Genomic DNA, 72,089 nt, shown 5'->3' with positions numbered 1-72,089 from the left:
TATTCCCATTCCAATTCTGCAACACTAATTCATCCTAAGGTAATATGATTTTATACTTGAAGGTCTTCTATTGAACAACTTATCATACTTCGCCACAGATATTTATTTAAAACATTTAAGTTCCTATAGCCAAAAGGCTCTATATATCTTTTAAATTGAGTTTTCATTACAATTATTATTAGTACTTTATTTAAAGCAGCAGAATACATTATAAATTCCAATAAATACTATTTTTATAGAGGAAAATTCATTTGAAAAAAATTTAATGTCATAATTATCGATGATTTTCTTGAAGCAATTGTAGAAACATTCCTTTATTTATAATTCTGGAGATTTTGACACATCAGGCCAAGCACTAATGTGAGTGTTGACACAGCCATATGCTTTTTTTTAAGGATTATTTTTAAAGGGGAGATGGAAAGAGAAACCTGCAGGGTAGACAACTTAGCAAGCTGATCAATTTTATAACAGACTACAAATAAAATTTAAGAATATGATATCTATTTCCTTAAATCTATTAATATTTTCATATCCCATTTGGTAAAACTTTGAGGACTGCCAAGGGTACAAATTAGAAAACCATTTTCCTAACACTCTGTTGCTCTCTCAAAACCTGAAACCTTTCGTGCTCTTTACTGATTCTGAATAGCCGATCATCTTTTCAGTCTGTTTTTATCAATGAAGGAAATGTCTCAGCTTAATTGAAACAGAACAACATGGTTCAAGAGAGGTCAAGTGGACCTAAATAAGTCCAACCTTAGTAGAACCCACTCAGATCATCCAGGGAGGGAACATCTGTGTGTTTGCAAGCCCTGGCCATTCTCTCCAATTCTCTCTGACTCAGAGGTTTTCAAGTCTCTGAAGTACAAGGATCGAAAAAGTCACCATTTCATTAACAGGAAATAGTATTTACAGAACAATCTGCCATACAGGTGACGGCAACAGGCTCTAGGGACCTTGGAGTTTTAAATCAATGGCCTTAAGCCCAAAGAACAGCCTGAGGCAGAGAAATCTGACAACACTGTTGTGGGGGCCTCTGCGATAATTCTATAATATGATAAAGGCAAGATTTAATTTAGAATCACATACCCATTAGAGAATATTTTTAGTTCTGTTGTTTCCTTGTTTCTTGTGTAGCTCAAGCAGAGACATTTTGAGCTGGAGTTCGGTCCACCTTGCAGAGAAAGCAGGGATGAGGGGTAGAGCTCCTGTGTAATTTAAAATGTCTCCCAAACTCTGTCTTCTGAGAGACGTTTATCACACTAATAAAAGGACTGTTTACTCTTTTCTGGCTCTTTATTTATATTCATAAGTTTGGGGATGAAATAGAAGGAAACAAGTGATCACCTGGACAAACACTCTCATTTAAAGAAAGAGAAAACAGTAAATCTGTGATGGTAAATGCCATTTCCAAGATCACACAGCTCACGGCAAAACTGAGTTTAGAACTTGACGTCTCAGTTCACTGCATTTTTCCCTTTGTCTTAACGTTAAAGTAGTAGTTCTCAAAGTGTGGTCTCCAGACCAGTAGCAGCAAAATTAACCGGGAACTTGTTAGAAATGCAAATTTTCTGGCCCCACCTCAGGCTTGCTGGATCCAAAACTCTGGGTCTGGGACCCAGCGACCTGTCTTCTAACAAGCCTTCCAAGTGATTTTAATATAATATAACATTTGAGAACCACTGCTTAGAGAACAGGAATTAAGACTTTAAAAGAATTTCTAACAGTGATGTCTCACACGGCCTTGGTTTTGGTACGATGAGGCAACATCTATGTCCTGCCTCTGGAAGGCCACTGGGCACCATCTTGTCACAAAATAGAGGTTGTAAAATGTAGTGTTAAAAGTTTGACCTATAAATATTAGTGTCTAATTCCACTTCTCATTCATTTCAATTTCTATATTGTTTTGGTAAAAAACATTACCGACTGAAATTTTAACAATGCTTCTTATGTTTATTAAAGGTGTACATGAAGAAGAAATGTTGGGAGCAAACAACAGGCAGAAGGCAAGGAAGACTCCACCTCAACTCTTTACGCATAAATATAGCATGTTCTCTTTTATATGTGATAGAACCAGAGATCACCTCCACCACCAGTCCTCCAGGAAGGGACGATCTTATTCTCACAAGTAAGAAATATTTCAAAAACCTATTTGAAAGGGAAAATCTGATAATGTATATTTTTCAAATAGGTCAAATTTACACTTTTGAAAAGTTAAATGTACATTTGAAAAAGAAGACAGTTATAATAATTGTTCAAAAGAAAGGAGGTGAGATATTGAAGTTCTACAAAGGGATCTTGATGTTAGAATTAAATTTTTGTTTTTTAGAATATGTGATGTACAGGAAATTCGATTATGGAGGGGCTGACGTCCTGATCAATGTACAAGGGATATCTGTGCACTTGTGAGAGAACAGAACAAAATATTTTAAGGTATGGACAATTATTTATGCAAAGTGCCCTAATCTGCTACTCTGCTACTATAACTATAATCATATGTATAATCAAATAGAAAATTTACATTCTTGTTTTCAAAGGCTTATTTAATTTATTGAATTATTCCTGTCACTCAAAACATTTTGTTATATCATCATTTCATAAAATAAGCAGAAAATTAGTATGCAAGACAGACTATAAGTACATTAAAAAATGATGTTCTTTAAAACATTCACATGTGACATTTAAATGTTTCCTTTATAGCCAAAAATTTTAATAATGAAACATGTTGTAATTGAATGAGTAAATTACTTAAAAATGACTTTAAAAATTATCATTTTTTTCCCAAAAGAATGAATATATCCATATACCTTTCTCATTCTTATTTTTACTACTCAATAAATTTCAGGATACATAAAGAAAAAATGAATACGGGCTCTTTAGACATCTTTCCCATATGTTTCCAATATACAATTTGGAAGGCAAAAGAGTGGTTGGTAGCTAAATTGCTGAATATATTTCCTTGCAGTAAAAAGAAAAGTGCCTTTGTAGAAATGCTGTGGAATTCTCCTATTAAACATGGTGGAATAATTTCTTACCATCTGTAGCATTCATTTAAAAAATGTAAACAGTGGTATATTTGCCATCTGTCTGTGTGACATTTTATGATACTTTTGAATCTGTCATTCAATGATATCACCAATTTTACCATCTAAGGATGATGCTTGAAACTATGATCTATGACATTTCTGGTAGCCAGACACGCGTGCTGTGGAAGTGAAGCAGCAGAGGGCTAGAAGGATGGCCAGTAACAGCCATAATTGTTCTGTTAACACCAATAAAACAGTACAGAAGAGCTATTTAAAAGCATTTAACATCTTGCTGAAGGTGAAGAGAAGAATTTCTGCGGAATGAGTGCTGCATATCCTCTTACTCCAGGTAGCCATTAAACAAGTACATTAGCATCCCAGCCATTGCCACATCCTTGGAAACATGTTGAAAAATGATACTGCCCACAGAAAGTCTCACCAGGTTTTGTACCCAGCCTAATGTTCCAAGATAATTAGTGAGATTCTCTACATAAATGAGGAAGCAAAATATGGACTAATTAAAAGTTTACTAACAAAACCAAAGTACATAGATATAGACATTTATCTTCAAGAAAACGCCAGTGGACCCCTTAGGATTTCCTGTCCTGAGGTGACATAAACACTCAGATATTCATAGATTAAGTTTCCAAGGATAAGTTAATAGTTCTCATGGAATTTAGAGACCTAAATTATGGTTATGAGGCTTGGAATATTTAGACAAGAGCAAAACAAAATCACTCACTTGTGATAGCACACTATTTAAAAAGAAAAAAGAATATTTTAAGACATTTTTCCTCCCAATTAGAAAAATCTAAATAATTCTTGGGTAATGCTTCACCACTTACTATTTTTGGCCCGACACAGGGTAGTGAGGCAAACACAGAAGTTCAGTAGAACTGAGAACAGAACAGACAGGAGAGAAGGTCCCATCCTCAGTGAAGCTCACTGAAGGGTAAATAAAGCTGCAGCCTATACTGACTGATCTTCAAGTTAATGTCTAAAAAGGTATCTTTTTCATTCCATGTTCACACATTAGTCAACTTTATAAAATTTCTTGTTAAAAATGCACTTTACAAATTCATATCATATATGCCTGGACTCAAGGATTGAGATTTCCTAAAGCATCTATTATTTCATGATGGTTGTATATCGATATAATACAGAATGACTTTGAAATGCAAGTCATTATTATTAGAAATTGGATTCAAGAATGGTCTATATACAAACACAGAGAAGGAAAAAAATTATTGATTTAGAAAAACACGTATTAAGACTACATCTGGGGGCCAGCCCAGTGGCACAGCACTTAAGTTCACATGTCCCACTTTGGTGGCCCAGGGTTTGCCAGTTTGGATCTTGGGTGCAGACCTACGCCCTGCTTGTCAAACCATGCTGTGGCAGGCGCCTGTATATAAAGTAGAGGAAGATGGGCACGGATGTTAGCTCAGGGCCAGTCTTCCTCAGCAAAAGGAGGAGGATTGACAGCAGATGTTAGCTCAGGGCTCATCTTCCTCATAAAAAAAAAAAAGACTAAATCTGTAATTAAAATAAATTGTTTATGTCATATTGAGGTTGTGTATTATTTGTATTAATAGAAATAGATATTTAAATTGTCATCTATATCTCCTCTTACGGACATGGGCTTTGTAGTAGTTTCTAATGTTTCTAGTATGTTTTCCAGCAAGCTATCACTAATGTAAATTCACCATCCCAGAGAAGAATGTGGGTGGGAAAATTTAGCTCCCATAATGTACTGACAAATTTATTTAAATATAGTTTATTTGGGAGAAGACACATGGGAAGTTTTCAGTCAATATCATTTTATTCCTAAAATATCAAGAAAAACATGATACAATATTTGTGGCATGAAGGACTACAGTAAAAATAGCCTGGCATAAGGTAAATATACCAAAGTCAATAATTTCCCTATATGAAAGAAAACCTGGAAAATACAAGAAAAAATGTGAAGCCATTCACAATGACAACAAAACGTATAAAACGACTAGTAATAAGAGCAAAAAGGAAAGACGAAAACTTTACCAAGAAACAAAAAAGCTGAGTAAAAGGAGAGACACATCATAGATTTGAGTGAGAGAGAAAATATCTTGGGTTAAGCCCGCTTTAAAGTCTCTTTGGGAAAAACAAGAAAGATGATTCTAAAACGAACTGGAAGGATTGAATAATATGAAGCATGAAAGGAATTTATTTGGTCTATCAGCTATTTAACCATACAATAATTAAAACACTGTGGTATTGGCATAAGACCTGAGAAATGGACAGGATAAAATAAATTGCCCCAATTTGATATTAATATAAATATAATGACAGTATTTAAATAAAGGAATATATTCAACTGATATTGGGAAAATTATGCCCTATTTAGAAAAAGATAATTAATTAAAATCTTCACCAGAAAGCACATAAAATAAATCTCTGATGGATGTATTAAAGAGCTAAATATGAAAGATGAAACCATAAAAGCCCTAGAAGAAAGCTATAGATAAACAGTTAAGTTACCATGGAGATACAAGTTTCTAAATATGCCAAAGAAGTTATTCGATAATGTTAAAAATGTTTTAAATTATGGTACATTAAAAATATATCATAAAAGCTAAATGAAAAACTAGTAAGCATATTTGCAATAAGTATGACAAAGTATGACTTTGCTTAATATAAACAGTTTTTCAAAAATAATTGGGAAAGCACTGTAAGAAATAGTGTCAGTTAACATGAAGAGATACTTCACAGGGAAAAATGTGAAATAAGAAAAATGGGCAATTTTATTGGTAATTAAGGAAATGGAGATTAAAACAATGAGGGAGGGATTTCTTTTCTTGTAACATTATAAAAGTCTAAGAATTTTACATGCTGCAATCTAGTAATTTCACTTGCAGCAATCTTCTTTTAAAAAAATAAGCTGAGGTTCCAAAAACTATAGAGAAAAATTCAAGACTGTTAAGACATTCAAGACTAGAAGAATGAATTTAAAACTCATAGCAAAAACACAAAAAAGAATGCATCCATTAAAAGTTGTCATTTTGGTTCTTCTTCCTCTTTCTTTCCATTCCAGAACAATTTGGATTCAAAGTCATTAGGAAGGGCAGAGAGAAGTAGACATTTTAATATCTATACACAGCACTGAAAACCTCAAGTTTATTACAATATCTTCAATTCTAATCCAATACCACATAGTTTATTCTACTTTTTTCCCTTTCCAAATTTCTCAATCCCTTTTCAGGGAGAAGCTAGTTTTCACTATCCTTCACAGACATACTTTTTGTGTTTAAAACATGTCCCATAGGGAGAATTGCAGATGCCCTGCGTGGGATATTGCAACCAAATAGGGTAGGGAGGGCATCTATGTTTGGCGTCAGAGCCTGGGCAGGATATGGAGGATGTCTCCACAAGGGATCGCCTGAGGAGGGTGTTAGAGCTAGAGCAGGGTGAGGAACACATCCGTGCATTGTGTGTGTGTGTGTGGGAGGAGGGTCATGTGTGAGGCATCAAAGCCCACGTGAAGTGAGAAGGGAACACACACAGAGGGATGGCCTGGCATGGGTAGTCAGAGCCCAAGAAGAGTAAGAAGGATGTTCACAAAGGAGGAGCACGCTGGCACAGAGTGCTGGAGCCTGAGCATGGCAAGCAAGGCATCCACACAGGGGAAGTAGACGGGGCACAACAGAAAGTATGTCTGTGAAGGATAGTGAAAGCTGGTTTCTCCCTGAAGAAGAAGGAGTTGACAAATTTGGAGAGGGGAAAAAGTAGATTAAACTATGTGATAATGGATTAGAATTGAAGGTATTTGATATGAACTTATGGTTTTCAATATACAGATATAGACAAATATAGAAATAAGTGTGCGTGTGTGTGTGTGTTTGGAGGGGAGAAAGAAAGAAAGAGGGATGGTTACACTGCATTTATTTGTAAGAATATCTTGGCAGTAGGCAGTACATAAAGAAATTGAGAGGTGATGGTATCAGGTCAACCACTTACTTTTAAAAAATACATAAAAATATTTTAAAATTTAAAAAAAAAATTTAATTTGCATAACTTTGAGATTGTTTCAAAAATTTTAAAGTGTACTTTCAAATATCTTTAGTAGCATAGGTAAAATATTATATACATATCAATACATTCATATATGTATACGCGGGAAAACTAGAAGTTAACCTGACGGAAGTGGTTTTCCAGGTACATGATCAGAGCTTCAGTTCTCTATAAACTTAGAGCAATGATAAATGTTAACCAGCAATGTCACATGCATAATTAATAAAACAGTTAGTTTATGAGGATGCTTCATATTTCCCCTCAGCTGAGTTGTAATTATGAGCTATTACCCTACTGACCAAGCATTAATGAGAGGTACAGTGTGAGATCTTCACAGTTTGGGTTGATGAATTTACCCAAGACTAAGGATGAGTTGTTGCTTTTGTTGTTTTGGTACACCAAGAAGTTAACGAACGACATAATAGAGAATAGGTCAAGAGCACAAATTAGGGGTCCACTTAGAACTAGTTTGAAGTCCTAACTCCTTTACTTAGCAGCCATGTGACAAGTTTGAAAAGGCAAGTTAATCTCTCAGAGGGGGTTAATAAAACCTGTATCATAGGCTTGTGAGTGAAGCCTATTAACTCTGGTAGCGGATGTGTCTATCATACAATAAGCACCCAATAAAATGTAGTTATAAATTATTATGATCTCTATCAGTCAGGGAAGGCTAATTGCTGTAGCCACAACTCCAACATTTCAGAGGTTTAACAAGAAAACATACCTATTTCTCACTAATTTTACAATGTATTGGAAGTCAGAGGGGAGGCTTTGCTCCGTTTGGTTCTTCAGGAACCTAGACTCTATTCATTGTGTACATTTGTCATTTTCTAAGGTCTTGGATTCTTTGCATCTAGCTATCACACAAAAGAAAAAAAGAACACTTGGAAAGTGGCAATCTTAATGCTGGCAAGTGTTAACACACATTATTTCAGCCCACGGTCCATTGATAAGAACTAATCACACAGTTCCACACAGTTGCAAGAGGTCTGGGAAATGCGTCTCTTGGTAAATCAAGGATGAAGAGAAAGAATGGATATCAATGAGCATTCGTGGTCTTTGTTACAATCTGCCTTTTTGGTCTCCAAATCTCTCTTAACTCCTTCTTCGCAGAGAGAGCACATCTACCTCCCTAAAATAGACAACTCCGAATCCCACGAAGTCAGCACAAGACATCAAAGGCCAGGGTTCTCCACGAGTCTCATGTTGCCGCACATCTTGTTTCAGCTTTGGTTGCAAACTGTCAAGGATGTTTGTATAGCAAACGAGTTGGGAGGACAGAGAGAGTGTCTCCCCCCAGGGCAGAGGGCAGAAGAAAATACAGGTAAATTATTTTTTACAAAATTTTGGCTAGTATTTATTTTTAGGTAGCCTTTGAACTATTGACAGTTTTCTATCTCTTGAGCTAAATAAAGCAATTAGGTGTTAGTTTTATAAATATTATTTTGTGCTATACCTACATATTTATTTGCTTTTATGTAAGCATGTTATCTGATCTTTTAAACATAAAAAATAAAAAATACAGGGAAAATATATATATATTTCTCCATAAAAGCCTATCAAGATACTGGACTATATACATTAGTTAAATGGAAAAATCTACATGTTCTTATCAATAAATGCAGAAAAATCTGTTAATAATATTCAAACTTCATTCATGACAAGATAAAGTCTTTTGCGAACTAGGATTAAAAAAGATCATTCATAAAACTATTAAGGTTATTGATCAAAAATCTCCAGCAGGGCCAGCCCCAGTGGCCTAGTAGTTAAGTTCAGCATGCTCCGCCTTGGAGGCCAGGGTTCAGGTCCTGGGTGTGGACCTACACCACTTGTCAGCGGCCACGCTATGTCTGTGGCTCACATGCAAAAAGAGGAAGATTGGCAACAGATGTTAACTCAGGGCAAATCTTCCTCAGTAAAAAAAAAGTAAACAAACAAAAAACCTCCAGAAAACATTATACTTTAATAGTGAAATGTTGGAAACCTTTCTTTTAAAACCAAGAATTGAATGAGATAAAGATATTGCCAATCACCTCTTATATAAATAACCTACTGAACGATCTAGTTAAGGAAATAAAATTAATCGATAAAAGATGAATTTAAGGAAATTATCTGAACTTTTTTATATTAGCAAAACAGAAGTATAATTTTACAAGGGATTTACTTTACAATAATAGATTAAAATAAAAAATATGTGCCTAGGGTTAAATTTAACAAACAATGTATGTGAATTCATGGAGAAAATAATCAAATTTTAATGAAAGATATTAAAGAGATACAAATAAATTGAGAGACAAACTATTAAGTTGAACTATATGAAACTGCTCTTTTGACGGGTCAAAAATGGTCAAATATCAGCAATTTCATGCTGTTCAACTTAACATATCCATGGAGAAGATACACTGTTATAAATTTGACATTTCTCCCAATATTAGTTTATATATTAATTTCTGTTCCAATCAAAATCCAACATAAGGTAATTCTAAAGTCTATGAAGTCTCAAGAAAAGACTTTTCTTAATAAGAACGCAAAAGGACATTACCTTTATCCTACCAGAAATCATTACAAAATTACAATAATAACTAAAGAGTAGCATTGGTATGTGGATAGACAAACAGCCAAGGGGACAGTAGTGAATCCAAAAGCAGACTCCCAAGTTTTGCCAGTGTTGATACAAATGGGAATTGTTTCTGAAGATCAACTGGGGGAAGAATGGATTGCTTAGTGAACAATGATCGCACAACTGGGTATTGATTTTGCAAAAGACGGGTTTGGATCTCACTTCACACCGCACGCAAAAATCAAGTCCAGATAAAAATATGAAAATGTTACAAACAGAACTTTAAAGCTTTTAGAAGTAAAAATAGAAGATGTCATGACATTAAGGTAGGAAAGAACTTACTCAACAAGATATAAAAAGGGCAACTCATAAGAATAAGATTTATACATTTAAAGCTTCTGATTCCTCAAAGGCACCATTTTAGAAGTGTAATTAAAAACCATAGATTTTTCAACACATAAAACTGGCAAGGAGTCTGTATACAGAATAAATCAATTACTCTTACAAATGAAGGAAAAAAATTCAAACAAATTAAAAATTGGTCAAAAACCAAAGCCAGGCATTTTAGACGAGACAGGCACACAAGACACATAAAAAGATGAAAATATACTCAACTTTATTTGACTATGGGAATTATAAATCAAAACAATATTGAATTAGCATTCCACAGTAATCAGATTGACAAAACTTTAAACACTTAGCCTATTTCGGGGTTGTTTCTGGATGTGGTGCAATGGGAACTATCACACAGAGCTGGCAGGAATGTAAATTGGGAAAACACTTTGTAGATAAATTTAAATTCAATCAGTGAAGTTGATGATGAGAGGCTTATGGCTCAGCAAGTTCACTCCTAGGCATATACCCATGAGATATTCCTGCCCAGATGCCCCGGGAGTCATATAAAAGAGAGTTCAGGGATCGGCCCCTTGGCTGAGTGGTTGAAGTTCCTCACTCTCCACTTTGGCAGCCCAGGTTCAGGATTTTGGATCCTGGTTGTGGACCTACTCCACTCATCAGCCACGCTGTGGAAGCCTCCACATACAAAGTAGAGAAAGACTGGCACAGATGTTAGCTCAGGGCTAATCTTCCTCAGGCAAAAAGAGGAAGATTAGCAATGGATGTTAGCTCAGGGTGAATCTTCTTCATAACAAAAATAAAAGAATGTTCACAGCAGCATTATTTATAATGTCTGAAACACTAGGAACCATCCAAATGTCCGTCACCAATAATATTTTTCACATAAAGTTCAAAAATATGTAAAACTAAGTAATAGACTATATTTTAAGGATACACAGATGTGAAGCAACTCTTTAAAAACTAATTGTATGGGGCCAGCCTCATGGTCAAATGGTTAGGTTTGGGCACCCCGCTTCCGTGGCCCTGGGGTTCACTGGTTTGGATCCTGGGCGCAGACCTACACACCACTCATCAGACCACGCTGTGGCAGCATTCTACATAGAAGAACTAGAATGACCTATGACTAGGGTATAACTATGTACTGGAGTTTTAGGGAGAAAAAAAACAGGAAGATTGGCAACAGTTATTATCTCAGGACCAATCTTCCTCACCAAAAAACCAAACCAAACCAAACAAAAACAAACAAGAAAAACCAATTGTATACTAAATACAAAAGTGGAGATCATCATTATCACAGAGAGAGGGAGCAAGGGGCTGGGGTCAGAGAAGAATACACAGAGAGTTTCCCTAGTATTGATAATTCTATTACCTGGATTATATTATCTATACCTTATAAAGGCGTTAAAACATTCCCTTGTGTGAATGAAATGTTTCACAATAAATTCCAAGAGAGAGAATGAATTACTGCCCAGAAGCCCAAAATGGGTTAAGAGACAACAGTCTCAGATCACTTTAAATCAATTCAACTTTCTTGAATCTGATAAATGCAGCCCTCTTCAAGCATGATTTAAAATCCAGGCCAGCCGTGTCCCTGACATGGCACACAGAAACACTAATATATCTTCTGCTCTACAACTGTTAAACTTGTAAGACTCTTAAAATATAATCTTAAAGTAACTCTGTCCCCTTTGTCTCTTCAAAATTAACTCAGCGGGTGATATAATATCTGAGATTTGCTTCAATAAATCCAGAGGTGGCAGTATAGATGAAAGACGCTGGTCATGAGGGGATGGCCATCCTGATTGGTGATAGGTACATGGGAGTTCATTGTACCGTGATCTCTACTTTTGTATATGCTTGAAATTTTCCATAATAAAAACTTTAAAAAATCAATTTGGTGGTCAAAATTTTTACTTGCATGTTCATGAAAACTAAGTCAGTCCACTGACTTTTCTGATTACTCATAGATAATAATCATATGGTCTCATTAAGTCAGGAAATACTGTTTCAATTTAGAAGTTATAATTATAAGACCCATATAATGATAAAACTCTTATATTATAAAATTAAATCTTCCCCTCCTTTGTTACAACATTCTGCAGGCAAGAGGCCAGCAAATAGGGTAGGGTGGTATTGCAGTTTATTTTGCTTTTCTTATTCATTTGTCCATTTGCCAAAAGAGGATTCTGATCTCCCTCGGGTTTGAGTTTAGAGAGGAAAGAGAGTAAGAGAAAACAGGAAAACTTTTACCTGACTGGTGCTGGGTTTAGATGGCTTTGCAGTAGCTAGGCATGGTTCGTGTTTGAGGTCTACCCTTCTAGGGCCCTGTTTATGGGTTTTTCAGAGGTCTTGCTAGGAAGGTATACTGCACTGCCCATAAAGCAGACAGATGCATTTTCCTCTCACTTCCACTCCTTTCATCTTGTTTTCTGCTGGTCCACTCTACTCTACAGGGACCTCTTCAGATTAAAGTGCTACCAGGTCAACCCTCATCCCCTTGTAGCCTACCACTCATGGAAAACACTCATGTATCTTTTGCTTCAATAAACTCTGCAAGTGAAAGCACCTCTTGTTCAGCCTCTCTACCAGCTGATGGCTTGATCACGTAGAACTCATGTATTTTTCAGGTGGAAGCCAGACAGAAATCCACCATTCAACGTTGTAGGTCACGTTATTAAACTTTCTCAACAGTTTGGTGAGGGTGTCCTCACCAGGCTTGAACAATTTCCACCTGTATTCTACAGACCTCAAGTATAGCTGTCTCCAAAGAAAGTCTCTTTATAAACACCCTTCTTAATCTCCATAACAAGAATGATGACTGACGGTTGCAAAACCCAGTTTTTATTATTGATTTTGAAAATTTCCATCTTGGGGTGACTCCACACTGATATCTGCTCTTTTTCAATTGACTGTTCTGTTAAAAATTATCCCAGGGGGCTGAAGAGGCATGTTGAAGCAATCTCTGTGCTGAGTTGGTCTTTGAAAGATGATACTGAATGGAAATATAACCCAAAGAATTAAGATTAGTAAATATCATAATTAAGAAAAAATAAGCCTTTTGGAAATTAAAGCTAAATGGTAAGAGTTATGTTGATTTGTAGAGTTGCTAGAATAGATTAGCAAACATATTCTTATTAATATTTAGCCAATAAAATAATGAAGATGAGGAGCCAAAGTCATTTATTACTAACAAATACAGATGTGTTCATATATATTGATCTAAATGTAGATCATTGCCAATAAAAGTAGTTGTGTTTATCATGAGATTAGTAAGGCATTTAGCAATTTCTTTGGCATCCTCAATTTTCAGATTAGACTTAACATATGGGCTGAAAGACAGTGGTATGAGATATTTAGTTGAATATTACTATAAAAAATGTTAATTGTTAGTTATGTCAGTACAGAAGGAAGTCATCCATGGAATACTTTAATACTCACTCCTACTCAATATTTTAATTGACGATTTAGGTAAAAATACTTCTAATGTGCAAATAACACACTAATATATTTTTATTTTTATGTAACGTATAATGCTTCATAACTAAATTGTCAACTAAACTTCATTTTCAATCATTTGTGGTTTTGTCCTTGACCTTTGAAACTTACAAGTTAAAATAGCAAATTACCTTAAACAGTAGTTGTTGACTGATTAGTTTCACATACATTATCATTTGACTACTTTATATTGGTAGACAGCCATTATTTCTTAAACTTGCTGGAAATCAAATTTTAGTTTAATAATACAATAACAAGTCTGAATGTCTGGTGGTATAGCCATCAAGGTGAATAAAAATGAGACCTTGAAAACGAATCAAGGTATTTTAATGAAATGTCTTCCTCCTGGAATTGGGGGCACACGGTACATAGGAATGCCGTGTGACAGAGGTTCTGAACAGGACAAGCCAATAGGAATAGATGGTACTTCTCCCTTCTCATCACTAAGGAGTTTTTTCCAAATGTGCCGTTACTCTTGTAAGTTGAAGACCATATGAGATATAGACCACCAAAGCAAGGTAATTTATCTTTATTGCTCTGCTGTGAGCAAGACTAAGCACCGCCTCCGACTCTTTTCCAATTATAAATTCAGACAAATCTTAGGCAATTTTGAAAATTGAAATAAAAGAACTCTACACTGAGCATATTTTTAGGTGGGGGAAAAAAGCCCACCCTCATTTCCTCTTATCTAATCAACATTGTTCCATAAGCCCATCTATAGCTTTTGATTTTATAGCGTTTAAGAGAATAGATAGGAATAGACAGGAAAAAGAAGCAAGGGGAAGAGAAATGTAATAGAAAAATAATTTTAAAAGGCAGAAGTGGCAACGAAAGAAAAAGCATAGGAAGGAAAACATGAAAAGAAAAATGTTCAATTTATTGATAAAAATCTCTAGAAGTACCCAGGGGAAAAGAAACAAAACAGAAATGTGTCTTTGCTCTCCTTTTCTCTTCACGTGGCTCTCAATTCATACACCTGAGACATTGCTTCTAGAAGAACAATATCACAAAACACTCATATGCCAGATTACCCAAAGACTTATGTTGTTCCTTTAAAGAGTGGTAATTGTGCTTTTTAAGGCAGCAGACTGTAAATTCAAGTATGTTCTAATCTAAAATGCAGTGTCCAAAACACCTCACAGTGCAGACTTTTTGAAAATGGAAGCTTATTATACAGTGAGATCACAGTCCAATTAACATTGAAAAGTGATATCGTTTTAATCAACATTTTCCATCTGTCTATCAAAGGAATGTGGCTGTGTGTGTGTGTGTGTGTGTATGGTTGGCATCATCTCACTGCATTGCCTAAATAGCAATGCTAAAATCATACACATTTCAAAAGTACGCTTAGCTCAAGAATAAAAAGTCATTAATCTAAATAGTTCTTATTTATGTCAGAATGTTGGAACTTCTCTGGAGATCATAGTGATGTGACTATGACTTATTGCTAAAACTCTGGGGAAAAGGAGAGAATTAGATAATTAGATAAAAGCCAATACACCCTAATGCATAGGAACATCGTGTAATTCTGTAATCAGGATCAGGGCTGGGAAGAGGGGGTCAACAGGAGGAGTCACGGGGCAAAACAAGTTCTAAATATATTTATAGGCTGACTAAAATAAAATCTTTTTGTTTTAAATTCTGTTTGATAATAAAGTATATTACAGAAATGTTATCGCTGTCTAGGTAAACCAAATAACAGTAAGAACCTTTGCTGGATAGACAAAGGAGGTTATTTTGAATGTCTGTTCCTGTGGATTCTGAAAGTTGAAGAAATCCACCCCCACGTGTGCAGAACAATAGACAAGAGTGAAGTATCAAAGTAAGACGCTATGAGAAAAATTAATATAATGACTGAGAGATTCATGTATTTATACCATCAAACTGTTCTGCAATCTACATCTATGCTGGGATTAGAGTATAGGGTCTAATTCTCAAGGTTAAATTAAGTGAAATAACTGTGGTAATGCCCTCCAGATAGATCAAATGGCTTGGCAGGCAGTAAGAGCGTGAATAAATGGGCTTTAAATTTCTCAGTCCTTAAATTCCGTGGAATAAAAGAAAAGGGAGACAGTAAGATCCTGGGTAAGATCATTAAAATTCATTTCTGCACTTAATATGGTGATGAACTTGGGGGAAAATAAATCTATGAATCTATATTCTTTAAGTCAATCTATAATTGAATGCAACCTGTTCAATAACTTTTAGGTTTCTGGCTTTCAAACTTTCAGACTTTCTTGACCACAAACCAAAATAATATATTTGGCAGAATACAGTCCATACACTCTTGCACACGTAATACTGCAAAAAACTTTGATGAAGTAATTCTCATTGTGATAAAGAGTGTGATTCTGCTTTTGACGTTTGACTGCTGACAGCTTTCATGCCCCATCATTCTCCCTTTATCTCTCACTTTATATCTGGGCAGACTAATAAGAAAGCTCCCTCCTTTGGAGATGCGAAAGGTGTGGGATTTCAAACCACTCAGGGCCCCTGGAAATCTTTTCCACATCTCCACTCTCTGACCACCATAAAAACCCCGAGCCACTCTCCTTTTGTACCTCTCTGAAGTCATTTTTCAAGCTGCTTGGGAGTTGCTCTGGTCTCCTCAGAAAGCCTATTATGTGGTTAGTATTTTTTTTTTTTACTTTCTTGGTGCCTGTGTGGCATCGTCCATCAGTCTTCACATGTGAACCAAATTCTGCAGCCATTCCACCACTTCAGGGTGACCACAGCACTTATCTAACTATGTGTGATGAATTTTCACATTTTCTATTCCATTCCATGCCATTTCACTTAAAATAATACTGATCATAACCTTCTACACTGATTTTACAACCCATTAATTATAGATTTTCAGTTGAAAATTCTAGTTAAAGATAAGGAAAGCAGAAAATTCTGATTCTAAAGGGTTTTTAGGTCTTTCGATCTTTAACATATTATATACTTGGGTAGTAAAAATAATAAGACCTGGCATTCCAAGCATATTCCAAGGATAACATATCTAAGCACAGCAAGACTCCAGCTCTGCCTACCTCACTTTTATGACTCAAGCCATACTATACATATCACGAAGGTGACATAGAGCAGAGCTTCTCAGAGTTCACAATATACCAATCACCTGACGAGCTTATGAAAATGCAGGTTTTCCAACAGCAGGTCTTAGGTAGGGCCAAAACTTCTGCATGTCTAACAACTGTCCAGCTGTATCAATATTGCTGGTCCATGGAGTGCACTTTGAGAGGCACAGACAGAGAGTAGCTATAGAAATCTTCCTCAGACTGTGCCTTGTCCCTGTGGCTATGCCTCCTGAATGTCCTAGCGCTGAGTAGCTCTTTCCAAGCCCTCATTTCTGAAATGTAGACCTTTTTCCCCCTAAATACTTCAGTGTGTAGTTCCTAAAAGTCATGAAATTCTCTTACATAACCACAGTTCAATGATCCAATTCAGAAAATTAACATTAAAACGGCCCTATTACATTTCTTATTCAAATCTCAATGATCCCACTGATGTTCTTTATAGCAAAAGAAACAAATTTCTGGTCCAGGATCCAAGCCAGGACCACATGTTGCATTTAGTTGTCATTCTTCACTAGTCTTCTTTAATGGGGTAGAGTTCATTAGTCTTTCTTTTTCTATCATATCCTTGACATTTTTGAAGAGTGCACTCCCTTTATTGACGGAATAAATTTAAATTTGTCTGATGTATTCTCATAACTCAATTCAAATTATACATTTTAGGCAGGAACACCAGAGAAGAGATGTTGTACTTTTGGTGAATCATTCATCAGGAGGCATATGATACCTGTTTATCCCATTATTGGTAAAGTTAACTTTGATCACCTGGTGAAGGGTACCTGACAGGTTCTACACTGTGGAGACTATTTTTGCATTTGTAATTAGTAAGCATCTTGTGGGGAGGTATTGAGGATATCCTGTTTCTTATAAAACTCTCATCCTCTTGATTTAGTAACTATTGACAACTCTTGTCTAAACAATTATTATTATGGTGATTGCCAAATGGTAATTTTCTAATTTCAGATTTCCTTCTGCCTAGGTTGATATTTTACTGTAAGTAGTATTTCAAGATGGCAATATAAGAAATTTGAAAATTGTCTGGAATTCCTCACTTTCTCTCATCAATTATCATAGTATCTAATCATGTAGTAACTTTTTGAGAAATGTATAGCACACAAAGAAGGTAAAGCATCACCGTTGGTATGAAATCAATATCATATGGAAAAATTTAAATGCCTTTTGTGAAGTCACAGGGCAAAAGTATTTAACAACAGCAACAACAATAAGAAAAACAAACAAACTCAAAAGCCCCAGGATAAGTATGGAGTGATTTCACACCATCAGCCACCTGAGAAAACGTGACACTTGGTTGAAGCAGCAGCTAGAGGCTTAGAATCTACAAAATGGGGTCAGAATCCGGGGTTCAATAGTCTGAATCCTTTTATCCAGTTATATCCTGCACACACAGTAGTCATCCTTGTCTGCAGAAGGAGGGTCATTAGATCTGCCCAGAGCAATAGTTTCCTTCATAACACTAAACTAAGTGAGAATTGGTTTTACCAAATGTGTGTAATTATTTGTGAAATGTTCAAACCTTCATATCACTGCCTCTGGAGTTTTTCAAAGAATAAAAATCATATCCAGCTCCTTTTGGATGAGAAAGAATCATCACTGGATTTAACTTGAAAGTACGACAATCTGCCTAACACATACCCCAAAACAGCCATTGCCAATGGGAATATCATTTAAAAGTTACCAGAATGGATATTCTCTCTTCATCATTACTGTCATATGTTTTATTGATTTGAAAAGCATCATCGGTCTTTCCTCCAGCAGCCCATGTAAAATAGCCACAGAGCTATAACATCTGCTTGGCAGTATTAGCATAACACATACGAAAATTGAATTATCAGAGGCATTTCAGTCTACAGTTGCATTGTTTTTCTTGTTAATGTCCTATAGCTAATGTAATATTTCATCTCTAAAAAGCAAAGCTCAGGTTATCTGATTAAGTTTGGCACCAAGAAGAATAATGACCTGCATTATCTGAGGATGTGAGTGATACATTTGTGCATAGACAGAAACCACTACTGAGTATGTATTTATTAAACAACGCAGCACTAGATAAGAAACTCTATTTTTATGTATATGGAAAGATTTTAAAGATTGGGAATGTCAATTTATGAATAATGACACCAAATCCCCACTAGCCAAAGGGCCAGAAATGAATATTTTGATGTACATTGGCTACATTTCAGGAGAAATCTATGTGAAGATATACATGATATTTCAATGTTAAAACTCAAACAGATCCACATAAACATCCTTAGAAACAGATTGCCCCCTTGTGTGAAAGGTAAGCAAGTCTACAACAACCACTGAGGACATTATCTTCTATGTAGTAATTCATTCTTGGTGATGACACAGACTTAGCAAGAAAAGGTAGAACAACCCTTTCTATTTTCTGTTCAAGAAGGTAAAGGGTTTTACAGTGTATTTAGAAGTATTTCCTTCAAAATATTTTAAAAATTAAAAGAGAATTTACTGCTCAAAGAATAAACACCTAGAAGCTGGAAACAATCAATTTGTCCAAAAAAGAGAGTGATTAAGTATATCATTTTTTTAAAAAGAATGAAAAGAATTACAGCAAGATATCAAAAGAGGTGGTTTATGAATCTTTCTTCTGTGTCTCTCATTCCATTTTAACTTTTCTATATTCAGTTTCTGTAATCACCTGCCTAGAAATAGTATCCATAACTCTTACTTTTGATAATTTGGACAGTTGACTTATTAAAAATGAGATATAGCACAGTGGACAAAACAAACTCAGTCTACCTTAACTTCCAGAAAACCCTCTAGTGAAGAAAGATGGCATACTGTCCCATAGAGTTGCAGCAGATTGCTTTGCTAAAATGATAAAATATAAAATAATTGTGAGCAGGTACAACATTTTAAGATCCACATAGCATTTATGTATTAAGCATTCATGAAAAGTATATTTGATCATATGCCATTAACTATGAAAACTATATTAAAAATACATGTGGTTATGTTGCATTTACTATGAAAACTGTACTGGGAATTGAAGTAAGACTAAGGTGTATGTAATTCTTACTTTTTACATCTCCTTACACTAACTACTGCCGACAGAAAAGTAATACAAATTGGCCAAAAGGCCTTCATTGTTCAATCATTAAGAAATAGGAAAACAAGCAAGAAACGAATAAATTAACAAATAGATAATAAAACCAGAGACAGAAAGAGCTCTGGCCAATCAGAGTTCAGGAAGGAGAAACAAGATGGGTAATTGCTTTGCTTTGCGTTCAGAATAGTTATTTTAAATTAATGAGTCAGTGTCTGGTATTTGTGACACAGGGAAGTAAGATTTAGCCATAGTTGAAAACACTTTTCGAATAAGCAATAGGCAAAGAGAAAATGGATAAACATTTTATTTGCAGCAAGTATAAAAGATAAGGTATATGCAAATAATTCCTAAAATTTGATAAGAAGAATCTAAGACCTGAATGGTAAGTGGCCAGAGGATGTGAAGATAGGATTCACAAACTGGCTAACAAGGAAGGTAGCACATATTTCTTCAGCAAGTACCACCAAGCAGGGATTTGCATGAGGGTGGATTCAAAACATGCATTTCTCTTCTCATATTTCTGTCATCCTGATCTCAATCGAATTCATTCTAAAAGAAAGTCCTTGTGGATTAAATTAATTTTAAAAAGTGTTGTATCTAATAATCAAAGGAATAATAATCAAAGCATCAGCTAATGCATTAGTTAATGTTCACAAGTATGTGTTGTGGTGGGTTCTCCTTAAAGACTTGGAGGCACTGTGGGTGCCTCCCTGTGGGTGTTTTGTTAAAGTGACTGTCAAAGCACATTAAGATTTTCAAAAATCCACATATGTTTTCGCCTTTATCTCATGTCTAGAATTCTTAACCTGGTATTCTCATGTCTAGGATTCTATTCCAATTCAGAAAACATGAATACGTAAATCATGATAACATTGCCTGTAACAAAAATACTTTGAAAATTACCCAAAAGTTAACAACAGTGGAGTAAATTCTACTACTGTCACATGATTAAATATTAATTTCATGTTTAAAATTATGTTTACAATAAATAGTTCTGCAATTTTAGATGAGTAGGGATGTGCGTGTGTCTCAGTGAATCATGTTGCTAAAAGGAAAGAAAATTGTAGAGTAAGAAAAAAATCAATGTGTTTCAAAAGAGTGAGAAAAAAGAAAAATATATTGGTATATTAGAATGAAATATATCAAAGGATTTGCAGTCATTTTCTTTGGATAGATGACTAGGGATTTTTATTTTTCTATTTTGCCTCTGTTTTCTAAGATTTGTAAAATCATAATAATGTTGGAAATAATGTAAAGTAAGTTTTTTTTTTCTGAAAGAACGTGGGCCACCTAGTATTTGTTGTTACAGAACAGAATCACCATTAATATCTCAGAGACTTCCAGGATTACAGGAATAAAATAGTAAAAAATAAGACAAACAAAAAACATATTTTTCCAATGGATTTTTCCCTTCAAAGTATTTACATATATTGGGCTCATTTATCACCAGATAATAATTTTGTTGATTTTATAAGACTGTATCAGGACCATTTTATAGATGAGGACTTTACGGAGAATAGAATAAAATATGTGCACAATGTTTTACAGCAGAATCCAAAGAGGAATTCTGTTTTCTTGCCTTTGTTCTCTTTTCTTAGTTCAATCAAGATTTCTGATGACATTAGAAATGATAAATTAGTTAATATCTGTATTTAAATCAGGTGCAGATTCATGATTTAATGAGAAACAAGCATTTCTGGATAACTCTTGGTTTATTCTGAACTCCTTTTTTTGTCTATCAACCCATCCTTTTCCATTCTGTTTTCTAGCCTATATATTCAAATTTTATACCACAAATCTTTGCAAGTAGTCCAACTGGGGTACATTTCTGATATCAAAAATCTCTCTGCATTTTGAAATGTCTCATTGATCACTAAAATCAGCCATAACTAAAATTTTTATAGGGTCAATAGCCAAGAAATCACTCCAGGTTTTGTTAAAAAAAATTTTATCTTCCTCGTTCTCTCTCTATCTCTTTTTCTGTCTGTCTCTGCCTGTCTCATTCTGTAAGTTAGAATTAAGAGGTATCTGTTATTCTTGGCTGATTTTAACCTATTATAACAGGGAAAAATGCTTCCAACTCAAGACAGCATTCCAAGATAGTTGGAACCCTCTGGTAGCTATTATTATTGCATAGAATATTCCAGACACGTGATGCCACAACCCAACTGACCATCTATGTGGCTACTATCAGGTAGTGATTTGCATGAGTGTGGATTCTAAACATGTTCTTCTCATATTTCTGTCATCCTCATCTCAATCGAGCTCCTTCTCAAAGAAAGTTCCTCTGGATTAAATTAATTTTCAAAACTATTGTATCTAATTCTGTCCAATCAAATTTGAGGTAATATGAAGAGGCTCATTATTTATAAAGTTTACAGATGCCCAGTTTCCAGTGACAAAGGGTATACAACTGCATTTCAAAACAAAAGAAGGGGACTGCAACTGATTTGTAATATAACCAAAATTATCTTGGAACTGATAGCCTCTATCTATCTAAGAACTTGATTCTTAAAAACTTACACAGCTTCTGTTTCTGAGCCAGATTCGTACCCTGCCTTCTCCAGGTTACAACCTTGTGTAACTGTGCACTGGAGTCTGTATTTCATGATGTTCTCAAAGGAAGAGGGAAGGCTACTTCAGCCATCTTAACGCCCCTCATCCTTTCTTCAACATTTTGAGTGGACAGAAGCGCTGGAAGTCCTGGCGGTGCCATGGGGCCGCAGGAGGGGCCGGGTGGAGCTGATGGTAGAGGAGTTCCTGGCTTCAGGCTTTGATTCTGCTGAGTCAGAATCGAGCCAGAAGGAGCCCCAGTGGTTGCGACAACTAGGAGCCACATGGAGCCTAGATGGGCCAGAAGGGAGCCCCATGTCTGACCAATGTCAAGGCCATGCCTCTGAGCACAAGGACCAGCTCCCTCAGCTAAAGGACAGAGACCTGGAGTTCTACAATTTTCTGCAGGAAAATGACCAGAGCCTGCTGAACTTTAGTGACAAGGACGGCTCTAAGGACGAAGAGAAGCAGTTCCCCTCTCCGCCAGACATGCTGAAAGAACGAGTGAGGACAGAGTCCCCAGAGTGAAGAAGAGGGATTCAGCCCCAGTGACCCTCACCATGGTCAAGAGACTGAAGTAAGTGGCAAAGCAGCGCCTTACTCCGGAGCGGTTTCACGAAGCTGTGCAGGTGTTCCCAGCAGCTGGGGCCACCACCTAACAAGACCAGGAAGGGGCTGAAGCCAGAAAACTTTCATGTCTTGGACAGGGCTGTGTTGAACGCTCTGATCACTTTCTGCTCCCAGGCCCCTTTGGCTGCTACGAGAAGCTGCTGTTTGGAAAGGTCCCAAAAGACGGCAGTAGGTGCTGCAGCTGTCCAGCAGCCTGCCAAGGGGGCGGTGGGGCATGGGGCGTAAGAGGGGAGGCCTCTATTTGGACATCAAGTCTTACCTTCTCACCTGAGCTCAGTCATACAGCTGGTGGCCTGCATGGCAGAGGTGACAGTAGCAGCAGCTGTCCTCCATCAACTCAGCAGTGTGGTGCTCTGCTACCTGACCTTTCTGAAACAGCGCCACATGCTTCCCAATAGGACGGTGGTCCCATGGAGCACAAGTGAGGAGAGGCCACGAGTCCTGGCTTTCCTGGTCTTCATAAGAGTCTGCGGCACAAGACGGACATCTTTCTGAGCCCCGTCCTCAAGTAAATGTACATCACGTACCTGAGGAACTGCAAGGTCACCTCCCCCAGTGCCCTGCCGCTCCTCAGCTTCATGCAGCACACCCTGACCACACTGTTCACCCTTCAGCGGTGGCACCTACCAGCATGCCTTCCTCTCCATCCAGCAGCTGCCATCCACTTCTGCAACTCCATGACCACGTGCGAGAAGGAGACATGACAGTCAAGTTGAACTGGCAGTCGGCGTACTCCCTCTACCTGTGGTGCCACACCCTCAGCATCGTCTGTCCCAGCAAGCCCTCCAGCCCTCGATTTACCCCCTCTCCCAGGGCATCATTAGCTGCATTAAGCTGGTCCCGACTGCCAGCTTCTGCCCGCTGCCCATGCACTGCATGCGGGCCCCAAGGCTGCTCTCAGAGAGCAGTAGCCCCGTCATCAAGGCACTGCCCTTCATCCTCGAGGGCTTCCAGCAGGTAGGCTTCAACACGAGGCCGGGGCCCATGAGCTCCACACCCATATGCTTCACCCAGATCGTGAAGCTGTCTAAGGTCAACCTGCAGGAGAGGGCATCCTGGGGTGGCCTGGTGGAGCAGCTGTACAAACTCACCCTGAATCCCTGCACAGCCAGGCCCATGACATCACTTTCCCAGAGCTGGCACTGCCCACCAGCCTGCAGCTAAACTCCTTACCCCAGGAGTGCAGAGTGGGCAATTATTGTAGGCAGGTGCACCAGCTGCTGGAGAAGGTGCAGGAGAATACAGGGTACATCCGTTGCCACCGCCAGAGGGTCTCCTTTGGTGTGTCCAACCAGCACGCAGTGGATGCCTGGAAGAAACAGACCAGGGAGGAGGAGATCCCACTCACCAGGTACTAGTTTCTTCCAGTGGCGGAAACTGAGGGACCAAGAGATCCAGCTAGGATCAGTGGCAAAGAGTAGCTGGAAGACTTGAACTTTCCACAGATAAAATGGCAGAAAGTGGAAGACAGGAAGGATGAGGACTGAGTGGAATTCAAGGACCTTTAGACTTGGACAGTGCTGAGCAGGACTGTATTATGGAGTTCACAAACAGACGGATGCCTGCCTGCCCCCTGCATCCCCACTCCCCACTCCCCCCTTGGAGAGCTCAGCAGGGCATGGAGGAGGAGGGGGAGGAGGAGGAAGTAGTCAGCAACTCAGAGGATGGAGGCCTAGATACAGAGGCAGGGCTGAACCCTGGGATGCTGTGGCAGCTGGCTCAGAGGCTGAAGGATGAGCTACAGGATTTACAGCTCTCTGAAGAGGAGTGAGGGCTGCCTGCCTGGGGGCCTGTGAGGGCTTCCATACAGTGTTCCCACCTCCCCGGCAGCTGGCATGCAGCTTCCTGACCCCCCTGAGCCCAGAGGCCCTGAGGTCAGCACGCTTGCAGTGGGAGAAGGGCAGTAGATGGTGAACGTGGCTTTGTTTTCATATCATAAAAGACAAGAAAGTACCGAGAGCTGTGCCAATCCCTGGAGCCGTGGCCTTGGGCATGGAAACCAGCACCCTGGAGCCTGTCTACCACTGCACCTCACAGCGGTGGGTGAGATACATCAACCCAGTGAGGGAAGCTGACCCGGAGAGGGGCTCTGCCCTGTCCCCTCGTCTGATGTCAGGATGCTGAAAACCTCGCAGAGAGCAGTCCCAGTTCCAGAGGGAGCCTGTGGGCACAGCCAAGGCCCGTGTAGCATGACATGTCTCCTCCTGGCCTCTTCCACCTCCTTTGTCTTCGGTTTGTCTCAAGCTGCCCAGGATGCAGAGCCCCAGTGCAGAGCCTAGGTTCTCATCCCCAGGCCATCTGCACCAGCCTCTATAGTCACTCCCAGAAAGGCTTTGGAAACGTCTTCCTTTCTTCTTAAGTCACATGTTTTTGTTTTTAAAATTCTTATGTGTTTTTGCATCCAAAACGAAAAGGAAAATAAGCTATGGTAGGAGGGGCCTTTACATCAGCGTGGTTAGTACTCAAGGGGGCTGGGAGGTCTGAGGGGCCCACCCACCAGCTCAGCGCACAGGCTGAGAGGGGTCTGCAATTCCTGGGAGCAGAGCCATGGTCCCAATTCTCTTGCTTGGGTGAGGCTCTGCCAGCAGGATGATGCCCCTCAACAGGGGAACATAGCCTTCACTGGGGACAGGGGCTGCTCTCCTGAAGTGAGCTCCCTTTTGGGGGCCCAAAGCCTTGGTGGCTGCAGTGGCAAAGCCACGAGGGCAGGAGGAGGGGTGGAAGCTGGCCATGTAGAAGGTGGCCAGGCACTTGGCCACCTGCAGAGAGACAGGCTTGGGTGGGGGCCTACTGGGCTGCTGGCCCTCAGCCCCGAAAAGCCTCAGTGCTGCCCTCTCCATTGATTGGAGACCCCTCCCCTCCCAGCTGGCACTCATCTGGGCCCAGAACTTGAGAGCTGGCCCCAGCTTCAGCTCCATAGTGGTCAGGTGTTCCTCAGTCAGCAGGAACAAGGTCTCCCTGGGGATCCTCTGTTTTCTGAAGACCTGACTAGGGGAGAAGGGTTGTCGGCCTGAGTGCTGGGATCCGTGCCTGCCCACTTGCTGGATTCCTCCAGACCCCAGACCAGCAAAGGCTGAATGTCCCTGGGTGTCTCAAGGCTTTCCAGAGAGAGTAGAGCCAAGAGGAGCTGTTTGTGCAGATTGCAGGAAAAATTTTCAAATGAAACAAAAATCTCCTCTGTGTTGGGCATACCCAGTGTTGAAGGGAGAAGCAGGGACATGGCAAAGGGGTTGCCACAGGGGAGCACACGCAAGTGTTCCCCCTCCCCACACAGTGTTTCTGCAGAGGGGAAATTTGGGGTGGGGAGAGACACCGGGGAATGATCTCGCCCCAACCTCTCCTTTCCAGAGAGAGCTCTGACTCATCTCAGGAAGGTGCCCTAGCTCTGCCCCCGGGACATGTCCCCACCTTCCGCTCTCCATGCATATTCTCCACAGCCAGATAGGCTGCTACATAGCTGCAGACATCCTCCACTGTCCACTTGCTAACATCTTTGGGGGCTGTGGCCTCCTCCCCATCTATGAAGAGTCCCCCCCCATGACTCCTGGCTTGGGGAGGTGTTACTAGAATTCTGAGCAGCTCTTTCCTTTGTTCCCACCCCTGTCTGCTGATCTTTGCTTGTCCTAATTGCTCAGAGATGTTGGATCGATGACTAAAAGGAATTTTTCTCCCTCCTTGGACACCCTCCTTAAGACCCTCGGAGGAAGGAGACTGGGTGTCCTTCTACTCCATGGAGGATGGAAAGCATGGAGTCGTGTGCCCCCCCCCCAAATATACATAAGCAAGGGATATCCTTGCCACACTCTACATTAGTGAATACTTGCTGTTAGGCATATTGTCTGGCTAAGAGTTTCTTAGAACTCTTGATTTTGTATTAACTCCTAACATCAATGCCAGTTGTATTTTTGTGTGTACTATTAAAACGTGAAGCACTTAAAAACTTGTTTTGTTTTAAAATCACAACCTAAGCATTATAGCATATGAAATAATGAATATAGAACAAAAATGCTATTTGGCATTTCAGTTGCTGAGCAGGTAGCTAAGTTTGCTCACTAGCTAAATGGGTTTCTCACAGATAACGAGGAAAAATGTTTAATCTGCAAATGTGCAAAGGTAGAACAATTAGTCTACTACGATCAGGGAGGTAATTATTTTTATTTCCTTTCACTTACTAATGAATTGGCTCTAAACTAAGTGTATTTCTGAGTACATTGCCTTCTTTTTGAGTCTTGGCTTCCTGTTATGACAATATTTGGTCCACCTACACCCATAATGTCTCCTAACCTTTCACACCTAGTATTCTGAATCAGACTCTCAATTTTCGATTCAATTTATCAGGAAGGTCCAACTTCCATGAGAAAGCACTTTACTTTTCCTTAGACAAGTTTTCTTTATTTCAAGAAAGGTTTTATTTATTTAAATGTAGAATGTCAGGATTAAATTATTATTGTTGATAAAACTTCATATAGAATTTTTTAAAAATTTATTGTAATATAATTATTTTGCATTAATTGCTCTTTAATCCTACTCTACCCAGACTAGTCAAGAGGCTACCTTTCTTTTTCTTACTTTAAAAAACATCTCAAAATCAATTACCTGCAAAAGATGCCCTGGACAATTTGAATGGGATCTTTAAAATGTAAATATTGAGTCTTTACCCAAATTATCTCTTAAAAAAGGAATGAGAAAGAGGAGAAATCTAATATGTTCTAAGAACTTAACCACATTCTCTTTTGGTGTACCCCATTCTCTCTTTGGGCTTTTAGGAAGTACCTAATAAAATGCCCTCAATGCACCTGATGAAGTAGTTATTCTAAGTCTCATTTTACAAATTAGGAAATCAGGAGAAGAGAGCTCAGGTAATTTGCCAAGCCTCCATCAGTTTGCTTTCTACTGAACCTTGTAATATACTGTTGACCATAGACTGTATTTTTTAAGTTGAACTTGGCTTCAAATCCTACACTATTTGCAAACTGCGCTACAAAAGCAATATGTAACTAAGAGAAGTTACCAGATGCAAACTACTACTTAGAGAGTTAATCAGAATGAAGGGGAAAAGAAAAGATAAGAAGCACATCCAAGTTCCACATTATTTAAATTATGGTGCTAAGTATTCATTCTGCATTAATTGGCCTACTTATTAGTAGGTGTTTGAAAACTATTAACATTAAAAGCACAGGCCATTTTAAATCTTCAGTAAAAAGTATTATTACATCCAATTTAGATATTTAAATGCTCATGCATTAGTGATCTTTTGCACCTTAAAAATCAATCATACCTTTTAGAAACCTGATTTCATGGCAGGAATCGAAATGTTCAAATTCCTATACTTAATTTCCATTTATCCTTTCAAAGACAAAGGGAAGCGTGGGGGAGGGAAGAATGTTGGCTAGGAACGAGGACCCTTGAATTCTTGTTTTGAACCTGCCACTAACTAAAGTGGAAAAAAGGTCACGGAATCTCTCATGTTATTATCTTTTCACCTGTAAACAAGTAAAGGAGTGCTAGAGTATTTCTAAGATCTCTTTCGGCTAATATATTACGTCAATTTATTGGGGCTAAGTAAATATACATCTTTCTTTGTAAACCAACACAATTTACTAAACACGTATTTGAAAAAATAGAAGCCAATTTCCTTTTTTACTTTACAAAAGGATGAACTACAAAGTTCCTTTTTATGTCAACCTGTAGTAGGACTCTTACTTTATTTATAATCTTTGTGATTTAGACACAGTTTTTTAATATGATAGCTATCCATCAAAGTGCACCTGTGCTAATTATAATGACAATTCTGCCTATTTCCTTTTGACAAAGAAGCTACATCATGTGAATGCTAAAATGACTTGGAGGGAAACAGAATAAGAATCTCACGTCTTCCTACTATTACTCATGACCTGCTTCATGAATTAAAAGAAGTCACTTATGACATTTTGCTGGAGATATCTCTTACTGCACCATTTCCTCCACTTCAAATATGCTTCACTTCTCCAAAATGAAATACAGTAACAATCCTGTGAAAGCAAGGAACAGTGGCTAAGGATAATGAATCCAAAAGCAAGGTATGTGAGAATAGATCTGGGAATTGTTCTCTTTCTGATTTGAAGATGGACATGTCTTCACGGGTCTGCAATTACAATGATAGAATCTATTTGGTTTTCAGGGGGCAGCGAAGGGGGTATTGGGTGAACATCAGAAAGGGTTTCAGGTACAGAAGGTGCTGTTACGCAGGATGGCAAAGAACCAATGTTGACCTGAATATTTTTCATGAAAGGAGACTCATTTTGTGATCATCAGTTGCAGGCTATATTAGCCAGAAAACTGGTTAAAATCACTATAGGACATTTAATACTGATGGCTGCCCATCCCATTCCCCAGACTGAATAAATCAGAGGCACTGGGTTTGGGGCCCAGTAGGGGTATATTTGAAAATTTCTTCAGGTGATTCCAATATGAAACTAGGGTTACGAACTAATGCCCTAGAGAAGTAGTTTGCAGACTTGGTTATGTATCAGACATTCGTGGGGAAACAGAAACAATGCCGAATTCAGCCGGTGATTCTGGTTTGTTAGGTATAGCCAAGGAACCTGACATTTTGGCAAGCATACCAATTATTTCTGATGCAAGCAGTTCATGGACCTCAATGAAAAGCACTGCCCTAAACGTTAGTCCCTAATGCCTGCTCACAGAGAGAGAGGTTTCTGATAACAAAGAATGAAAGAGGTATTCATTGGCCAGTCTATTCACTCATTTCCTAGAGAAACGAAATTACAGGTTTGAATAAAGCTGGATATGAGGAACTTATCTATAAAAGAACAAAGTGCAGTCCATTGCTAAAATGAAGATTCTTGGAAAATCAGCCTTTGAGGGTTTGGGGCCTTGAGATCTTATTTTTATAAGATTCTTATGCCCTGAAAATATGCCCGGGTCTGGCAGGGATCTCCAGCACCTCCTCTGAGACTCTTAAATGCCTTTTTCAGTAGTTGTAAGGCAGCAATGAAGGTGGCAAGTCTTCCTCCATAAGGATATTAAAAACAAAAGCAGACCATATGGCCAAATAAGTCATATTTGAGATCCCTGTTTTCATAAAGAACATAAATTCTGCAAATGACTTAGTTATCTAGGTATACTGGTCACTAGTTATGGGGTCGGTAGATGGGTCTGTGCTTGGGGAGATTTGCACGTAGGAGGATCCAAGGATAGGAGAAGGGAGAATAAGATTACGGAATACTACCAGGACTTCTTGGCCCAGTCCTCCTAGATGTATTTGGTTACTGTTAATTTCAAGGGGTTAGATCAAGAGCAAGCACCCTAGGCTACATCACAAAGTCAAGGCCACTACTTCTAAAACTTTCACGTATATATGAATCACTTGAGCATCTTGCTAAATTTAATGTTCTGATTCAGTAGGTCTGGGATGGGGCCTAAGATTCTGCATTTCTAACAAGCTCCCAATTATTGCTGATATTGCTGACCCATGGATTGCTCTTTGAGTTGCAAGATCTAGGCAGTTTCTGTGATTCTGACAGCAGCCTACGCTCTTAATCTTTCTCATTTTCTTATGAATCAGATTATTGACCATAGAATAAATCCCCCTGAGAATATATAGATGCATCCCTGCCAGCTCATACACCGTCCTCTCTTGGGTTGGACTACTTCATACCCCTCACCTCTGGGAGCCTCCCAGTGTTTCCATATCTTAATAGCCACTCAAAATATTTCATTGATAAACACTGCCGCATGTGTGACTTACAGAAACCATCTGAAGTCAATGCTGCTTTATCAGCTTTACGAAAGAAAAATTGAGGTTTCAGGTAGGTTTCAAAACTTGCTCAGAGAGGTTCCATGACTCCACTCTTAAGATCATAATGACTCTAATTTCAGGTTCAAAATTATTTTCCCTAAAATCACAGTTTCTTGTGTGAAATACGTCCTGATTCTCTTTACCTGTGTGGACAACATATCAGCAATATAAACAAACAAGACTCCCATGCATAACTTTATAGACTTTGATTTAAGCTCGACATAAATTTTAACTAAACTTTACAATACCTATATGAAGTACGATTATTTTTACATTATTATAGAGAGGGATAAAACAGAAATTCAAATCACCCAGTTTGCTTGAGGCAAACAGAATGTGGAATATAATTTATGACAAATTCAACTGAGTCATCACGTTCCATATTCACACATTTCATAACAGAGGAGATATAGTTGGTTCACAGAGGGATACCTGTAAAACTCATTCCATAGGTTACACGGAATGTTAACTCACCTAATGAGCCCCTTTCAGAGGGAGCTGGTTGTCTTATTCAGCCAGTAATAGTGTCTGTTGCACTTGACCACGTAACAAAAATTAAAATAAAACTTAACATTTTTATACAAAGTAACACCTGTAATACAATGTCGTATGATTCCTAGTGGCTTCAGAATAAAATATGTTTTAAAAATTTCAATATAAATTTAAAAGAGAATTTATTCTCCACATTTTAATTATTGCTACATTTCTAAAATCAGTGGAAATTCCATCATTAGACAAACATTTCCCTCTGCAATCCCTGGGACCTGTCTTGGGGTCTCTACTTCTCCACCAGAGGAAAAAATACACAGAAAGGAAGAGAGCTGAAGACAGAAGACTAGAATAAACTCAGTAACTCTGTACCAAATTATTATGAAGAAATGAGACCTCAATGGAACCTTCTCAGCATGATTTAGGTCTTTTCAATATATCATCAAGCCAATGATTTAAGCACAGTTGATGATAATGATAACATGCTTCATTGGTGGATATTTTTACCAATTCTTGGATTGTCACCTCAGTGGCTCTATATGGATGAGATTTCATATACTGACTACAGAAAACCTTATTGACCAACTTTCTCAGACATTACCACAGTGTTTGAAGCTTATTAGTAAGGACTTCCTCCTTTCAAGACAGTGAGGAATTATCCATTTTCCATGCCTTGGTGCAGTCACCTCCAAGGACTTTCTTCCATGTGTAGTGTTAATATTTTTATTTTTAGTTATTTTGTTTTACCGTGATCGTGGACTTAGTAAATATAAAACTGGAAAACATGGAAAATTATCTGAGACAACAAAACAAGGAAAGGATACATTACATGATGCTAGTAGCAGTTTGGACTGTACAAAACAAAATTGGACATTGTGCATCCTCAAAAAGTTGAAAAGGGAAAATATGTGTGATGTATGGAAAACATCTTAGACTGTATCTGGTATTATCATCATTTTGTTCCCCTTCTTTTGCCTTTTTTATGTTTGCTTTCATTTTACTTTTGTTTTCTACTAAGTCTTTTCTACTAAGGTTTTCTATCATGTCAAAAAAACTTTTAGGTGAAGATTTTGAAAATATATATCATCGCAGTTATATTACTTGTGAAATTCAAACAAATTGCTTAATCAAATTTAAAAGCTTCTTTATTCCCTGAATCATTTCGTCAAACACAAGGAAGTTAACCCAGTAGAATTGTACTTTGCTTATGCTTTAAACACAATTGAGGCACATTAACTTATCAAGCCTGTGGAAAGGATAATGAATTTTGCTTTATTATGATGCATTTCACTTCCAACTTCCAAGGACAATTACTGTACACTTTTGTTTATGATGTAGAGTATTGTTTGTGACACTTGGCCATTTAGAACACTACATTAAATTGAATATTGCAAATTATTTCCTTTTATTTAGAGGAAAGAAAGAGGCATTGAAAATAAAATGTGGAGCTTTCTAGATAAAATGAGACTTTATGAGTTTGCTTCCTGTGTTCCATATTTCTACACTTTTCTGCTATTTCGTTTTAAAAGAACTCCTCATTTGAAAGAGTCAATTCCATTTTGAAAATGGGTCTCTGGACCCATAAAAAGCAAAAAACTCTTCATTACCTGAACACTGGCCAGAAATGAAATAGCTGCAAAGTATAATTATATAGATATAGTAAAAAACATATTTCTAGATTGATACTAGTTTAGGGTAAAATAAAATTCCTTAGACATATTTGCTTCTTTATTTCATAGACTTTTTAATATGCTCCCCACCAGTTTCCTATTTGAAGGATGCTTGTTAGTTTGAATTTCATGCATATAAATAAACTTAATCTCCAACATCATTAAATTGTGTATCAATATTTGCTAGTACTAAGAGAATTCTGAAACTTGAGATATAAGAAAAAAACAAATGCTACAAATGGCTACCTTTCTCCTAACACAATGATGCACACATTACAAACAAAAACAATAGTGCATCCTCAAGTGTATCCTTGTGCTAAGACACTTGAATAAATGACTTTCTGAAAATCTCAAATGCTCTCCATATGGATCCATCCCCTAATAGAAGAGAGGTGGCTTCCGAATTCCCGGTTGCCACTGCATGAAGCACACTAATCAACTCCCGCACAGCCAAGGAAGACAGAGGCCTTCCTAGTTTCTTTGAACGATGTAGGCAGCCAGATTTATCATGCCAGGCCCTGGAACTTCTTAGGGGAAATTATCACTCTTCTATAAAATTCCATATGATTTTTTTCCCAGTAAATACCAATAGGTCTAAGTATGCAATTGCTAAACTGATTGTAGTTCCAGGCTTCTCTTTTTCTTACGGGTGACACCAATTTCAGTTTTGTCAGCCAAGGAGATATAGATTAGATACAGCCTCTCTCAACTTACTGGTAAATTACTGTAAAACAAATATCATTTAAAAATCCAGCATAAAAGAATAGATATTGTCTTGAATAATGGAGGACTTTGCACCAAGGTATATGGATCTGGACTGAGAAAAAAATCTTTAAAATACAGCCATAATTTTTTTTCTTGATGTACCCAGTTTCCACATTAAAAAATAGTTCTTCAGGGGGCCTGCCTGGTTGCACAGTGGTTAGGCACACACGTTCCACTTCGGCAGCCCAGGGTTCGCCCGCTCGGATCCCAGGTGTGGACATGGCACCACTTGGCAAGCCATGCTGTGGCAGGCGTCCCACATATAAGGTAGAGGAAGGTGGGCACGGATGTTAGCTCAGGGCCAGTCTTCCTCAGCAAAAAGAGGAGGATTGGCAGCAGATGTTAGCTCAGGGCTAATCTTCCTCGAAAAATGAAACAAAACAAAACAAAAATAGTTCTTCAGAAAAAAAAATGTAAGTGAACACTCTGACCCTCTTCTTTTGCCTTTCTTTCTCCTCTGACTCACAGACAAAAATATCTAACAGCAAACCAAACAGGGCAACTCTTTCTATAATGTGTGGAAACTAACTTTTTTGTTTTTTTAAAGATTGGCACCTGAGTTAACATCTGTTGCCAATCTTTTTTTCTCCTTCTTTTTTTCTTCTTCTTTTCCACAAAGCCCTCCAGTACATAGTTGTATATTCTAGTTGTGAGTGCCTCTGGTTGTGCTAGGTGGGACACCGTCTCATCATGGCCTGACGAGTGGTGTCATGTCCGTGCCCAGGATCTGAACAGACAAAACCCTGGGCCACTGAAGTGGAGCATGGGAAATCAACCACTCGGCCATGGGCCAGCGCCTGGAAACTGATTTTTAAGGCAACAAGAGCACGTGGCTCAAAGTGGTTGTTATCATCCAAAGTTTGAACCATATGAAATTGCTGATTTATGAATGCTTTTTTGCCAATAATGGCAAATTAATTCACATTAATCTGTTATGTCTGTTCAGAGGCAGCAACCCCCCAAAACCACAGGATATGAAGAAAGAAGAGTAGATGCTATGACTATTTCATCCCTAGTGAGGTTGAGGTTTGTTGGGAGTAAGGTTTTGATTTGTGTTGTTTCAGAAATTTTATCATTCTGGAAGAAAGTAAAAATTCATAAGGTAGGAAATAGAAAAGTGTAAATAACCCCAAATCCTGTTTATTTTTAGGAAAAAATGACAAAATGGGCAAACCGTATTTCTAACCTAACCAATAAAAAATGAGAAGGCAAAAATATACATGGGTGATATAATCTTTAAAACACAGAGAATTAAATAAATTATGAAACTACTTTGCAGATTTCTCTGCAATGAAATTGAAATTGTAGGTAAAATGGATAATTTCAAAGGAAGGTATTCTGTTTGTCAAAATCTACCTCATTAGAGACAATAAGATCAAATAGACCAATTTCCACTGAAGAAAACTTTATTAAGGAACTACCTACAAAAAAAATCTTCAGGCCCAAGCAGATTCAGAAGGAAATTCTGCTGCTCCACCAAAACCAGGCTCTTGCAATGCTGTATAAGTTGTTTCAGAGAATAGGACAATGAGAGAAACTTAGAAACTCTTTTTTTTTTAATAAGTGAAATAAAATGAGATTTGTGATAGCACCAAAAAAAAAGAAATTAATAGGGCAATATCATGCATGAATATTGTTTTAAAAATTATATATAACATCACAGCAAGAAAACAATACACTATGACAACGTGAAATTTGTTTCAGGAATTGAAGCTTTGTTCTTAACAGGAAATCCGTTACTTTACAATACACCAGAAATCACGGCCTCTCTACACACAAACAAAAAAATATGTGTAATTATAGCAAAAGTGCCATTTACAATATCACTACAGAAGATAAAATATTTAGGAACAAATTTAATAAGAAGTAGTCAAAACCTATGTAAGGAAAACTTTGAAGCACTCATGAAAGGCACAAAAGTAGATTTGAACAAATGGAAAAATATCCCTTGGCTCTTGGGTAGGATGACCCCGTATTACAAAGAGGTCAATTCTCTCCAAGTTAACTTATACATTTTACACAATCTTGATAGAAATAGCAATTTTTTTAAGAAGGCAGACAAATTGATGATAAAGTTCATACGGAAAGCAAAATACACAAGAATATCTAGAAAAGCAATGAAAAAAAGCTATGGGGAGGCGGGTAGGGGAGGCCTAGACTGTCAGATAGTAAAGCATCTAAATCCTGGATAAATAACACAGTGTGGTGTTGACACATGCATAGACAGACAGACGAGTGAAGTAGAACAGGGAGTCCAAAGAGTGACCCCCATATGTATGCAAAGTCAGTACACGAGAAAGAAGCCATCTCAGATCACAAGGAAAAAGAGCCACTTGGAAAGAGAGCAAATTAAATCTCCATCTCACAACATATCCAAGAATGTGCCCCAAATAGGTCCTAGATCTAAATGTTGTTATTTGTTAATGAAACCACATAAGTCCTAGAAGAAAATATAGGTGAATTCCTCTGTAACCTGGGCACTGAGAAAGGTTTCTAACTGAGACCTAAAATCCAGATGGACAAAAAGGAAATCAAGACATTGATGAAATTAAGATAATAAAAAATATCTTTGCATTGGAAAGATAAATAATCACAGGTCAAAGCAAGAGACAAAATGACAACTTGGTATAAGATATTTACAACACATATCACAAGAATAGGATACTAGCCACAATATACAATTTTTTTTTACTTTAAGGTAAAAATACAAAAATCGTATTAGAAAACTAGGCAAATGAAATTAACAAATAATTTTAAGAAAGATATATTAACATCGTCCTTCAACAGATGAAAATATATTCAGCTTCACTCATAATAGGAGAAATACAAATTAAAACTACACTGAGATTTCAGTGTTTTCCTACCGAGACTGACAAAAAACAAAAACAAAATCAAAAAACAAACTTGAAAACATCTTCTCCGGTGAGGCTGTGGGGAAAGAGAACCTGTTGCCACTGGGAATATAACGTGATACAACCTTTACAGAGAATTTGAAAATATCTTTTGATCTGTCAATTTCTTTTCTAAGGATTTGCTCTAAAGATTCACCTTGATAATAAGAAAATAAAATTGCACAAGATAATTCATGGAAGCATCATTTATATTTGCAGAATATTGGAAATGACCTAAAGCCCATACTTGGGAGATTGGTTGAATAACCTAAGGTACAGTGGAGACTTACATGGTTGTTTAAAACAATGAGGAAGATCTCTACCAACTGATGCAGAGAGATTTCCAGGTTACATTGTTAATTTTTTTTAAAATGTGCAATACAGATTACATATCATGCTAACTTTTGTGTAAAATATAAAATTTGGAAATAAGAAAATATCCACGTATCCACTAATTTATTGAGAAAAGAAATACAAGAGACAAACCAGCAAATAATGAGGTTGGTTAGTGACAAGAGCAGTGTGAATGTGGAATGTCTGGCGGGTGGAGTGGCACTTTTCATAGTGCACATTTTGTACAGTTTTGATATTGGGAATCATGGTACATTCTATATACTTTTAACAAATAAGAAAAGCAACAAAATGAGGAAATAACCAATAGGATGTAAACAGAAACATATGAACCTAAACAAATTCCAAATTGATAACATAACCCGAGTGAAGAACTAGCACAAGTAACTTTTGAATTCACTATTTTGAGTCTGTATACTCAATCTAAGCATGGAGAATGATGCACACTTATACTTAGCTCTAGTCAGAATTTTCTTCTCAATGGTATGGGTTAGCAATTCTGCAAATACATTTTGTGTGTGGTTGGTGGACACAAATGCACAAATATATTGAGGAGAATAGGAGCCAGGTTTCTCACTACTGGAGAAGAGAGTTACTAATATGGTCAGAGGAATGTCTTGAATGAGCTTTGGGGTGTTAAATTGGAATCGGAAAGATCAGTATGGGCTCATGGTCTATGCTTTTAAAGATAATGGGCGATAGATGATAGATAGACAGGTAGATAGATAACAAATATATATATCTCTTAGCTTCGTCTTCTGAATTGGTCTAGAAGACAAAATTACCACAGTACCAGTGAGCACACAAACCCTCAGATCTGTTTGTAAATGACACTAGCACCCTTTTAAATAATTGGTGATCCCAGACTCGGGACAGGAAAGTACAAACCATTAGAGGTAAGCAGGGAAGAAAAACAGTCACTTAAATACACTATGAATTGTCAAATAAATTGAAAAAACAAAACAGTAGAGCAGTCATCATAGGAGAATATTTGAATTAGTGATTTAGGAAAGTGTGCACAACTTATCCTAAAATATTTTTTTAAAAAGGCAATCTACAAGAGATAAAAGAATAAGAAAAAAATTTGGCCTATGATTTCCCCCTAACGACAATGCTAAGAGAAAATATAACAACTCCTACAGTATTTTGAATATAAAACATGATGCTCCTAAAGTAAAATAATCTTTCAGTTATATGAAAGAGAAAGAAATTCTTATCAAATTCCTCTGTTCTGTTAAGGCTGGACATTATGGTAACGCTATTTATGGCCAAAAGAAATTGTCATTTGGCTATATCGTTTTAATTGTATCCACCTACCACTATTTGGCTTCATTAGTGGTATACATAATACATGATGCCAGCACTGGTGGGCTAGTGGTTCAGATTCAGCGCGGTCGCTGCCTCGGTCAGGGAACTGCACCACTTGTCTGTCAGTTGTCACCTGTGATGGCTGTATGCTGGAATCTATGCCACCAGTATTTCAAATGTCAGCAGGGTCACCCACGGTGGACAGGTTTCAGCAGAGCTTCCAGACTAAGACAGATTAGGAAGAAAGGCCAGTCACTCACTTCTGAAAAAATTGGCCATGAAAACTCTATGAATAGCAGCAGAATATTGTCTGATATAGCACCGGAAGGTGAGAGGGCAGTGCAAAAGATGGGATAGGGTTCTGCTCTGCTGAACACAGGGTCACTAGGAGTTGGAATCAACTCCATCGCACTAGCAACAAAATATTGCATAATAACTCACAATATGTTCAAAATATAAGGGAAAATAAAACTGTGAAATCAATGGCAAGATGTTATTAAAAATGAGTACTAAGTTATTTTTAAAAAAAACCTGTTTCATCTAGATTTTTTTTCTTACTTACTGTTAATGAGTCTCTGCCTTCTAAAAGATTAGATTGTTCTTTTTCTGGAGGGCAAGGATAGCAATTCTGAACAGATCACTTAATAATGTTTCTTTTGTCAATTCAATAGAACAGAAAAGAGAAAAAGGAAAAAGGAAAGATCACAACATTTATTTATTTTTTAAAGATTTTATTTTTTCCTTTTTCTTGCAAAAGCCCCCTGGTACATAGTTGTATATTTTTAGTTGTGGGTCCTTCTAGTTGTGGCATGTGGTATGCAGCCTCAGTGTGGCTAGATGAGTGGTGCCGTGTCCCTGCCCAGGATCCAAACCTGCGAAACCCTGGGCTGCAGAAGTGGAGCACGAGAACTTGACCACTCAGCCATGAGGCCAGCCCCGACAACATTTAAAAATATATGTAGAGACATAGGTATAATTTCCTTAAAATATAATATAAAATTCCTTATTATATAAATTTTTAAGTAATTAAAACTTTTAAAAATAATAAAATTCTTCTTATTTAACCTCTTATAGTAAAACATAATATAGAAATAACAGGTCTGAAAAGTAAGGAAATAAATGATGTAAAGAATATATGATCATCTACCCAGACATAAAAAAGAATCATTTGGCAAAGCGTGAGAAAGTTGCTGAATTCAAGAAGGACATCAGATCTCTAAAGCTTCAACAAACATAGTTAATAAAAAATATATCCCACTCAGAGTAGCCTCAAAAATAAATAGTATGTAGTTATGAAGTAGAAAGTAAATGTGTAACATCCCAATAAAAAAAGAGGCTACAAAGATATGCAACCACTGAAGGATGTATAAGACTTAAATAAATGTAGAAATATAGTAGAAATATAGCTTATTCATGAATGGGGATACCTAACATTATAAGTAATTATCCACAAGTTAATCTCCACATTTAATGTATCTCTATCCACATCTTAAACTTTTGTTTTATTTTTTTTGCGGAGGCAGATTTGCCCTGAGCTAACATCTGTTGCCAATTTTCCTCTTTTTTTTGCTTGAAGATTAGCCCTGAGCTAACATCTGTGCCAATCTTCCTCTATTTTGTATATGGGTCGCCACCACAGCATGGCCAATGAGTGGTGTATGTCCATGCCCGGGATCTGAACCTGTGAAGCCAGGATGCCAAAGCAGAGCATGCTGAACTTAACCACCAGGCCATGGGGCTGGCCTCTGCATCTTAATGTTTTTGTTCATGGATAGTAGCGACGAGAAGCTAAAATTCATATTGGAAAAGTATATGCAAAATAGCAAAATTCTTGAAAGATAAAAATCATGGGGCAAAAATGTAGTATGAAACTTTAATAATTGAAATGCTATGATATTTGTGTATATTAGACAAATAGATCATATTTACATGTATATAAATTTATTGCATTAGAAGTGTTACATTTCGTTTGAGAAAGAACAGACTATTCAATAAATCATATTGAGACATTTTGCTATACATTTCCCAGGTGATTCAGGTTCTGAATCAAAATAGCAATACCATAATCTATTAAAGGAAAAAGAAATTAATATCTATAAGACACAGGGTAAGAGATTTAAAAAATATATAAGATTGACACATCTATGGACAGCTAATCTTTGACAAAGGAGCCAAGAACATACAATGGAAAAAGAAAAGTCTCTTCAATAACTAGTATTGGGAAAACTGGATAGTCACATGCAAAAGAATGAAAGTAGACCACTATCTTACACCATTCACAAAAATTAACTCAAAATGGATTAAGGACTTGAATGTAAGACCTGAAACCATAAAACTCCTAGAAGAAAACACAGACAGTATGCTCTTTGACATTGTTCTTAACAGTACCTTTTTGAATACCATGTCTCCTCAGGCAACAGAAACAAAAGAAAAATAAATAAATGGGACTACTTCAGACTGAAAAACTTCTGCGAGGCAAAGGAAACCAACCAATCACAAATGAAAATACAACCTACCAACTGGGAGGAAATACTTGTAAATCATATACCTGACAAGGTGTTAATTTCTAAAATATGTAAAGAACTCATACAACTCAATAGCAAAAAAGAATAAACAACCAGATCAAAAAATGGGCAGAGGATATGAACAGATATTTTTCCAAAGAAGATATACAGATGGCCAACAGGCACATGAAAAGGTATTTGATATCACTAATTATTAGGAAAATGCAAATCAAAACTACAATGAGATATCACCTCACACCCATCAGAAAGGCTATAATTAAAAAGACATAACAGGTGTTGGAGAGGATATGGACAAAAGGGAACCCAAATACACTTCTGGTGGGAATGCAAACTGGTGCAGCCACTATGGAAAACAGTATAGAGATTTCTGAAAAAATTAAAAATAGAAGTACCATGCAATCCAACTATTGCACTTCTCGGTATTTATCAAAGGTGCATGAAATTAATAATTCAAAAAGATATGCACCCCTATATTCATGACAACATTGTTCACAATAGCCAAGACTTGGAAGCAACCCAAGTGCCCATCAGCAGATGAATGGATAAAGAAGATGTGGTTTATATATTCAGTGGAATACTATTCAGCCATAAAAAGATAAAATCATGCCATTGAGGCAACATGGATGGACCTTGAGGGTATTAAACTATGCAAAATAAGTCAGACAGAGAAAGACTAGTATCATATGATTTCACTCATATGTGAAAGATAACCAAACACATATTTAACCATATACTGGTGGTTACCAGAGGGCAAGGGCAAAAGGGGTAAAGAAGCACAGGTGTGTGGTAATAGATTAAAACTAGACTACTGGTGGTGAACACGATATAGTCTATACAGAAGCTGAGAAATGATAAACTACACCTGAAATTTACACAATGTTATAAACCAACATGACGTCAATAAATTTAGGAAAATGCAAGAAAAAATGAGATTGAAAAAACAAAATTCTTAGAATTTAGCTACATCAAAATTTCAAACAAATTCTATGTATGGAAAAGGACCATAAACTAAGTGTAAAGAGATTAACTGTAGACTTAGTGGACAATAAACTTGAATCCAGAACTTATTTATTCATAGATAAGTTAAAGATAAGCAAACAAATAGAAAACATGCTGAAGAATAAAAACTAGCAATTTGCCTACAAAGAAATATAAATAAACATATGAAAAGTTGCTCAACCTAACCACACAACATGAGCGTGCAAATTAAAATTTCTATGAAGTAATCTCTCTAACCCAAAGTGTTGGCAAAAATCAAAAAGCTTGAGAATATAAACTATAGAAAATATGTAGAGAAACAGACACAGTCGTACACTGCTAGTGGCTGTGTCAATTTATGCAGTCACTTTGAAGGGCAGTCTGGCAATGCTTAAACATTTTAAATATGTGCACTGTATAATGCAAAGACTTCTTTTACTTTAAACTTTAAGATATTGCTACAAATGAAAAGCAGGTTGAAGGACGATTCATAAAGGATAATAAAATTTATGAAAAACAAAAAATACAAACAGCATTTTTTTTTTGAGGAAGATTAGCCCTGAACTAACTACTGCCAATCCTCCTCTTTTTGCTGAGGGAGACTGGCCCTGAGCTGACATCTGTGCCCAGCTTCCTCTACTTTATTGGTGAGATGCCTACCACAGCATGGCTTTTGCCAAGTGGTGCCATGTCCATACCTGGGATCTGAACCAGTGAACCCCGGACCGCCGAGAAGCAGAACGTGCAAGCTTAACTGCTGCGCCACCCAGCCAGCCCCCAAACAACATTATGTTTTATAAGTGTATGCTTGTGTTTGTGTGTGTGTTTATGTGCATATATTAAAATATAGATAATAAAAATAATAGGATTGGGGGTTGGCCCCATGGCCAAGTGGTTGGGTCCAGCACGCTCCACTTCAGTGGCCTGGGTTTGGGTCCCAGGTGCAGACATACACTATTCATCCGCAGCCATGCTGTGGTGGCGAGTCACATACAAAATAGAGGAAGATTGGCATGGCTGTTAGCTCAGGGTGCATCTTCCTCAGCAAAAAAAATAATAATAATAATAAAAATGAGTTTGTGATTGGTAATCTGAAGGGATATATGTTTTGACAGTAATATCTTATTTTATTTTATTATTTTTTCTAAAGGTATGCTTTTTGGTGAGGAGGATTGGCCCTGAGCTAACATCTGATGCCAATCTTCCTCTTTTTTTTTCTCCCCAAAGCCCCAGTACATAGTTGTATATCCTAGTTGTAAGTCCTTCTAGTTCTTCTATGTGGGATGCCACCACAACATGGCTTGATGAGTGGTGTGCAGGTCTACGCCCAGGATCCGAACTAGTGAAAACTGGGCCACTGAAGTGGAGCGCGCAAAATTAACCACTACACCACTGGGCCAGCCCCCTGAAACATTTTATTTTTTAGTAGTAATTATTCACATATTACCTACATATGAAGGCCAGCAGGAGATAGTAAACACAAATAAAAGTATGTGTGGTTTTTTATCAAATGTAAAATATGCTATAGCACTCATACTTAAGGAAATGCAAATTAACATGCCAATCATACCCTGTTTTATCTATCACCTTCACAAAGACATTGATTATGCACTGGGGAAAGTTCTGGTAAAAGATACTTTCAAACCTTCTTGGTGGGAGTGTATATTGCTGCAACTTCAGAGGAGAATGGACCTCAGAGTAACTGTCTTTGTACTGTAAACACATTTATAGTCTTGGAGCTTTTTCTTTTTACTGTATACTTGTATCAATGTTAACAGAAAAACCTGCTCCCTGGTTATAAGTTCCCTCTTGCCCACACTGTGTTTACAATTGAGCCCAGTTATATACTAAGGTCTCTTTTCCCCTATTGCAGCAGTCCTGAATAAAATCTGTTTTTACTACTTTAACTACTGTCCAGCTCTGGTTTTTCTTTGACAATAGGAGAAAGACACAGACACACACAATCAGGTGGGAAAATGTAAACAGGAATCATCTAATTGAAAATGATAATAAAAAGGTATTTAGGGATGATCTTAACTTAAAAAGATGTGTGGAACAAATAGGAAGAAAACTTTAAAAGTTGACCTAAAGGAAGGCATGTTAAGTCATCACACACCTGTACAGCTCGCCTAAAGCTGGTTTGTGGCCAGCTTCCATTTTGATTGGTTGTTGGTTCCATTTTGAGTAGTCAGTATCTATGCTGAATTCTGTCAAACATTTTAATATCATCCTGACTTTATGCGAGAAAATATATATAAATGGAGAGAGAGAAGGGGAAATATTTTCCCGCATGTGATTTCTGAGGAGCCTATTCAACAACTGATGATGGAGGACGAGTTTGGCTTTTGGGGGAAAGATATAAATCCTTTCCTCACAATGCACCTTAACATAAATTCCTGTTTCATTTTAGAGGTAAACAGTTTTTTAAAAAATTAGGGTAAAAATTTAGTATTTTAGGAGTTGGACACTTATGGTGAAAAAGTGTCTTTTTTTAAAGAAAAATGTATTCCTGAATCATTTGGAAAAAGGTGGCTTAGGTGTTCATCAGTCAAAGCAAAAAATACATTAGCTAAACAGTGGTGCTTACCAAGGAGCCAGAATTTGGGGGAAAAGAGAGAAAACAAAGGAGAGATGAAAAGAGAGAGGCAGCAGGAGAGCGTGAGGTTGGGTATTGTGGAAAAAAGTCTGTAGTGGTCAGAGGCTAAAGGGGTTGAGCACTCCTGGCCCAGGATGTGGGGCCGACCCAAGGGGAGAATAGAAACAATAAAGGTCCAGATGCGCCAGGAATTATGGTGGCAAATGCATCTGAAACATCATTTTAGACTTCCGGACTTTCGAAGTTCTGCTGGAGGGAGAGGGCCTGCACCCGTCACCCTGTACAAGGGAGATAATGAGGGAGTGACTCCCAGATCCAACTACTTGTGTGACGTCATTCTCAGCCACAAGGCCTGGGAAACTTTGATTTCCATAAGTCTCCATACATTGATGTTATTATTAATGATAATAACAATATATTTCTGGATTGCCAAAAAGTAAAAGATAGATGAGATAAAAGGTAAACAAAGGTGACAATTTTAAGAGCCTGCAATTCTCCAACCGGTGAACAAAGTCTATACGAACTCAAATTGCAGAGAGGAGAGTTAATCACCAGAAAATTGGGGTCCAGCCTACTCATCTGCTCTGTTTTTGCCAGTGCTGCACAAGTGTCAACATTACAGCAAAGAGATGTAACAATCAATGCAAAAAGTAACAAGTAAGCCTGAATGGAAGGCAGGTAAATCGTAAATACTCATCCTCTCCGCTTAACAATGGGTCAGCAAGACAGTGAAGTGGTGTGTGTATGTGCGTGTGCACGTGTGTTCATGCGTGTACGTAAGTGTGGAACAGGCGGGGAAATTCAAACGTTAAGAGCCTATAAATGACAAGTATTGTTAATCGTTAAGACATTTTTAAAAGTAGCATATGCTCTATTAGATATAAGACAATGTTTTTCTTCATTCAGTCCTGTCTTCCTTCTTCCTTTATAAATATTTATCAAGAACCTATTATAAGCTATTTCTAAAATAAAAATTAACAATTTGAAATCATCAGAAATTAATTAAGCCAATCAGTGTGCCCAAGCAACGTTCCTGCCCTCATGGATCTTACCAGGGTGTTCAGTGCCTCAAAGAGCTTTAAGTAGGGTGTCCTGAGGAGGTGGGAGAATGACCTCTGTTCTCACATAGCTACACACTCAGATCTACGCACATTGTGGCACTGTGGTTACGTAAACACAAACACACCTTTTCAAGATGGATTAAAATGATGAAGACCTCTCTAGATTAAGAATATATAAGCAAAACTAGCAACAGCATAAGTGTTCTTTCTCACAAAGTAGGAAGAAAGCATGATATAATTCTCAGTCTAAATTTAAATAAAATGGTATAAAAATACAGTTTATATTAAATAAACATTTTCAAGTATATGCAAGGGTACACACTTTTTTAAGTGTGTGTGCCCACATGCATGTGGTTGTGTTAAGGGGCAAAAAGAGAATAGAACCAACATACGTTGAGCAATGCACCTATTCCAAGCACAGTAGATGTGCTCAGACAACTCTGTGAAATGAAATGCGTTACTTTCATTTTACAGACAAAAGAACTTAGGTTATAAAGACTCTGGTGGTTTTACATTTCTAAAATTTTCTGCTTGAAAGTGACTTTGAAAATATGCTAAATATTTTCTTGTCAGGTTATAAAATCTGTTAATTGTGATACTGAAGTTATTGAATGACCAGAATTTAAAAGAAAATAACACGTTTCTGCCCGGCTCCCCTTAGTGCTCTATTTCTTCAAACTTTCGAAGTGGAAAAGGCCTGACAAGCCATACAAAGTGAGTGACGGGAGGAATAATTATTGGAAGGAAGGATTAGTGAAAATAGTGTGCCTACTTTCAAAAAGCATCTATGTTCCAGCAAAACAGGCAATCACATCCATAGTAATTTGGTATTGATTTTAAGGATTGCTTAACCAAAACCATGAGTCCCAAGGTTTTCAAGTACCCCAACACTATGACTCAGAAAGTTCTGAAAGCTTTTTAACTGGCTTAATATATGTGGTTGCTTAAGGGAGGTAGATATTAGACTAAGACATTAGGGAGATGTGGGTTTTCACCCTTGCCCATGTTCACCTAGCAGAAAGGACAGGCTTTAGGAAATGAGTTGCTGGATTTGACAAGGGATGGAGATACAAAAATGTTGTCTCAGGAAATGCTACCCAGGCACCAGCCAAGAACAATGGCAACCAGCCAGCAATACGAAAGTGCAGACCATATAGGATAAAAGAGATAGAACAAGAGCAGGTGAAAAGAGGCCCAAACAAGCACTTCCTTCTAGGGCAGCCTCAGAAGGAGGAACGGTCAGGGAAAGGGATGGTGAAACTAAGCGGAAAACAAAAATTGTAAGTAGAGGCTGATTATGGTTAAAAAAAGTTATAAATGACATCTTTGAGGAAAGATCAATTCGATTTTTAAAAGTAACTGAATGTTATAGAACTTGCATTTATTGTAAAATGAAGTATCTGAAATCAGGTAACGTCAAAACTTCTTTGGAAGAATTTCTTGGAGAAATTATTTAGATGAAGATACAAGCCTGATTTCCAACTACAATAAGAAAGTGAGAGACTATAAATTGTTTGATGATGATTGAAAAGTTCTGTGAAGTGTTTTAAGAAAGCCCCCTAGCAACCTATGTTTGCTATTAATTTGCTGACTGATTCTTTCATAGATACTCTAAAGGAAATAGTGTGTAACCTCTTTCAAAAATATAAAAAAATTATAAATCATTGAAATCCAAATTAATGAGCTTTCACTATATTGCATTTATGACTCAGAATACAAAGCTGCTTAACTGCTAGAATAAATAGAGAATTTAGTAAACATAGCAAGGTTCTGCATATTCCATTGGGTGAGTCATGCTAAAAAACATTTCCATCTCAATTGTGTGGGCCATCACTCTCGTGTTGGCATTGGCTGGTGAACTCTAGTGTCTGGATGAGTGAATCGAGACATCCATAACAGCATCTGGGTTCTTAGTAAGACAGTCTTTTCAAATCACTTCATTTTTACATGCTGAGTTTGTGAGCTCCTTGGTCCATAAGCATGCTCAGAGGGTTAATTAGACATTTTTCTGTGAGGATTTTATATTTTCTCAGAAAAAGCTACTGCAAAATTTAGTGATATCATCACTTACGTAATTTCTCCCATTACCTATTTTCTTTTTCTCTAACACTTTGCAGAGGTAAAAACACTGTAAAGTTTTCAGCTGCATTTCCATTGAGACAGTTACCAAAGCAAAGAACATTCTTCATAGTGTCTGTCTTGGTTACAGTGGCATGTCGCCTCTCTCCTCTTTTTCCATTTGCCTATTGGCCAGCTCCCTACAGAGAGACCTCAGATACATTAAAAAGTGTCTCTTCTTTGTAGTTATTGGCCATACTCAGCATTCAAGGTCCTTTTTGAGTTCCTCCTGGAATCTTAAAATTTTAATAAAATATTCCAGATAACAGACTTTTCTCTTCATTTGCACATCTCCTGTTTTTCAAAGATTCCCATTGCCTACTGGGAAATAGATATGGAAATATTTTTCAAAGATATGAAAATTTTTTCCTACTTTTGTGAGGGTTTTTTTTTCCCACAGTCAAGTAAAGATTAAGCCCTCCCGCTTTGTGGAATTAATGTATCAGCCAAAGAGATGACTGAGAGAAAAGGAAAAAGCAGGGAGGATGAGGCGAATAAGTAAATAATTACTTAAGGACTTTACATCACAAATCTAAGCAGAATATAGTAGTGGAATTTGGTTCACTTCCTCAGGAAAAACTGCATTATATTAGAATCCTAGTTGTAACTTTAAAGACTATTTGTAAACTACATCTCGTATTAAGATGTCAAGTGCATCAAAAGTCACATATAAATCAGTGAAGGATGACTGATAACCTTAAAACTTATAAGTATATTATATTTATCAAATAATTTCTTAATTTTTTTAGAGAGTCAACTTTTCTTTATAGAAGGATAACTCACACAACAGTTTACAGATAATTTACCCTCTTTACAAAAGGAATAATTTCAATATATGGATCTTACTTTACATCACGACTTCAAATGATACAGTTGTTTTTCACATGTACTTCAGAGAATCAATTCCTTGTATATGAGTGAGATATAGATATCGAAAAAATCTTAACAGAGGCTATAATTTTCTAAATACCTGTGCAATAAACATTTAAAAATTACAGCAATTTACATTCAGTGGGTGAAAAAGGAGCAGAGAGTAATCAGGAAGCACACAGAACAGCACTGGAGGATGGAAGAAGCGTGTGGTCTGGAAATGGAGGGATCTGGGGAAACGTGGACTTAACTTCTGTCTCTGCCACATCTGAGTTGAAGGAACATGGGCATCTGGCCCTCAATTTCCTCATCTTGTATATAGGCAGAGCCGCTCCAGTTCACGACACCATTTTCTCTGTTTTTTAAAAATGATTTAAATAATTTGATGTCATTTTAACATGCCTATATTTTGCGATTTTGAGCTGTGGATAATAGCGTGGAGAAAAAAGAAGGACCCTGTATTATACTGCATTTTAAAGATCACTTTGAGGCTGTCACAGCAATCCCTTAAAGAGGAGAGGAGAGCCTATTTTGGGCAATGAGGATAGCAGAGAAAAAGTGATTAGATGGTTTCAAATCATCTTCTAATCCCAAAGTCAAGTCTCTTTCTCTGTGAAGCCTCTTATCGCCTTTGGTTCAAAGTAAATGTTTGTTAAATTGAGTTGAACTGACATTTGAAACTGTTCCGTCCGTTGAAATGCATGTCCAGGTCTAAACTTCCAATTCTTGTTATTTTTCCCCTCTGATTTCTCTCCAAAAGTTATTGATGAATATCCATCACTAAAGTCCCAGAATGTGTATGCAGGCACATCTTCATGTGTGTCAGTAGGACTTTAGGTGACATGTGCTCTGTTCTGATGTCATTTTCAAAATTTAAATAAAGACACACAGGAAAGGGCATGGACATCCCTGGAGACATGAGCGTGGCTGAGCTGCAGTTCCATTTCACTCCTGAGGGGGGAAAATATTAATTACTGTTATGGTACAGATTTTCCAAATTATAAAGCCTAGTCTGCTTTCGTTAGAGGTTTATTTACTGTGAAGCTAATAGAGCTTACGCTTCCGGGCCCCTTAGTTACATCGCCTCTTCTAAGGCCCTGCACCCAATTTTGCTTTCTGTAATTTTGAGGGTTTTTTTTTAAAGAAAACATCCATGATTGCATAACCTTCAAGCCCTATGAAACCTAGATCTGTCCCAAATGCCAAATAAATGGTGCTTTTTCTGAAAAAGATTTCAGAAGCTGCTATTGCTGAAAATGACAATTGTCTCTGATAATAATTTTATTATTTCCCATTATTTGCTTACTAAGGCTCTTTCTTTTTGCTAATCACTGTATAGATATTCTATAAACATTATGCCTAATCCTCGGAATAATTATGCAGTGTAGGAAACAAAGGGAGATATACAGTGATGTTCAATAGGCTGGCAGTGATTTCATCCACGGTCTACTTTTCTCCCAAATGTTTTCTAAGTTACTCACACCACATCAGTCCTCAGTATAGTAAAAGTGGTGACTTTTAAAAAATCCTTTTATATGTCACTAGGCACTAACTAGAAATCAATAGAATAGCAAAGTGAGTTGGCATATAGCTTTTAAATTGTTTATTTAGTTATAGCTCATGTTATGTCAAATCACATCCGACTTTAAAACACCAAATAATCTATTTACAAGTGGGGTAATAATCTGTCAAGTCTGCATGCTGGAAACATTAGTGGAAGATGAATTAACCAATCAACAAGGTAGTTAAATGCTAGGAGCTGTGAGGTCTGAAAGGGTGAGTGTTAATTCAAATAATGTTAAATGGTATTCATGGGATAAATGAACTATGCCTAACACTTTAAAAATAGCTCAGGTGTGGAATGGTTCAAACATGCTTCCTTCAGGATATTTATAGAGATACTACAGTTTTATTTCCCAGTTGAGGTGGCTTTCCATTCGACATTACACTTAATGTGTATGTGAACATTTTGTGAATCTGGCCAATAGCAAGGATTTTCCATAAATTTTTGGGTGATAAAAACCCCAGAGTGTATACTAATCTCAGTCTTTCAGGCTCAGAGAGCTTAGTGGGCTGTTAGCCTACTCAGAGTGGCCTCATATATCTAGGATGAGTTCACATTTTCTAAGCTCTGATATATAAAACTAGAACACAAATTAACTATGTTGCAATGGAAATCTAAATGCCAAATGGATCCTGCAAACTCATGTCCTTTGGCTAGTCCATTTTTTCTTGTAGGTAAGTTACATAAACTCCAAATTATGAATAAAAAGAGAGTAAGCATGGTATCAGAAAATGGATAGGACTACATGATTCTAAAATTTAGACTTTAACTTCCTGGCACTTAATTGATGCTCAATAGACTTTTTTGTTAAGTGAATGAAAGACATTAATGTAATCTGTTTTTTATTTGTTTTTGGTTGTTTTGTTTTGCCACACGAATTCTTCTGACAATCAGGTTATGACCAGAGACTAAGACTCATTTCCCTGGATAGTAATTGCAAAGCCATTGTCCACTCATGACTCTCTGATTCTCTTCTTATACTTTCAGGAGTCACTGATTCACCTTTTGACTTCTGCATTCTTTCTTTCTATATATTTCTCTCAATTCAGCACTTCCTTCTGCTCAACACTCGTCTCGTTGCATGTTCTGTTGCTCAGTGAATGGCAGCTCTACTCACTTTCAGTTGCAAGCCTAAGTGTCATCTCTGCTCTTTCTCTCTCATCTCCTCCATTTAATTTATCCCAGAGTTGTCTATTTTGTCTCATAATATTGGAAACATGTTTACTCCTCTTCATCTCTGCTGCCATCTGAATCAAGAAGCAGTCTAATCTAAATTGCTACACTCACTTATACTCTGGCAATCTCCATTCGAGTCCCACACCTCCACGAGAGTGTTTTACTTTTCCCCAAAGATAAGTTAAACTCCCACCTTTATCCTTGCCCAAACACTCTGATGGCTTCATTGCTTTTGGATAAATATAAACATTTAGCCTAGCCTATAACATTTTGTACGGCTGGTCCCTACTTGACACTCTTGTTTCAGGTCATACTTTGCTCCCTTCTCTCGGGGCTGTAGCTTCCCTGAACTCTCTTTCTTCCAGCAGCCATGATCTCTTTTGTTATAGAGCCCTTTGCCCTTATATCCTGCAGGAACCACCCTTACACGCAAACACGCACACACTCACTCATTCACTTACCTTCAATTAATTACCTGTAAGAAAGGCATTCCTGGGTTGTAAAACTAGCAAAAGGCTTTTAAAAAGATTTACATGTCAAAAGGACAGAGATAGAAATTACAGTCACAAGTTTTCAAAGTTAATGTTGTAAGAAAAGGGAGGTCAGGGGCCTTGAGGCAGGAAGAATCCTGTGTAAAATTTGGTCAAGTTGAGAGGAAGATTAAGGCCAACTTGGTCAATTTGTTAATCCCCTGATCAAATTGCCCCAGTGGCTTTTCACCATACTTTAAATTCAATTCGAGTCAAATTACGCTTAATAAGTGACTTAGTTTGCTCAGGCTGCTGGAACAAAACACTGTTGACTGGACGTTTACACAACAACCATTTATTTCTCGCATTTCTGGAGGCTGGAAGTCTGAGATCAGGGTGCCAGCTTGGTGAGATTCTGGTGAGAATCCGCTTCTTGGCTTGTAAACAGGCATCTTCTTGCTGTATTCTCACATGATGGAGAACAAAGAGAGAAGCAAACTCTTTCCTGTCTCTTCTTATAAGGGCACTAACCCAATCATGAGGGTTCCATCCTCTTACTAATTGCCTCCCAAAGACAAATACCATCATATTGGGGACTAGGGTTTCAGCAGATGAATTTTGGGGGGATACATACATGTCTATAACATGATGCCCATAGGTCCCATGAAGAGGTGAATCCTCTCTCTGCCACTGTCCTCATCTCTCATCATTTTCCCATTTGCTCCTAATACTCTCATTGCACTGCCTTTCATTATGCTCTATAAACATGCCAAGCACATTCTATTCTTAGGCCTCTCATACTAGCTGTCCTCTCTCTCAATGTGGGTTCCACAAAGGCAAGGACTTCTGTATCATTTTCACTTTTGTACCCTCAATGCTCTGAACAGTGTCGAATACATGGAAAATGCTTAATAGGGTTTGTTGATTGAATGCATGAAGCTGAGCAACTGAATAAATAAATGAATAATGAATTCAAATGCATTGAATTCATCTTGAAATGAATTCAAAAGCATTATGATCAAAATTTGTTGGTTTTGAAGCTAGTCAGTCATCAATTTGTTTATCATAACTTTGAATTGTTCTGGCTATTTTGATTGTGAGTGGCTTTTATAGTTTAACCCTTACGTGAAAATTGTATTTCTTTACACTGAAGTTTGTCGGTAAGATCTCACTTTCATCCCTAAATACTAAACACAGTCCCATTAAGGACAGGTAAGTCCCACTAAGGACTGTATATGGGTAAAATAAGAACGAAGCACAAATAATCACACTCTACAGCACATAACAAACAAGCATTGTCAACCTTCAAAGACAGAAACTAGTTTAAGAGGCAAAGGGTTTATTTGGTATCAAAGAATTGCAATTCAGGGAGTAGAGATTCAGGAAGAAACCCAAATAGTGCCCTGATTAGAGGATGAAAGAAAGGGGTTTTCATGAAAAAAGGAAAGGAAAAATTACATGAATTATAAAGAAAAATTCCTATTGGTGTTGGCAAGCTATACTACTCTTGGCTCTGCATGATTGCTTACTAATTCTATCTTCAAATAGAAAGTCCATAATCATCAGTATTTGTGAGCTGGATCTCTATTTCCCTGCTGACTTCCCAAATAATAACTTGTAAAACAATTGTGATTTTGGTTCAATCCAAAGATTTGGCCCAGTCCAGTTTTCAAGACAGCAAGATACTTTCTCTGGAAAGGCACCTCTGACTCCATTTTAAAATGGCTCCACTAAAATCAATTTTGACATCATTATGGGGCCTTAAAAGGGTCAATGTTGGAGACTCAAGCAGCCACCCTGGTTGGAGGCAGAGGGTGCAATAGGATTCAAACAAGAGGCTGGGAAGGCAAAGTGGCTTGCACAGAACATAGATTCTATGGTACAATAGATTCCATTGAGTATATTCAATGATATAATAGCATCAGGAAGTGGTACCCAAATTCTATACTCTAAGAATCTTGCCAGGTATATTAAGGAATGAAATCACAGCATCCCTACCCCTCAGTGGTGTCTCCACCAAGAACAGCATCAGAGCTTGAAATGTGAATATAAAGTTATAGCATTAAACATCTGTTACACTTCTTACTGATGAGATAAGTGAAATAGCTTATTTTCTGGCTTAAAAACGTGCTACATTTATCAACACATCCTGTTATCAAAACATTCCTATTATAAATATGTTATACCTGTTAGAATTTGAAGCGAGGAGAAAAGCTTAGGTGAGAATAAACACAAATAATTTGAACTTAATCATTAAATCAATAAATCAAAGGCTGATTTAATGTACGCAATATTGATTTTTCTGACTCCTTTACAAATATTATACCCAGGACTGCTGATATACCTTTAATTTCTCAAAAGGCCTATTGCTTTCCTGGTCATCTTTGGAGTGAATTGATATCAACCGAAAGTAGAACAATGAATAGGATGAGGACTAATCAATGAGCATATTGGGTCTCTGCTGTGGCTCTGGTGTTTTTCACCCAGAGAAGGCTTTTCTGTGGAGAACTATAGCCTAAAAGTGGAAGGTCTAGGTCAACTCAGTCAACACCTAAGACAATTGAATATGATTGGGTAATAACTAGTATGAGTATTCTTAATGTTTCCCGGATTATTCAATGAGGATAAAAGACAGTGGGATCATTATATGAAAGGGTGCCATTAAGTGCTAAGTGACCTAGCCAAAAATATAATAGATATATCATCCCTCTGACTTTATCTTTTTTAATTTAGACAACCCGTCTAAACACCATGAAAACAAAATAAAACAAAACATAAACATGTTTGTTTTCTGAGGGAATTTAAGGATTGACTAAGATTGATTGTACATTCCATCTTATGTGAGATTTCCCTAAAAAGGAGATAGAGGTTCATCAGGATACGCATGATGAAGAACCTGCAAGGACGTATAGTAGTGTCAACAGCTTACCGTGAATGCATCAGAAAAGTGAGATTGATTAGAAGATGGATAGAGAGATGAATAGATGGCTAGACATGTGATAAATGAACTATAGTAAAATGTTAATTGTAGAATCTAGGTAATGGTTACATAAGTGTCCACTGTAAAAGTTTTTCAAAGTTTTTGTATGTTTGAACATTTTTATAATAAAATGTTGAAAAAATGAGAAATGGCATAATAGTTACTCTTAGAGAGGGCAATGAGTAGAGGGGCATCAGGGGGCTTGGGGGATGCTGGGAGTATTCTGTTTCTTCATCTGGGTGCTGGTTCATAGGTGTGTTTCCTAACAAACTGAATATTTATGTTTAATTGTTTCTGTATGTATACTATACTTCAGTTAAAAGTACAGAAATAAAACAAAATAAATTACAGTATTATTCTGAACGCTTTGATAGTGAGTGACAGAAACCCAGTCTTAAATTGCTTAAGGGAAAAATTATTCACATGGTTGAGAAGTCCTAGGGTAAACCTGGGTTCAGACAAATCTGGACCCTGGGGCATTGTCCAGGCTTTGTATGTCCATGTTTATTGATCTCTGCTTGCTTACTGGGTCCACGTGCTCAAATGTTGTCACTAGGGCTTCCTCTCTCTCTGTCTCTCTATCTCTTCCTCTCTCCATCTCTCAAGCAAGAGTCTCTCTTCTCTTAGCTGGCAGATGGCTGTCAGTGGTGCCATATTTATATCAACAAACTTAAGTACTTAGGCTTAAAGAGGTTGTCTATTTCAATATTTGACTGAGAAGTCACAGCAAAGACGCTGATTGAACTAGCTTGGGTCACACGCTAGTTGAAATAATCAGTGAGGATGCTGAAGTTCTTTTGTTCAACCCTTTGGGGATTATATGTCTGATTTGCAGCCAGGGACCTGGAGATGGGCCTGACAAATTGACATCATAGTGAGTATACCATAAGAAAGAATCAAATTAATATCAAAAAAAACAAGAAGAACGAGGATAGACACACACACACAGACATAACGATATTTATCAATCATTGTAATATTGAGGTAAAAATCCATAAGGGGTGTTGAGCTGAGGCAGGAAGGTTAGAGAGAAGGAAGACATATTTTTGGGGACCTGAAACTCAACCTATATTATTATCACCGTGGTGAAATAAAATCTAAAACAAAGTAAAACTGAACTGAACCTAATATATGATTGTTTATAAATATAAATATTGTTTTATATGTGTGTACATATGCATATATGTATACAGTATGTATTATATGAAATATGTATGCTATGTATGAAATACACATATATACTAAGCACCCTATTTTTATATTTTCTATATTATCAGAAACACTGCTTGTGTCTGTGCAGATAATATTGGGACTTAGTTTGAGAGAGAAAGATTTATGCTTTCTTTCAAGTACACATTCTGAGAGTTGTGGTGAAAGGGAGAATAAAGACCCTCGAAAGGAGGTTCAAATCTAAAAAGGCAGTTCAAGCTACAGAAGGATTTATAAACCCCCAAATGAATAATGGGTTGGACTTGAAAACATTCTAATTATCTAGAGAAAAAAACCTGGAATAAAATTAATGTCTGTAGAAAATAAATAATGTGACTTCTCCAAAAGGACGGCAATACATCCTGGGATTTACAAATTAGACAAGGTTCAGCCAGTTGGGGTTGAAGAAAAAAATACTGTTGCCAAATCAATCTTATGATGACTCTGATGATTTATTCTTTCATTATATGAAGAAAGCCAGATAATATTATTATTCTCAGAAAAAGGCTTATACAAGCCAGAGAAACTCCTAGTGCTATAGAATCCATGTTTTTCTTTTTCTTATTTTACTGTTCTGATCTGTTTTAGATATGCAAAAAGACATAGAGAAGAATGTAACCATTACCTGAGTACCCATCATCCAGGTAAAGAAATTATTAAAACAAATATTTATGTCCCCCATTATATCATGTTGTTTATTTTTAATGTTTTACACACACACATATATACAAATATCATATTTGTTCTTTGCAATTTATATTGTTATCAACTTCTAGCTCGAGTTAATTTATTTCCACTGCTATATAGTGTTGCTGTGTGCGGATATTCCATCATTCAGCTGTCCATTATCATATTTGTTAATATTTCAAGTGACTAAAATTTTTGTTTGATATTAATAGAATAACACAAGCTTTATTTTGGTCATTATATACCTGGTAAATATTTTTCTGTACTTTCAACTTGCATTTCCCATTGAATTTTAAGTATGTATCTGTAAACAACATATACATGAGAAATTTTCTCTTTTACAAATACATTCTGACAACCACCGTCATTTAACAGGCAACTTTAATTTATTTGATTTTTATTGTGAGCACTATACACTTGAATTTGTTTCTACAACATATATTTGTGATTTTTATTTAGTCTGAATTATTTTATTTGTCTCTTTTCACCTTTTTGTACATTGTTTTCGATTGACAGAAAAAGTTGGATTTCCTTTTTCTTTTTTCTCTTTCTGATTTGGAAATGATACATAATGTCTCTAATGTTCTAGTGACTTAACATGATTACCACTCACCAATGTTGCATGTTATTTAAAATTTCCTCCTTCTTCAAAGATATGTATGGGGGTCCTTCAGTCTGGTAATCTTCTCTGGTATTATTACTACCAGTCTGGTAATAATCTCTCTTAATTTTGATTATCTGAAACATGTCTATACAATGTTGACATTGTCCTTGAATAATATTTTATTACCCTGATAGAAAATTGTGCATTTTCAATTATTTTTCTCAGCAACTCCTTTAGAATATTTCTGTTTTTTCAAAATTCCATCACTAGTCTAATTGCTATTCTTTGTCATGACATTCTCCTGTTTCCTTCCGGTTTCTTTTAGGATCTTTGCTTTGTCTTCAGTGTACTGCAGAACGCTACAATGTGATAAACCTATAGGTTTATTTGTTGAAATTGAGCTTGGGACTTGGTATGCTTTTAAATCTGATGCTTTGTTTACTTTGTTTTCTAAATATCTTGTCATCTAACGTTGCTCTCTTTAATTTATACTGACAATCCCCATAGCGTTTCCTCATGCATCTTTATAATTTTAGATTTCCTACTAAAGCTTGGTGGACCTTCATATATCAGAATCTCAAAATGCACTAATTGAAGGTAAGTTTCTCAATATGAGATTCAAATTTTTTTTACTGCCAGGTAGCACAGAAAAGTTACTATAAGAAATTCATTTTTTATTTTCATTTACCATCTTGAAGTTTCCATAATAATTCATGTAGAATAAATTTAGACACCCAATTGTGTGTGAGGGCAGGCCTGTAGTATGATTTTTTGCGAAGTTATGTTTTTCCCAGCCAGAGTTCAGTATGAGACAGAAAAAAAGCACTTGTTATCTCACCTTTGTTTATCACGTTTTTTCTAACCTAGTCTCCCATTATTTCAGGAAACCAACTTTCAGCAGTTGTTTCAGATCTAACTCTCCAGTTCATGATGCCCAAGTTCTTTACTGCTGTCTCTGGGTTAGTAGCTGACAGATAATAATTAATTGTCAATATTGATACTCCATTATGGCCAAGATTGGCAAATTCATTCAGTATAGTTAACAAGCCATTCTTATTTTAAGCAACTTTTTTTTTTCAATCCCTGGAGATTTCTGTAATTCAGTACAGGACTAGCAATGTATTTAGAAGGACTTTTATTTTATCCAGAATTCTCAGGATTGTTTTATTTTTTTCTGAATATATAAGATGCCACTGCCAGAAACTAAATTCTGTTTTTATTTTTTCTTTCTCTGAAGCGAATGCTTATGATCTAATAAGATTTCAAATTCTGTTCATGAAAATGATTCAGCTGGATTTCTTGAATTATGGAAACACGATAACATTCTTAAAATGAACTTTTATATTTATAAAATATTTAAAACTCTATTGATTCATGAAACTAATTATAAAATAAAAATACAATATCAAAAAGCCTAACTTTTGTGTCATTAGATTCCTAAAAGGAAAGGAAAAGTTTTAAAAAATGTTTAAAAATATAATGGACAAAACTTTCCAAATTTTTGATCATCTCACAGTCCCTGGGTTTTATTTTGTTCAATATTTTTTCCTCTCTCTTCTACAAATGGATACTTTCTATGTATCTGTCTTCAAGTTCTTTGAATCTTTCCTCTGCCGTCTCCATTCTGCTATTGTGCCTATCTAGTGATTTTTTTTTGTTTCAGATATTTTACTTTTTCCACTTCTAACATTTCCAACTGGTTCTTCTTATTATTTCTATTTCACTGCTGAGAAATACTAATATTTCATTAATTTCAAGAGAATTTAAGATTACCTCCTCAGGCATGGTTATAGTGGTCGCTTTAAAGTGTTTGATAATGCCAACATTTAGATCGTCTTGAGATTTTTATTTGTCGATTATATTTTCCCTTGAGAATTGCTCATATTTCTGCCAGCTGTTAACTGTTCAGTCTTTGAAAAGTAGCTTTTGTATTTCATCCAGAGTTTCAGTTGTAAACCATGGAAAAGATAGGCTATAATGGGTTTATCTAATTTATTTATTTTTTGGCAACTGAAGTTCCTTAGATGGCAGTGTAAATCTCTGTTCAAAAATATAGCCAGATCACCAAATGCACTGATCTCCCAAACCTGACAACACATTTAATGTTAACTTTCAGTAACCACTACTGATGCAGGCTAGGAATGCATCTCACTTAAAACCAATTGATTTCTACTTGATACATACTCATGCTGGTTTGGATTTACAAACTGATTAGATACCAGAATTTCTATAACTCTAATGTTTCCAAGCATTCATCGGAAAATTCTTTTTGTTTCTTAAAAACAATCCATCTTCTGTTGAATATCTGTGTTGAGTCCTTCACAGTAACTTGTCACAATGGAATTGATTACAAAATGCAAAACTCCTTTGTAACACTCATGATGAAGATTCTTTACTAATCATTTTGTCTAAACTATGGGGAAATATTTTGAGAAGTAGAAACTAGCATTTTCACATTTTGAATTTCTCGCCTTTCATTCTATTGAAATCGTACGGAAAACATTAATTCCAAGGCACTATCCTGCCGAGGGTTCAATACGCTTCCTTGTAGCTTGATAAAGAGGCTATAAAGCTTTCACTTGTTCCTTTTCTTTTCAGCAACTTAATAAAAAGCTAGTGGTATCTGCTTTGTGTTGGTTTCCTTGATTTTTTCCTAATGTTCACCAAGGAGATTGTCTCTTTACATCTTTCTAAGAGATTTATAAATGAACACAGAATAGAAAGGAAATAATTAGAGATGGCTAGAATACTAAAATCCACTTGTACGATCCGGAGGCTGGAAATCCCTATTCATCACCTGGGCAGTTTTTCACCAGAGGCCTCCCCAAGAACGCACTGAGTTAGAAGTCACAAAAATAATTAGTAGTCTGGTTTCACCTTTGTTGCCCCAAGTGATATGGTACCTAGTGAATTAAGCAACTAAATCAATCACTTACCTTCTTGACACTAAAGTTATTATTATTGTACTCTGAATATTTCAGATATGAAATAGAGGGACAAATTCTGATTTTCACCTTAGGCTCTTTTTCTTAACGTGGAAAAAAGAGGGACTGAGAAAGGCCAAGCCAATCATACCTAAATCACACCTAAAAAATTCAGTTATCTTCCAAAGCAATAATTTTTGAATGCTGACTGGGTTCAAAAACTAGACTTCTGGAGTAGTCAGAGTAGTAAAACATACCTTCTTCACTTAGGAACTTGTGATCTCTTTGAGGAGCGATGACTGTTAGGCTAAAAGTGTAAGTAGCAAATAACAAAATAGGAAACTTTAAAAAAATGGTTATGCCTTTTGCATTCCCACCAGTAGAGTATGAGAGTTCCAATTGTTCTGTTTCCTTTCCAGGAATTGGCATTTCAAAATTCTAGACATTTCTAAACTCAGTTTTAATTTTTCCATTCTAAGTATGTACGGTTATCTCATTATGGTTGTAATTGGAATTTTCCTAATGGTTAATGATGTTGATCATATCTTCATGTGCTTGTGTTTGATCCACATATTTAAAAAATTTTATTTTATATATTTGTTCAGATCTTTTACCTATTTTATAATTGGGTTATTCACTTTCTTAGTGCTGAGTTTTCAGAGTTTTAAAATCTATTTAAATATATTCTGGAAACAAGTCTTTTGTGAGATATATGGTTTGCATATATTTTCTCCCAGTCTAGAGCCTATCTTTTCACTCTTTTAGCAGTGTGTTTTGCAGAGCAAAAGTTTTATCTTTTTTTATCTTTTTTTTAAGGAAGATTAGCCCTGAGCTAACATCTGCTGCCAATCCTCCTCTTTTTGCTGAGGAAGACTGGCCCTCAGCTAACATCCGTGCCCATCTTCCTCTACTTTATATGTGGGATGCCTACCACAGCATGGCTTGCCAAATGGTGCCATATCTGCACCCGGGATCCGAACTGGTGAACCCCGGGCCACCGAAGCTGAACGTGCACACTTAACCACTGAGCCACTGGGCCGGCCCCGCAAAGGTTTTAATTTTAATGAAGTCCAATTTGTCATATTTTAAGAAATTATAGATCATACTTTTCTTGTTGTGACTAAGCACTCTCTGCCTACCCTCGAGTCATGAAAATTTTCTCCTATATTTTCTTCTAAAAATTTTATAGTTTGTTTTACATTTAGACTCGTGCTCCATTTTGAGTTAATATCATGTAAGGTGTAACATTTAGGTCAGTTTGTTCCTTTTTTTCCAGTTTTATTGAGCTATAATTGACATGCAACATTGTATTAAGTTTAAAGTTTACTATGTGTTGATCTGATACATTTATATTATTGCAATGTGATTACCGCCCTAGAATTAGCTAACAGCTCCATCACTTCACATAATTACCGTTTCCTTTTGTGGTGAGAACATTCGAGATTTACTCTCTTAGCCACTTTCGAGTACATATTACAGTATTGTTAACTATGAATTCCATCCTGGGCATTAGATCCCTAGAACTTATGCATCTCATCACTGGAAGTGTGTACTCTTAGTAGGTCAGATTTTTTTTCTTCCCACACCTATGTCTAAATATTCCAACACCATTTCTTTCTTTTTCACCCTAAGCTAACATCTCTTGTCAATCTTCCTCTTTTTTCCTTCCTTTTCCCCCTAAAGCCCTAGTACACAGTTGTGTATAGTTGTAAGTTCTTCTGGTTCTTCTACGTGAGCCTCCGCCACAGCATGACTACTGAGAGATGAGTGGTATGGTTCCAAGCCCAGGAATCGATCATGGACTGCTGAAGCAGAGTGTGTCGAAATTTAACTGCTAGGCTATCAGGGCTAGCTCAACAACACCATCTCTTGAAATAACTATTCTTTTGCCTTTGGATTGCCTTTGCATCTTTGCCAAAAATTGACCATATTTTTACAGCTCTATTTCTGGACACTCTTTTCTGTTTTAATGATTTATGCATCCATCACTTTGTCCATACAGTACTGCCTGAATTATTGTAAATTGTAAATTATTGTAAAGTAAATCTTAAAATCAGATAGTATGTTTCCTCCAAATTTACTTTTCTTTCATATTATAAATATGTCATTTTCTACAAAGTTAATATTATCCCAATTAAAATATCATCAGATAGTTTTTGTCATTGTTATTTTTTTGTTTGGTTTCTGTAGTTTCTGTGTTGGTGATATGATGTGATGTTGATGGCAATATCATTTAAAATTATATGGAAGTTTTTGTGGAAATAAACACAGGAGAAAAATCACCAACACTCTAAGAAGGAAATGTAATGAGGGTAGGGTAGACCTACAAGCTATTAGAATATATTATAAAACTACATTAATGAAAATAGTGTTTCACTGCAGAAGGTATTGGCTGACCAATTAAAGAATTATAGTACAGAGCCATGTTATAAATATCGAAACACTTAGGAATTTACAATAAAGTAAAGATTGCATCTTAAATCAGTAGGGGAAAAAAGGGATTGCTGAATAAATTGTAAGGCAATTGGCTAATCATTTGGAAAAACAGTAATGTTAGATTACCACTTTACTAGCATCATCAAAATAAATCCAGGTAGACCAAAGTTTTGTATATAGAATACACAACCACAAAATTACTTTAAAAACTGATTTGAGTATCAACATTGAGTACAACTTTTACATTATATTGTGGCAGAAACAAAACAAAAATCCCAACATGGGAAACAAGGACTAAAGGAGAGACTTCGAGAAGTAATTGTACATATCAAGTGACATAGGACTAGTGACCTTAATATTTTATATTGTTTCCTGTTGTTACTGTAACAAAATGCTGCAAACTTAGTGATTTAAATCAACACAAATTGTCTTACACTTTTGGCAGTAAGTCCATACACAAATCTTACAGGCTAAAATCAAGCTGTCAACTGGGCTGCATTTCTTCTGGAGCCTCTAGATGAGAATCTGTTCTTTGCCTTTTCCAGCTTCTAGAGGTTTCCTAAATTCCTTGGCTTCTAGCCCTGCTCCAATAATGGTACCACCTGGACTTCTACTTCCGTCATCACATCTCCTTCTCTGACTCTCATCTGCCTTTGTGTGAGGATCTTGGTGATTACATTGGGCCCATCCAGATAATCCAGCAGAATTTTCCCACAATCCTTAACTTAAATATATCTTCAAAGTCTCTTTTGCCATGTGAGGTAACATATTTACATATTCCGAGGATTAAGATGCAGGAGAGCTGAGTTTTTGGCATATCACGTGTACAAAGCACTCTTTTATAACAATAAGAAAATGACAACTGTGTATAAATATAAGCAAAGAAGATGAAAAACAGTTTATAAAAAGATGAATACAGAATGCTGATGTTCACTCATTAGTGAAAGATTGCTATGAATTTGATACTGAAAATACTATGTTTTTCTCTCACATAATACCGCATGTTGACGTTGGTGTGTTCAGAAAAAAGAAAAAAGAGACACACGCTAATGCTGTAGGCGGGAAGCGTAAATTAGTTCAGAATTTTTGGAGGAGATTTTGGCAAAGAAATGTATATGTGCTTTAACTGAGCTATTCATCGAATATTGTTTGCAATTGGATAAATTGGGGGTAAATACTCAATTGCCTATCCATAGAGCGCTGCTTAAGCAGATGCTATGCAATCATAAAAAATGGAGGGATATAAAAATGGTAGCATATGCAACATTTGCCGTTATGTAAAAGTCAATATATATGTATGTTTGTGCAAACAGAAAATTAGAAGCCCTGTATTCGTTAATTCAGACATGATTGGAGAAACCAAGGAAAACACAGAGGCCACCAACCTCAGTGATCAGTCTAATGAAAAATATTGAACAAATGGGAAACTGTTGATGTCGGTGTTAAAGAAAATTAAGCTCTCATTTGCCTCTTACAGCTCTCTTACTAAGTATGAGAACAAAAGCAGTAACTAATTTGTCACGTTGTTGATATGACTAAATGGGTTAATATCTTTTAAAGTGCTTATAACACTGCTTTAATATGTAGACAAGAAAAGGTTTAGTGAATACTTATTTAAGATACCATAAACATTAGGTTGAATCTATATAGATTTTATATAAAGCTTTATTTCTATCAAAGTCTGTATACTAAGAAGAATCGAGATCTTTCTGAAGTATCAAAGTTTTGTGTTAACTATTCTTGACTAATAACTGTGGAGATAGCCAGCTTTTAAAAGTTTATTGTTATTTTCTGAGGAATATAACTATTAACAAAGGAGGTTATGATATACATGCTTGGTTTTTAGGGAAAATTTTTCTGTTACTGTATGTGTATAATGGAAATTATGTTTATTTAAATATTTTTGAAGAAAAAAACCGTGATCATTTGAAATCACAAAATTATGTGGTCACAGAAAGTTGATATACATCTACCAATCCTGTATAGTTGATTATTCTTTCACTGCCTGTCCTGGAACCCCAGTGTTGTATTACTAATTTGATGTGCCTGAGTCAGCGTGACAGAGTCATTTACTGCTGGGTCACTAGAAATGTGCTTTCCAGCATACTCCAGCCCTATTGGAGCAAGGCGTGGCACTGGAACAGTTTCTGGCCAATGTGCTACAAAGGGAAGTGAAGTGTGTCACTTCCAGATTGAAGCTTTCAAAAGAGGCTACATGCTCCAGATGGTACAACTACAACAATTTGAGTCTTTGTCAACTGTGGTCCTTGAATAACTTTATGGAGCAGAGTCCCCCACTAACTTGAACTATACGTGTAAGGTAAGTGAGAAATAATCCTGTTTTGTTAGTCCACTGAAATTGCGGAAATATTTTCTGATTATAGCCTGAGATAACCTCACAGGGCTAATAAAGTTTGAAAAAATCATCGTTTTAGTAGTCCCGCATAGTCATATTTGTCACAAACCCAGTGATTCTAAAGGGAAACACAGATGCAAATTTCCCATGTCATTATGTATGTATCCACGCATACATTCACATGTACACACCCATACTAACGCAAGGTGAAATTTTAACAGTGTGGTTAGTTTTGGGGAGTAAGCTAGGGCAGGATAAGTGGAGGGGGTGCAATAAAGGAAATTTTCCCTTTTTTATACTTCAATTCTTTCTAAGAAATTTTCATTTTTTTTAAACCAGCATCATGTATGATTCTACAATAAGAACAAATTTAAAAATACATAAGAAAGTATATTCCCTAAAATTCCCGTATCCTGAGCCTAAGTTTTCTTTCCTTTTTGTTTTAGAAAAAAATTGCTTTATTTCTTTGCACCTGCCTGGCAGGAAAAGATGTTTCTCTTTTTAAACCAAAAATAAAACAGAACACTCTTCTACCCAATCTCCTTTTCGACTCTCTCTTCCTTCTTTTGCATGTTTATATTTTCTATCATTCTCTAGCACCTTACTCTCAATTGCTCAGTGTCTCTACCAAATGCTTCTTTATCCTCTTGAACATATTCAACTCCATCTTATTCTCTTGCCACTCCCATTCCCCAATGACAACAGCAAAATGTGGTGAGCACTCTCATCTCCAATTCTTGTTAAACTTTCACTGCTTAATTTCCAAAAAGAATACATATTTTCTTCATGCTTGGGGACAATCCATGAATTTGGCTTCAAGAACTTTATCTTCATCGGTGGTCTCAGTTTTATATCTCTGTCCACATTCATTATCATTTCCTAGTGAATAATTCTACTTGATGTGTCCTAACTTAAATTACCCTTGTTTTAAATGAAATTCACCTCTTATCCCACAAATTCACTCTTCCTCTGACATTTTGTTCAAGTTACCACTAAACTCCCAGTATCTCTAACTTGAATACCCAGAGTTAACCATACATTTTCCTTCTTCCTCAACCTTCACGCATCCTTCAATCTCTACTGGATGTTTGCTGTGCTCTGAACACTCTTCCCGTGTTTGGGAATTTCTGCTCTGTGAGCCCCACTTCAGTGTAGAACCCAGAGACTTTTACACCACCCTTTCAAAGGCTTGTGACATAAGCTCTGACAACCAGACACAGTCACCAGAAACTTTGGTTTGGAAGAGAATAAAGCGAAAGAAGACATGACACAGAGAACTGATTCTGGAAATGGCGGCAGAGGAACGGAGGCTTCAGAAGCAGTCATGGAAGAGGTCCTGACTGAAGCTCTATTCCCTTAATTGTCTCACTGACCTGCAGTGTTTCCTTTCAAACATGGCAGCAAAATCATTTGTATTTGCTAAAGAATGCAGCTTCATTGGGATGGAACAAAAGTCAAAGTCCTTACAGTGCTCCATAAGCCCTCACAAGATACGGCTTCTATTTATCCCTCCACTGTCAATCAACAGTACAGTCTGTCTTGCTTACCATATTCCAACCACATTGGCTTCCCCGCTGTTCCTTGAATCTGTGAGGTAGGCTTTTTGTCCAGGGTCTTTTTTTTTTTTTTTTTTTTTAAAGATTGGCACCTGAGCTAACAACTGTTGCCATTTCTTTTTCCCCTGGTTTATCTCCCCAAATCCCCCCATACATAGTTGTATGTCTTAGTTGCAGGTCCTTCTAGTTGTGGCATATGGGACTCTGCCTCAACGTGGCCTGACAAGCAGTGCCATGTCCCCGCCAGGATCTGAACCAGTGAAACCCTGGGACAATGAAGCGGAGCATGTGAACTTAACCACTCAACCACAGGGCCAGCCCCAGTCCAGCGCCTTTTTAATTTCCCATTGCCTGCAAGGTTTCTCCCCAGGTTTCCGAGCCTGATCTTCCCACCTAATCTTCTTGGAGATTCTTTGAGTTACCTATCTTATGATAAAGTTCTTTTCTTGCTTTCCTATCAAGAGTGGAATTTGGTATTTTCGAAGAAGATCCTTGACTGATGCACAATCTTTTAATAGAACCAGTAGACATCAACACCAAAGTGTCCCACACCATACCATGTTGGCTTATTTCCATTTCTCCTCATTTAAGTCTAAATTAAGCCCTCCTGTCTCTAGTCTGAGCTATAGCCATACTCTAAAACTAACCTTCTCTCTCCAGTATTATGATACCCTAATTTCCCTTCTCATTAATCTTCCTACAACTCTAAATAAAGTATTTCCCAATACCAAGACAACTTGTCAATAAAATGGGATGGGCAAGAAAAAATTAAAGTAGCTTTCGTTTACTGAATGCATTTAAAAATACTTATTTAATGTGTTTACATTTTAACTGGCTGTATCTGAATCAACGAAACACAAAAGGTGTTTAAGTAGATATCATAAATGATTTTTTGTTAGAAAAATAGAATAATCGAACAATTTTACAAGAACCTCCTTAGTTCCCATTTCCAGATGTGCACTTAAAATTTTATTGCTTATTCTTTGTTATGGATTGTCCCCCCAAATATATATGTTGAAGTCCTAACTCCCAGAACCTCAGAATGTAGATGTAATTAGCTAAGATGAGGTCATCTGGAGTAGAGTGGGCCCCTAATCCAATGTGACTGGGGTCCTCACAAGAAGAGGGTCATGTGACGTCAGACACGCAGAAAGAAGACAGAGGCAGAGACCCGAGATGCACAGCTGCAAGCCAAGGAACACCAAAGACTACTTGGAAACCACCAGAAGCTAGGAAGATGCAGGGAAGGATTCCCCTACAGTTTCCAGAAGGAGGATGGCCTTGAAGACACCTAGATTTTGAATTTTTAGCCTCCAGAACTGGGAGAGTAGAAATTTCTGTTGTTTTCAGCCACTCAGTTTGTGGTACTCAGTTACAGCAGCCCTGGGAAACTAATATACTCTTCATGTGGATGGAAAGGGTTTCTTTGTAGGGTGGTTTTCAAATGACTAGAGTGAAAAAAGACTAGTCCATTTTATTTGTAGTGCAATCACATATGGTAAAATACAGTAAACAAGAGCATAATATTTAAACATTTTTCTGGAACTTGCCTCTATTGTAGAATGCAGTTTTGACATTGAAGCTTATAAACAAATCCCACAGAGGGAATCTATACTGGCATGTAGAAGCATACATTACTGATGCTGATTGCTGTTTATTTGCTGGTGCTTACAGGAAAAAATTCTAAAGCAATTTATTTCTATGACATTTGTTTGCATAAATTGACATTATGAGTAGGTTAAATTTCTTTGGACCTGTGAGCAGGAATTACTAAATTCTTGCCTTTCTATTTCTAGATGAACATCATTCTTCCATTCCACAGGAAAAAAAAAAATTAAGACACGTAGGTATGAAGAAAACTGATTTAACAGCTCTCTCTGCAGGTTGTGCTAATCTAAGTTGGCTCAGACAGGTAAATATTTAACACACAGTCTTAGTAATAATAATGATAAATTCTTCATCTTGTACTTTAAAACTATTTCTTCTTCTGTCCTTGATTGTAGAGAATAATATCCGATCACCCCAGAGCGGACTTTGTACATAATAGTCAAACAGTAAACATTTAGTAATTGGAAAATAGTGCATCTCATATTTGAGTATCACATGTACCTACTTCAATGTGTTGATATAGCTCCAAATATTATAATCCTTTTTATCTAAAGTAAAGTATAGCAGCATTATATAATGAGATAGAAAAATGCATAACTATATCGGTGATTTGTATTTCTCCTCTGCTTATTCCTTGTGCTGGTTATCTTCTATTTGGCACCAGAGATCTACTCTACCTTTCTCTGCTCTGCTGTGGGTGCAGGGTGGCTGACCCCTGCCGATTGTATCACCTGGATCCCCTACCCACTGGTTTGTCATGTGATTTGGCCAATGGGAAGTGCTGTAGGACACGAGAGGGCAAGAGGAAAAGGGGGTTAAGAATATTACTGCTCTTCTTCCTCCTTGCTTTGGCACCTTCCTTTGGTGGCTGTTGAATTCCCAAATGACTATAACTCCCATAGGGAGCTACCTCCTTTATGGCAAGTGTGTCTTTTAAGGTAATAATTTCTGATGGCTACTATTGACTAGAGCTGATTAGAGACTGCCCCATTTAGATAATCATGCACTTACTAGCTCCCATACGGCTTGTTTCATTCTGATACACTATTAGTTTGTCCCTTGTTCACATTTAAGTATGCAACCCTTGATTTAGATGATTCAAGCTCTCTAATTCCAGCATAAATAATCAATCTTGTTGATCCATCCTATTGTAGATTTCCAAAATAAGAACTCGTTTTTGTGTTTATTTGTTTAGTCTGTGGAGGCATCAGAAAAAGTTCATACCAATGAGTGTTTAAGGTAAATATTCAGGCAAGAAATATTTTTGACAATCAGCTATTTTCTATGACTTGGGGCCAACAGCACATTCAAAATTAAATGAGACACTATTTCCGGTTTTGGAGTTCAAAATCTATTTAGGGGAGATGCTTTATGTTTCTACATGTTCAACATTCAATTCAGCACAATCTATTGTCTTACCCAGTCTGTATCTTTGGCTTCTGTGGAAAGGGGCTTCTTTTGGAGGGCTTATAGGATGAAAGTCCTTGTGTCAATTGTATAAGCCCATTACTATTTGTATTACTTTTGCAAGAACAAATCTTGGTTTGCTTTATAATTGGTAGGGATTTTTAATTGAATCAAATTGAAAATGTTTTTTTCCCTTTTTTAATCCAACATTGGATCTTTCGCCCATCTCAAATATTTTTACTTTTTAATTTAGAGAATTTCTTTGCATAACATTTTATAAAAAGGTATTCACCATAGTTTCTGCTCAGCCATGAGACTTTTTTTTTAAAAAAGTATTTCTTATTTAACTCCTGAGGCTATGAATCAGTATAGGGGTTGCCTATGGTGAGGTGGGCTACGGGAATTGACTGGAAAAGTTCGCGAGGGAAGTTTCTAGGGTGATAAAGTGTTCTATATTTTAATTGTGATGTTAGTTACACAGGTATACACATTTATCAGGACACAACAGTCTACATTTGAAATTTGCATACTTTATTGTAAGTAATTTTGCTCCAATAAAATATCAAAAAGTAATTTCTTATTGTCTACACCTAGATAAATGCCATGTTTTTAAACTATAGAAATAGTACCATCATTATTGCCAATATTGTATGCACTCCCTGAGTTACTTTACATACAATCTTTAATTTATTTGTTCATTATTGTGAGTTTCTCCACCCCACTTTTCTTAATAAAACAAAATATAAGTTAAAAAACAAAATGCTAGTATTTGAATACATATAACCAAGTCAGGCAAAAGATGTGTTTTTAACCGACCACAATTAAGAAATGGCTTCCACTCATCTATTTAAGTAGTCAGTATAAAATAGTTACAGAATCTATCAAACCTTTTAGATTTATTTTTCATTTTATATATAACATTTTCATAACCAGCCTCAGCAAGAAAAACTAGGACCTTTTGAAGATGAGTAATTTTACTCCGCTCTAATAGAATTTCCTTTGTTAATATGCTGGTCAGATGAGTCATAGTCAATTTTTCTAGGAATGTAAAATGTTCACAATTAACTGACTAGTTTTTTTAAATGTGGGATGTTAAATTGTCTTTGTTTAAGGATTTTGGATCTAGAATATTCTTTCTATGATTGACTTAACATGCCTTTATTGGCTCATCAGATCCAAATACTTTATTTTCAAACCACCATAAGACAAAGATTAAGCCATTCTTTGGGGTCTGCTTACTTTTATGTTGCATCTCCCAGGTTTCCCAAGACTCTGCTGCATGTACTGACTTCTGCCCCTACCATGATTGTGAAGGACAAGTCGTCATTAGGCTGAGAGAGTTATTCTTTCTCTGAGATCTGCATTAGGTCTTGGAGACATCCAGTAAACCTCTTGAGTTGTAGTCATTTGCTTCCCAACTTTTCAACAATCCGTAATAGTGCACATTGGCTGTTGCCTGCCTTCCTTACTACTCCCTGAGGCACAAATAACCCCAAACCTCCACCAGTGTTGCTAATAAGAAGAACATTCATAAGATATTTCCTGTTTTTTCCTCTCTCCAATATCATGTCTCCACCCTCCCAGGAGGTTTTTGGCACAGTTTCCTATCCCCATGGCCACTCCCACAACAAATGACCATGAAACCCTCCTGTTTCTGGTTTACCATTGCATTAAAATTGTATGCCCAGGCCTTAGCACAGTATTTTTACATGATATTTATACTATATGCATAAATGTTAGATAAATGGAATAATTAATAAGTGAATATATGGAATTCTGCATAATGTCCATTTTAGTCTATTGATACTCAGAAAGTTAAAAAAAATTGAAGTAACCAAACAGGCTATGCCTCTTAGCTGTTAGAGAAGTCTATGTCACGCTTAAGCAGAAGTGCTTTGTTTTACGAGTCCTAACATTTCATAAACATAATAGAAAGACAGTAAAGCAACATAAATGTCATCAGATACATTATTTCCGTGCCTTTATTTTTTAAGGCACACAAAAAACTTAAAAATGCATTCATTTCAGAAATCTACTTTAGGTAATTAGATATAATTATTTTTAATGTAAATTCCTTGAGGATAGTAGTTATTTTTTATTCATCTTTATTTATTCACTCTTCCTAATATAACATTTTATAAAGAACAGGCAATTGCTAGTTGAATGAAAGAAAATTAAACATAATTGCCATTGTTGATACTCATTATTTATAAACAATACCTTACATTTATGATCATTTACCATTTTCAAAGCACTTTTGCATTTAATATCTCATATGTTGCATCCATTAATAGTTTCATTCAAAAAATAATTGTGCAGTTGCAATTACATACATAGTTACAATAAGCTTAGAGTCCAGAGGAGAAAAAGGACACACAGTTATTACAACACTGCATGGTGTAGTATGGAGCATATGATAAGGAGATAAAATCAAGCCTCAAGGATAAAGGAAATCATCCTGAATGAAGAGACACCTAACAAATGAACAGGAATTAACTTGAGAAAGAGAACTGGGAAGGTGAATGTTCCATGAAGAAGAAATAGCTTATGCAAGGTAGTAACATGATAAGCTATTCTAGGAACTGCAATAAGTTTTCTGTATGTCAATGCCTTTATTTGTAAAATTGACATAATAACAGTACTTTCTAAATATAGTCATAGTGAGGATTAGAAGACTTTATATGTGGAACAGGGCTCCTATAAGTGTTTGTTAAAAATCAGTCAGTCACTCAATCAATGTTTGCCTGGATTTTATGGAAGGGGATAGGACAAGATGATCAGATGCCAGATAACAACAGAGTAATCCAGTAGAGCTATTGTTGGTTAGACCTATGAGTGAGGAAATGGGATAGAAAGACA

General features: G+C 36.7%; 1 pseudogene; it reads left to right on the top strand.

The window, feature by feature from the left end:
- Window positions 1-22,392: 22,392 nt before the first annotated feature.
- On the top strand, window positions 22,393-24,601 carry LOC106830855 (nucleolar complex protein 2 homolog pseudogene; annotated as a pseudogene).
- The last annotated feature ends 47,488 nt before the right edge of the window (window positions 24,602-72,089 follow it).

The sequence above is a fragment of the Equus asinus genome, chromosome 1 (assembly GCF_041296235.1).
Source record: "Equus asinus isolate D_3611 breed Donkey chromosome 1, EquAss-T2T_v2, whole genome shotgun sequence".
Classification (NCBI taxonomy): Eukaryota; Metazoa; Chordata; class Mammalia; order Perissodactyla; family Equidae; genus Equus; species Equus asinus.
This window is presented reverse-complemented; position numbering and strand designations above follow the sequence as displayed.